The sequence below is a fragment of the Populus nigra genome, chromosome 5 (genome assembly GCF_951802175.1).
Source record: "Populus nigra chromosome 5, ddPopNigr1.1, whole genome shotgun sequence".
NCBI lineage: Eukaryota > Viridiplantae > Streptophyta > Magnoliopsida > Malpighiales > Salicaceae > Populus > Populus nigra.
Window position 1 is genome coordinate 17,042,187 of NC_084856.1, and position 72,089 is coordinate 17,114,275.

General features: G+C 32.0%; 4 protein-coding genes across 4 annotated transcripts; 2 read left to right on the forward strand and 2 right to left on the reverse strand.

Moving 5' to 3' along the window:
* Positions 1 to 3,328: 3,328 nt before the first annotated feature.
* On the forward strand, positions 3,329 to 6,690 carry LOC133693497 (acetylornithine aminotransferase, mitochondrial-like). Its single transcript, XM_062114717.1, has 3 exons — positions 3,329 to 3,912; positions 4,896 to 5,330; positions 5,968 to 6,690. The coding sequence occupies exons 1-3, from the start codon at positions 3,481 to 3,483 to the stop codon at positions 6,505 to 6,507; spliced, it is 1,407 nt and encodes a 468-aa protein (XP_061970701.1). The 5' UTR covers positions 3,329 to 3,480; the 3' UTR covers positions 6,508 to 6,690.
* Positions 6,691 to 20,054: 13,364 nt separating this feature from the next.
* Positions 20,055 to 22,674, forward strand: LOC133694026 (style cell-cycle inhibitor 1-A). The gene is made up of 4 exons (XM_062115443.1): positions 20,055 to 20,214; positions 20,652 to 20,777; positions 20,886 to 20,941; positions 22,226 to 22,674. Exons 1-4 carry the CDS (start codon positions 20,148 to 20,150, stop codon positions 22,454 to 22,456), a joined length of 480 nt encoding a protein of 159 aa, XP_061971427.1. The 5' UTR covers positions 20,055 to 20,147; the 3' UTR covers positions 22,457 to 22,674.
* Positions 22,675 to 27,080: 4,406 nt separating this feature from the next.
* Positions 27,081 to 28,614, reverse strand: LOC133694295 (probable aspartic proteinase GIP1). The gene has a single exon (XM_062115784.1). It carries the CDS (start codon positions 28,593 to 28,595, stop codon positions 27,204 to 27,206), a length of 1,392 nt encoding a protein of 463 aa, XP_061971768.1. The 5' UTR covers positions 28,596 to 28,614; the 3' UTR covers positions 27,081 to 27,203.
* Positions 28,615 to 37,904: 9,290 nt separating this feature from the next.
* Positions 37,905 to 41,174, reverse strand: LOC133694413 (probable terpene synthase 3). Its single transcript, XM_062115912.1, has 7 exons — positions 40,868 to 41,174; positions 40,294 to 40,564; positions 39,654 to 40,026; positions 39,352 to 39,570; positions 39,129 to 39,264; positions 38,771 to 39,019; positions 37,905 to 38,463 (listed from the first exon to the last, which is right to left on the reverse strand). Exons 1-7 carry the CDS (start codon positions 40,970 to 40,972, stop codon positions 38,164 to 38,166), a joined length of 1,653 nt encoding a protein of 550 aa, XP_061971896.1. The 5' UTR covers positions 40,973 to 41,174; the 3' UTR covers positions 37,905 to 38,163.
* Between the last annotated feature and the right edge of the window lie 30,915 nt (positions 41,175 to 72,089).

The window sequence follows — 72,089 nt, forward strand, 5'->3', positions numbered from 1 at the left end:
CAATTTGAGCTTTAATTGGAAAAAATTAAAGTTCTTGGGTCAAATTACAATTTTTGAGAGTTGATTTGGTCAAATCAGGTGCTTAATTGCATAAATATTAAAGTTTGATGGCCAATTAGGGACTTAATTAAATAAATCCAAAACCAAGGACCAAACTGGAAATGACGCTGAAATCTGGGGTTTGAATTGAAGTTCGTCAAGGGTGAAATTAAACAAAATCAAAAGTTTGAAGCCAATCAGGAGTGTAATTAGAGATAAATCACAAATTGAAGGACTAAAGCGTAATTGGCAGAAAAGTTACTGTTTATCTTCTTCTTCAGAGAGCCTGCCCGAGGGGCCTTTTTCCTAAGGCATTTGATGCCTCGTTTCTTCCCCAAATTAGATGAAACTTGCACGAAAACGATCCTGTGATACCTGACTACACGTTAGTATAAACCATTCGGGTTGATCGAGGCTGAAGAGGCGGCGACACCACCCTAAAATAGCCAACCCGACCAGCTATTTTCCTGCACAAAACTGGCTGTTCATCATTGCTTCTTTGAAGCAGTGGTTGGAGTGCTTTAAGGTCGAACCAAGGGCCTAAATATGGCACTAGAAGAGACGAGGTGTTCCTCTTCCACCACCTATAAATAGATGTGATTTTCATGCTTCAAGGGTGGAGAAATCGGGGTCCAAAGACAGCAAAAAAAAAAGCCTCCCTAACCCGGTCTGCCACCTTCACTCTCCCTCTCCTCTCTGCAACCAGCTCTTAATTTCCTCTTCTTTCTCTCTTTCCGCCGTCCTAGCCACCATTGTCATCAGCGTCAGCTTTTCAGCCACCATCTCCACCACAGGAAGCCAACACAGCCACCGTCCAACCCTAGCAACCGCCGGTCCTCTCCCTTTGTAGATTTTTTTCTTCTGCTTTCTTCCTGTAGCAGCCACCGTCAGCCGCCACCGCTTGCACCACGCTGTCCTCCGCCACTGTCAGAACCACCGTAGGTCAACCTTCCTCCCCCTTCTTCTTCTTCTTCTTCTTCTTCTTGATTTTCTTCTTTTTCTTCTTCGATGGTCTCCACTGTTCACATTGTATCTGAACAGTGGAGAGTAATCCACTGTTCATTTTTTGTTTTAAAAAGATTTAAAAATTCCAAAAAAACTTTCTAGAAACGTTTGTAATTTTCTCGTGTATTTTTCTATGAATTTTGCTTAATATCGGTTTGTATTTTTATACTGTAAAGATATAAATCTGGTATTAAAGTACCCAGTTTTCGTCAAAAAAAAATTATAAAACAAAAAAATATTTTGTTTTCATGCATACGGCCAAGTCTCTCAAAGATAAGGAAAAATCATCACATTGTATTTTCATACAACAAAAAAAATCATATTGTTTTTTTTTTTACATAAAACACAAAAAATTTCAAAAATATGTTTTAGCATGCATTTTAGCTTCAATAACAAGTTTGTTAGAGCCACGAGAACTAGGCTAATATTTCAAAAATTCTAAAAAAATATTTTATTTTCTTTTAGTATCTGGGATTACAAATTTATACGTAAAACGTATTCCTAATCTTAAAAATATAGTTTTTTTCATTGATGTTAGAATGGTTAGGTTTTTACCCGATAAGATAGGGACCTCCTTACCGAGGAGGACTTTTCTTAAACCTTAAATAGACCAACAATTAGAAATACAATAACACCTTAGCTTTTTATCAGACAATCAAACAATGCAGCTTACCTTAGGTAATGTATATTTGGGGTGCTAATACTTTTCCTTTACGCAATTAGTCCCCGTACCCGATCTCTGAGAGTAGTTAAGGTTCCTAGTGACCAAAATACTAGGTGGCGACTCCCATTCTATTTTCCACTGATAAAATACAAGAATTCCTTGTCTCCCCATATTTCATATTTGTCAAATAGATACATATATTGAAGTGGAATATTCACCGCGACGCCGCACACGTGCGACAAGGCTTATCAATTGGCACCATCTGTGGGAAACTAATCAAAAACCCATCAGTTTATAAAACTTGTTTTTGACATTTTCAAGACAAATCTACCTATTACTATGAACACTTCTACCTAACTAGACCTTCAACAACTCACCAATCAGGTGCATCTCCTCACTCGGACTGTGTTAACAACCTAAGGTTAAATCAGACCTTGCCACCCCGACAAGTTTTGATAACCTCGGCAACATACAACGTCAAAAAAATAGCAGTCAAAAGAATAATGTCAGAATTTGAAATGATAATAAAATAAGAGGATAATTCTAAATTTTGGATAGATCAATGTGAATTACGAGGAGAGTAGAAAGAAAAAAGGGAAAGAAGAAAGAAAGTGTTGCCGAAAACATAGCATCAAGAATCAGGTGCCCAGATAAAGGACCACGTCGTGCCGCTTCCAATGCAACGGTTGAAGGTAGTGTTTCGGCACTAGAAAAAGTCGCATGCACTACTAGAGCATCGTAGCTTCCTTAACTTGTTGGCATGTGTATTACACGAGTCAACCAATCTTCACCAGGCTGTTAACTTCAATCCCCCATATTTGTTTTAGTATTAAACTTAGTCCATAAATCCTTAATTGCCCAAAATCAACATAATTTAGTTTTATTTTGGCAAACTAAGCACCAAAAGTTTTCCTCAACATTAAGAGATTTCTATATTTAGGCAATCAAAATAAACCATTCAGTTAATTCCTAAAAGAACTAAATGTGAAAGGATCAAATTAAAAAACAAACAACCTGAGTTTTTCCCTTTTTCATGCAATTCATTTTCTAATGGGAGAAAATTGAAGGGATTTAATATTTTTCAAAGCTTCAAATGTGGTTTTTAATAGCTATAAGCCAATAAAATAAAATTTTATGTTATTAAATTAAACATCAACAATATTTCTTTGACACCGCAAGAATAGACAAAACAACTCTGCCACTAAATTTTTACAATATCAAATGACCAGATTAAAAGATAAAAGCTAAAAAAACAAAATATAAAATATCGCAGGATAAAAAAATAAAAAAGAAATCGATGTGGATCAGAGGGGCTACAATAATTCGAAGAGGAGACTTATGTATATTGTTAATTTTATAGATTTAGTGCTTTCTTCTTTAGCACATCAAGAGATAATGTAGTGTTGGCCGCTCCTTCGTCCTTCCAACACCTAGTAGGATGAGCCTGAGTTCCTATTGGTTAATAGCTATTTGAACTGTATTTTATAGCTGATTAAACAATTTTTGTGGTAAAAAAATTAAATATGTCAGTTTTTTTAATGTGTTTTTTTTAAATAATAATAATAATAATAAATTGACTGCGGGTTGAATAAAATTTTTTATATATATATATAAAAAAAGGCTTAAACAAGCTTCAAATCAGTAATCACTCTTTCAAATCTTTCCTTTTCGTTTATTCAGTTAAGGAAACACAGAGAGGCAGCCGCCACTGCCCAATACAATTTTCTCTACCTGTAAATTACACAGCAAAACAACCCAGAAAAGGAAGACGAATGAATTCTATTCACATTTCATCAAATCCCATAGTTTCTCACTCACTCACTCACCACCGTTGGCTCTCCACTTCACACAAACTCTATCCCCAAGTGATCAAAATCAACGGCAGAAAATCACTGACAACATCATGCCTCAATGTAGACGTGAATGCGCCAGATATTTCAAGAAAAGTAACAGCCCAAAACAGCAAAGAAGTGATAGAGCTAGAAGGGAAGGTAATGGTAGGGACATACGGGAGAGCGCCTGTTGTTTTGGTGAGTGGCAAAGGTTGTAAATTGTATGATGTTGAAGGGCGTGAGTATTTGGACATGACTTCAGGGATTGCTGTTAATGCTTTAGGACACTGTGATCCTGATTGGGTTAAGGCTGTTGCTGATCAAGCTCATGTTTTGACTCATGTTAGCAATGTCTACTATTCTGTTCCTCAGGTTAGGTTTCTTTCTTTTCTTTTTCTTTTTTTTTTTCATGTTTTCAGCACCTTTTTTTTTTGGTCTTTTTAGAAATTTCAGTGAGTGGGAAATGTGTATATGTTTACGGGATCCCACATTTTGAGGAAATTTGGGATAGTTAAGAAAGTTGAATTCTTTGAAATGGCTCCTGTTTGGATGCTAAGAAAGTGTGGGAAATGTTAGGAAGCTTGAATTCTGGAATTTTTTTTTTTTTAATCTTGTGTGAAGCGGGTGTGTAGGTGGTGAAAATGGTGAATTGAGGAGCTTTTAGGAGATATGAAGTATTGAAAGAATGGGCTCAAGTTAGTTCAAGCAAAGCACATTGGTTTCGTACTTCTTGAAATGGGGCATTAGAGCTCTAAAAAGTATTATTTGGAGAGTATATTTAGCACAAGAGAATGGAATGGATGTATTGAAGATGGAATTAAATGGATAGTTTATCAAACTTGAGTAATGTAATGGATAATGCAACGTTTTGCTGGGATGGCCTGATGGTCAAGCTAGAGAAGTCAGGGGTTTAGGTGTTAGAGGTTTAATTGGGATTGAAGGGGTAGAACCAGGACATGACATAAATCCATGTTGATTGTTGTTGTGAATGTGGTTTAAGTGATTAGGGATGAATCTAATAAGTCAAAATGAGTTAACTTTTAACGTTTTTTAAAGACCAAATTACAAATTAACATAGTGTAAGTGGAAACAAGTTTGGATTTTGGGCGTAAGTTCCCAGATGAATATGAAATAAATTTTGAAAATGGGAACGGGTCTTAAGCACTGGATTCATCTAGAAGGATATTTGAACTAGAACAGCTTGCACTGGACCAGCTCCTGGTTTTCCCAATCCCACCGGCCTATCCGGTTTGGATTTGAAAATAGTGGGAATTTGACGTATTCATATATTTGTTTTAGTGGTATGGTAAAAGTCTTTATTTAAAAAATAAGAATTAGTAATGGTGTTTCTGCAGGTAGAGCTTGCTAAGCGTCTAGTGGATTGCTCGTTTGCTGATCGAGTGTTTTTTACAAATTCTGGAGCAGAGGCAAATGAAGCAGCTATCAAATTTGCTAGGAAGTTCCAAAGACACTCAAACCCTGACGTGAAAGACCCAGCTACAGAATTCATATCTTTCACTAATAGCTTCCATGGCAGGACAATGGGTGCACTTGCTTTAACAAGCAAAGAACAATATAGATCACCTTTTGAACCTGTTATGCCTGGAGTCACTTTTGTAGAATATGGAAATATAAAGGCTACACAAGAATTAATTCGGCCTGGGAAAACTGCTGCAGTTTTTGTGGAACCCATCCAAGGTGAAGGAGGCATTTATAGTGCAACAAAGGCGTTTTTGGAGTTCTTGCGAACTGCTTGTGATGATGCTGGGGCACTCCTGGTGTTTGACGAGGTAATCAACTGAATAAGAAAAATTAAATTTTCAATTTTGTGGGCAGTGTCAATTGTCTGAAAACTGCATTTTAGCATGCATATGCACTTCTGCATGCGCACACTATTTAGTCCTATCTTTTGCTTTTCCAAGATGTTTTATTTTAAAGATCAATATTACTCTGGAACCTAAAGTGCCATTCTATTATTTACTAAGGTATTGATGGCCACTAGTTAGAATTAGCTTGTTTCTTCTTCCTTTTCTCCTGATCAATAGAATTATTATGGAAAAATAGAGCACCTAAAGTTTTGCAGCACATATGAGCACTCAGGAATTGCATGGAAGTGCACCTGAAAAAAAAATGGAAAGAAAGAAAACGGAAAATCATTCCCTTGACAGAAAACAAGGAGAACAGATTTTTCAAAACCCTTAACTAAGTAGATGATACCGTAGGAGGACCAGTGATGGCTTAGAACATCAATACGCTGCCTTTCCCTTTTCCTTTTCCTTCATATTGTGAACCTTCATTTTTATTTGACTCATAGATACCAAACTGCCTTTTAGTATTATCAACCATGAATGCATATGCCATCTAATTACTTGTACTGGTGAAAATTCTTATGACTTATCTTGTGCGAATGTTTTCCTCGTTCTGCAGGTGCAATGTGGTTTGGGTAGAACTGGATACCTCTGGGCCCATGAAGCTTATGGGATCTTCCCAGATATAATGACACTCGCAAAACCACTTGCTGGAGGTCTACCTATTGGTGCTGCTTTGGTGACTGAAAGAGTTGCTTCATCTATAAATTATGGTGACCATGGAAGTACATTTGCTGGTGGTTCCCTTGTTTGTAATGCAGCCCTTACTGTTCTGGAGAAAATCTCAAAACCAGAATTTTTGGCTAGTGTATCTAAGAAAGGGCTGTACTTAAAAGAAATTTTGCAGCAAAAGCTTGGCAGGAACTCACATGTGAAAGAAATCCGAGGTCTTGGGTTTATTATTGGAATTGAGTTGGATGTCCCAGCCTCACCACTAGTTTCTGCTTGTCGAAATTCTGGCCTTCTTGTGTTAACTGCTGGAAAAGGAAATGTCGTGAGACTTGTGCCTCCATTGACTGTAACTGAGCAGGAACTTCGTCTTGCATCTGATATTCTACAAAATGCAATGTCTGTACTTGATGAGAATAATTCAGAGTAGGGGGAGAAACAATTGCAAACCTGCAACCTTCCGCAGCAGACCAGACTGACTTGATATAGCTTTAAATTATGAAGTTGCAACTCCTGTATAATCTTTTTTGTTTTTGTTTTGTATTTTTAATAACTCTTGTACAATGAAAAGGCTATGTTGTGGTTGTAATAGTAAGTTTTTCTTTTTTTGCTACTTCAGGTTGAGCTGGTCTAGTCCTGTAGCGGATCGTAGAATGCATGTTAATTGAGACCTGAAGTAACGCAGCTGGTTCAAGTATATTTTAGCAGTGTACAAGTAGTGAAAGTTCTGAGGCCTGGGAGTGTGGGAGTGTGGCTTAACAAGTAAATTTAAAAGAAAACTTACAAAAAAAAAAAAGATTATTATTATCTGGATAAGTTTAAAATATACTTAAAATTTTGGGGAAAAGGTTGTTTGCTTTTCACTAGTATTGGAGAAACATGCTAAGTTCTAATGAGAATAATAAATTTGACATAAGCTTTTCTTGATTGTTTTTCAACATGATAGTAATAGGTTCTTCAGCAATACAAGACACCCTTTCGACTTGCATTAATTAATCTTTATATGGGACACTTGGAGGCTTAAGGGAAAGCCTCGATCTTATCCCTAAAAGAAACACAGAGGTAGCCATGGGTCAGATTTCAATTGCAGGTTGCTTGCCACTCATTCAATTTTTGCTAGTGTGATTAAAGTGTCTGATTGTCTCTTTCTTGCATACCCTGACCTTACATAAATATAAAGCTTTGCTGTGTTGATTATTCCTTGGAAAGTGACAAATTGCCTCTCTCTTAACTATGATGTTGTCTCCTGGTCAAATAGTGCCCCTTTATTGTGTTATTCTTGTATTATTTCTTACTCTTTTTTTTTTTATGGAGAAATGATGCTTTATTATTTTTATTTTTTGAAGAAATTTATTAAATCATTTATTGTCAATCACCGTTTCAAATTACCCTCAACATATTTGGTTGTATGCATCCTTTTAACTTTCATCAAAGTACACTCATGTGATAATATTTTTATCAAGTATTATAGTCATCTTTCAAAGAGTAAACCAATTTTTATCCATGAAAATACCCCATAAGCATTACATTACTCTCAACTATTGATAGAGTTCACCAATTCATCACCAATTATAGATTATTTTTTGTTTAGCAACATTACTTTTAGCTAATCTGGCTATGCTCACTCATTTGACTCTCATTAAGAGGCACTCGTTATTGTCAAATATTATTCATAGCTTTGATGGATTTTGTTGAATCATCATTTGATTGTTATTTCCAATGGACTCCTTGCCCCTAATTGAATTGGATATTATCTATTACCCCTATAAGGTTCATACTATTTTTCTTTAGATGCTCAACTTTCCAATAACGACTCATAAAAAATGTTAACATTACTTTTGTCAAGAACTTTGCAAATTTAGTCAATGACTTTCGGTGTTTGAAAATTATTTTCTTGTTTTGGAATTAAATTGTGAATTTTAAGGATCATATCTATTTAAGTCTTTTTTTTGCTTTCATGACCCCAAGACACGTCATTCAACACTAAAAGGTTGCTTTTGTGCGTATTTGGTTGATTATTAATGCGGTAAGGATGAGAAAGAAGTGTTAGATCAAAGTTAGGCTATTCATGGCTCAAATGAATTTCTTATATTTTGAAAATAAAAATTTACCCGATGTAAGCTTAAAATAATTTTGTTTTGAATTTATTATAATTTTCAAGGGGTTTAATCTTTCTTTAGGCAAATGGTGATTTGGTCTCTTATACAAATGATATTTAAAGGATTGAAGATATATGATGAAGTGACCTTCTGCAGTTCTGCCTTTTTGGTTTTAATGGAAAATGCTCGAGATTTTGTTTGAGAAAAAAATGTTTTTTTTAACCCTTATTTTATCAACATAAATAATAACGAGTAGCTTCTTCGTGATGTGATGATTCTTGTAAAAACATTTTTTGTATTTTAAAAGCGCTATTTATCAGTCTAAGTTGCTTTATTGATTAGAAATGACTTTTTAAAGGCACATAATGCAGGTTGTGGCTTTTGGTTATGAAAGACAAGAATTCATAGGCTTAAAAAGTGTTTTAAGGTTTTGGAAGACTTAGGATTATTATCATTTACTTGACTCATTGTGTCTTTCAATCTTCTCTTTTTTTGTTGTACTTTTTTTATTTACTCTTTTTTATTGCTTTGGTAGTGCATTCTCATTTTTGTTTTGACCTTGACTTGGTCATTTTTGTTTTTCATTTAGGCATACCCCCTAACATTTGGATTTCTCAAGCTTTTTTGCTTTTAGATATCACCATTTTTCTTAACTCTTGAATTTCCATTTGCCCTTAGTGTAGAGGCATGATTCTAGTCAGAATCAACTCTTGATCTTTGAAATTTTCATTTGCTCCCAGCATAAAGTGTGATCCTAGCTATTGTTTTTATGAAGAAAAAGTTGTTTAGGCTTGAATGAAGGCCACAAGAGATTTGTTTAGAACATGAAAGGAATAAAAAAAGATGGTCTTTTATCATTTAAAGCGCAAACGATTAGAATCGATAAATTTTATTCTTGTCTAGTATAATGGTTTGGACTTGCAAAGAACTATGCTTTTATAAATATATGACTAGCCACTACATATGATCATGCATTCAACTAAAAGATGACCTAGAGATATATAGGATGTCAGTTTTTGCATATTGTTTTTCATTTTTCATGTCTTTGGTTCAAGTTTGTTTGGTCATCTTAGAGAGGAAGTTGTCAGATTAATTTATTTGCCATCTTTGAAAAAAGATGTTGAAACATTGTTTTGAACAAACATCAAATTTAATTTCAAAATGAAAAGGTCATTCTAATTCTTCAGGATTATTTTGGCAAAGAGGTTTTTTGCAAAACTGATTTGGTCACAATTGTTTTGAATAGAGCCATGAGATCACTTATGAGGATCAATGAATTTTAAAAGAGTACAAATTACCTCCTAGCATCTTTCATGGCATACCTTGGGGTTTGTCTATTTTTACCATTATATTTTATCCAATCATGAAAAATAATAAAACGTCAAGTTATTAGTTTCACAAAAACATTTATTGATTTCAAAATAAAAACAAAAAGACATATTTCATTAAAAAAAATGATGTCATCCCAAACAAAATGCAGAATGGAAAAGTTTCATAACAAAAGGTTTAGAAAAGCCCCCCCACCTTTTATTACGTTAGATTCCTTAGTAACATTTGCATCTTGTCAATGTTTACCAACCACTTGTTATGCATAAGATCAGTGACAAAATGATAGGTGACATTATCCTTCACAAAATTAACTTGTCATTTGCTCTCTAGCTTATGGACTTGATACATGAAATTCTTGTGGTTTTCAATTGATCATGATATTCAAATCTCTCATTTGTATTATACCGCTTAGGTAACAATGGTTGTAGAGGATCGAATAGAGTTCGTTTAATATGTCCAGCGTTTAAAAGATGTCAGTTAACATCTTTGAGTGGTGGAGGTATATTAATCTTTAAAAAAGGTGTTGAGCAGTTAGTAATGTGAAAATAGGTGATGTCGAAGATGATTGAATAAGATGCTGAAGTAAGAAATGATTTTGATATGTATTCTTCATATAGTATCCTTTTTTCGATTTGTCATCTAACATAACATCAAACTTTACCACTAGATTCATTATGCTTCCCAATTCCAAATCTTGCTCACCTCTTTCTATGAACTCACTAACCTTTATAAAATAGGTTGATAAATCACCAATCAAGTAGCCATAATACAAAGCTTTTAAAGTGTTAATAAAGGTGATAATGAGCTTGTTTTCAAACACATATGGATAAGTTTGTGTTGCTATTTCGTGTAACCTTAAAGCATGTTCCCTATTTAACTCATCATTTTACATCCTCATTTATGCAAGGTCTGATCTTGTTGGAGCCTCTTTTAAGCCATACCTAAATTGTTATTTTTTCAAAAAGGCATCGACCATATACTCGCACATTTTCATTTCAAAGCCAATTAGACTTGCATACCATTTAAGAGCCATTCTAGTCAAGCTCTCATGAAAATGATGAATCATAAGCTCCTTATAGTAAATGATTTTAGCCATTTTAGCATAATACATCTTGAGGTGAATTTGAGCCCTTCTATACTTGATAAATTTAAGAGCTTTAGATTTTCTAGGACTCTCAACATCTAGCAAATGACAAATTTCCCTATCTAAAAATAAATCATATGAGTATGTTTTTTTTATGGTTATAATGAATATACCAAAAAGCTAAGGTACATATATCTATCATTATCAAGCAAGCACACAAATTGAAGTTGGGTGTTTCATAAATCTGAACCTTGACCAAAGCATAGTTCATAGGTAAATCCTCAGCAGAGTCGCTATTATGTCGCACATGTGTGATGTCATGATGATTATCATTCTAGAATAGATTCTAGGGTATGGAAAGAACAAGAGATTCGTGTCCCTTTTATGGTTTAAAAAGGTTTGGAGTGACAATCTAATATTTTAGTCACTATGAACCCTAATTATTTTTCAAAGTCTATATAAAAGGAGTGGTTGTGTATAGAGAAGATAATATCATCCCCAATACACCATACCTAAGATAAGCTACACTACTCATTTTTCTGATTATTATGAAGGCTCTTGTTGTATTTTTCTAACCATTGATATGTCTATTGGTTAAAACAGATCCACCTCAGTTAGGTGAACAATGCTTTTATAAGTCAAGCCTAGCTATTCTATAGTCAAATAAAATTTTATTATATTTTTTTTTAATGCCGGGAATACACAACAAGAGCCTTAGAGTTGTCGCACCATGCGGCGATCCTCGATTGATTTCAAGGTATTTTGTTTTTTGTGTAAAAGGGAGTCGCCATCTAGTATTTTGGTCACTAGGAACCTTAACTGGTCTTTTAGAGATTCTAAGGTAAGGGACTGGTTGCGTAAAGGGAAGGTATTAGCACCTCTAGTACACCCTACCTAAGGTAAGTTGCTTGGTGTTTGGTTTGCTTTATAATTGCTATAGTGTTGGTGTTTTCTAATCCTATCAGTTTTTCAAGGTTTGATTCAAACTAAGTTTATTAAGATAGAAATCTAAGGAGGTTCATTTTCCCCTTAGTATTTAAGAGTTTGCGACTCGTAAATCGCAAGGAGGAGGGACAAAAATTTAGAAATCTAGGGTGCTTTAAAAGCTTTTTTTTTTGTCTTAGTGTTTTATACTCTCACGGCTCGTAAACCGTGGAGTAAAAAATTGAAAAGTCCTCGATTATAATCAAGGCTTCTTTCAAGGATGTGTGCGGATTTATTATTTCTGGAAAATTATTTTGGATATTTACCACTCCAGGTTTTTTTATCCAAATATTAACAGTGAATAATAACAAATTATTCTCAATAATATTTTGGATATTCGTCCTTTAAGGATTTCTTTATCCAAACATTAGCGGTGAATAATAGATGAATTCCCCCCAAAATACGATTTTTATATTTTTTGGAATATTGGCCAATACCCTTTGGAGTTTTACAAACATGTTGTAAAATCCAGAAATGCAAGAAAACAAAAAAAAAATTTGTTTAAAAAATACATGCGAAAACACATTTTCAAAACTTCTAATATTTTTTGTATAAAAAAAGAGCATTCAAAACATATTAGGGTATTGGCCGTATGCAACACATAAGAAAACGTTTTTTATTTGATCGAAACAAAAGCATCACGGTAATCACAAATAAAGACAATAAGTCATCACATATATTTCAAAAAAAATCATAAGCCTTAAACATTTCAGTTAAAATAAAGCAGGAGAAAAATAAAATAGAAAAGCCCTCTGAAGCCAAAACTCATCAAATAGAATTTGATCCATCAAATCACTCAGAACCTAAACATATCATGATCTATTATTTTCGACAGAAAAAAAATGAGTCCATATCACATGAAAAAAAACAACCCTTTGAACCCAATCCTATAGCAAAACCCTTAACTCACGCCTCTCCCCTTTTTTTTTTAAGCACTGCCATGTTTTTTTTCACACGAAAAAAAGCAGGAACGTGTAGTAAATACTAAAGCTAAAGAAAAATGCTTGCTATCTTATTTCTGCAAAACAAAATAGAGGACAGCGTGAACCCCGAATCTGCCAAAAAATAAAAGTCCCTTAACTAACAAATGCTCACCCTTATTTTTTTATTTTTTTTCTCCTTTGTGTAAAAAAACAAACTATGCCTATAAGCCAACTATTCCTATGCAACGTTCTAACGCCAGGTGACACTCAAGCAGATGGAGGAAAGGGACAATGAAGACCTTTAAAACTCACAGTCCCTCACAGCAATAGAACAAGAAAAAGAGCACGCAGCTTTAACGTCAACAATAATCCGACTCAAAATTAGGGAAAGAACAGCAGGCAAGCATGACACCTTTGTTCAAACAGAAACCAAATATCTAGAGCAAAAAAAGAGACGGGTTTTGGGATAGCACAGACCAACAGTGCCAAGTCTGAATATAACAAAGAAAAGAAGCTGGAAACTATACCTGCAAATCTTACTCTCTGTTTTATTTTGTGCTTCTGCTCCCTCTTTTCTTTCTCCGTTTTCCCTTCTGTTTTTTTTCTTTGTTTTTCTGCTCTCTCCTTTTTTTCTCTCTTTCGCGTTCCAATGCAGGCTTTTTAGTATCAAAGAAAAGCCTCCTTTCTTTCCCCTTGTTTTGCCTCCGTCTCCCTTTTTTTTTCCTTTTGTCCTCTTCCCCCTTTTTAGGTCAGCATAGGCCGCATATATATAGTCTATTTGCATTAATGCATTAATCTAGGATGCAAATCCTAGCAGATTTGCAACCAAATAATTAAAATGAGGAAACTACAATATTGTCATTGATTATATGTTGATTCTAGTGATTTCTTTCCAACATTAACACATCAACCTAGCCATCTATGTTAAGGATAAAATTCCAGCCATTTTATGATGGTAACGTTCTTCTCTTTATGGCATTTTGCAGCTGTCAAAAGCTGCTGTTTCTTATGAATTATAGCTGAACAAAAACGTGATTTTCCTTATTCGGTATGGTAGAAATCCTGTCATTTATGATGATCTAGCCCCCTCTTTAGCTTCCAATATCCTTCTTCAATTAAATCCGTCATTTTAGCACTTTTCAATTTAGTCCTTGGTCCAGAAAAAATCCTTCGAATCAGTCTCGCGAACTTGGGCAAAAATCCTTCTTACGGCAGGAATCCCTACTTTCACACTAGTTATTCAAACGGGAATATCTTGAGCTTCTGATATCAAAATCAAGCAATTCGAAAGCTCAAATTCATCTATATGTCCCGGACTACAACTTTGATGATGGAGTCGAAGTGAGATAAAATCTTTTTACGGAACAGAATCTAGTAGTAATTTGGTTGGTCAAAAGGGATCTCCAAGTCTAACTCAAAAACTGACGAATGTCGAGAATCCTGTTATGACTGAGAATATGAACTAAGAACAAAAATCGCAAAAACTAGGCCAAAAATAGAGGTTTTTTTTAGTGTAGACTCGGGTCAATATCCTTCTCGCGGCAGAATTCTCTGCCTTCACGTTAGATATTCAAACGGGAACATCTTGATCCTCTAATATCGAAATCAAGTGATTCAAAAGCTCAAATTCATCTACGCGTCTAGGACTACAACTTTGATGAAGGAGTCGAAGTGAGATAAAATCTTTTTACAGAACATAAACTAGCAGTAATCTAGTTGGTCAAAAGGGATCTCCGGGTCTAACTCAAAAACTGACGAATGCCGAGAATCTTGATATGACTGAGAGTATGAACTAAGAACAAAAATCACAAAAACTAGGCCAAAAATAGAGTTTTTTTTTAGTGTAGACTCAGGTCAATATCCTTCTCGCGGCAGAATTCTCTTTCTTTACGTTAGATATTCAAACGGGAATATCTTGACCTTCTAATATCGAAATCAAGCGATTCAAAAGCCCAAAATCATCTACGTGTCTAGGACTATAACTTTGATGAGGGAGTCGAAGTGAGGTAAAATTGTTTTAGAGAACATAATCTGGCAATAATCTAGTTGATCAAAAAGGTTCTTCATCTGACAATGTTGAACATCCAAATCTGACTGAGAATCTGCCCTAAGAACAATGATACCTAGGACCTAATAAAGGTGTACATCAATTTTTCAACATGTCATGAGTGACAAAATATACCTAGGATGGTTAGATATCGTACGAAACCGAGTCAGAATCAGAGTCTAAATTAGAACAAAAAATTGCGACAGCAGCATAACCATTTTTTTAGCGCAAATTCTGAGGGATTTATCCAAACTTAAAAAAAGATAACGAAGGAACAAATTTAGCATTATGAAGACCCCTAGTCAATCTAAGAAACTTGATGATTTTGGCAGCAAAGGGGAAGTATAAAGAGAGCAGAAAACAGCTCAAACAGGGTTTTGAAAAAAATATTTCTTTTTCTGCTTTTGTCAATCTTTCAGCAAACATGAGTTAAACTCCTACACTCGGTTCAAAAGAGGTATACAACATCTCTACCACGTGGGGTCCAAAAATGAGTAACAACAAGAGCAATGCAACTTACCTTAGGTAGGGTGTATTAGGGGTGATACTTTCTTACTTATATATAAGCAATTCTTTTATCTAAACTTTAAATACTAGTTAGGATTTCTAGTAACCAAAATATTAGCTGACGACTCTAAACCTTTTTAAACCATAAAAAGGATAAGAACCATTTGTTTTTTAAACATCCTTAATTATATTCTAGAAGGATGATCATTATGATGTTGCACACGTGTGACAAACTGTACAGGCTTTCTCATCTAAAATCTAACTTAGTGAAGCAAAAAATTTAGCCAACTCGAGAAATTCAAATTTTCATGGTGTTTGGACCCTATGAGCTCTTTTTGATGGGGATACTAGATTCGAGATACGGTTCACACATATGTATGATTAAGAACGACAAAGAATAGTTTAGCCCATCACTCTTTGATTGGGCTTTCATTTCATTTATTAGGAAAGTGTCAAGGAATATTTAGAGAGCAAGGGTAAGCCTTTTATCAATGATTAAAATGAGATGAAACACAAAATATAAGAGAAATATCTAACCTTGATTTTATAAAAGTAATCTTTTAAATTAATATAACAACCTTAGACAAGGAAGCAAATATGTTGTAAGTATGTTTCTCTATTTGATGAGGCTAAGATGAGTTCAAGAGTTTAGTGCGCTACATGTCAAGGTTTTGATCATGTTACAATTAATTGTCTCATTACACCCCTAGTTATAAAATAGTATGAGGATATGAGGAAAGAGAAAAACTACAAAGATTAAATGTATAAGTCTAATCCTAAAGAATTTCATGACTTAGATAAAGAGGATATGACAAAAGACATACATAATATAATAAGTCCAAATGAGTTTGAGGAGGTCCATGAAGAGTATGTTGTGTGTGATTTAATTGTAAAGGAGGTTTCAGGAAACTCTCAAGTGGAACTACCTAAAGAGGTAAGTATGGTGTTGGTAGATCTTTTAAATATTTGTCTTATTGAACTTTTTGAATGCTTACCCTTTATATGTGATAAGGAAGATGAGACTGACCCCAATTTACTAATTTATTTCCAATCCAAATCTAATAAGTCATTTAGTGCTCATGGTCACAAACCTAAAATGCATATAAATCTTTGTCACACTAAGTTGTCTAAATTAGACGATTCTTTTGCATATAAAGTTCATGATTTGCATAATCAAGCAAATAATAAACAATATAAACTTGAAGTTGATTTATATAGATATCATGATGCATTTAATGTTTGATATTATTTGATGATATAGATTAGACATGAGCAAAGTCATTTGAAAACAAATAAAAATTTACAGGCAAAAAGTGATATAACATTATAAAAGGTTGAATCAAATATTTATATTATTAGTTTATCGCCTAACTTTGTTACTAGCTCTGCTTTTAATATAAAATACTTAGATATATATAAATAACAACAATATATCCTTGATGACCACTTTAAAACTGCTACCATGTTACCATTATCATTGACACAAAATGAACATGTCAATGTTATTTTGGATGCATAAGTTTTTTTTACTATGGATGGTAAGGTTTAGGGAATTATAGTTCATGGGCTAGACAATCTACTTAGGACTACACTTAGATTAGTAGAGAGAGACTGCATGAGTTTGATCTTGATTTTTTAAAGTATCATCAAAGCCACATGAAGCTATACTCGATAAGGTCGGTTTTTCCAAACTCGAGAGAATTAATAGGGACACTAGATCTGAGATACAATTCACACATGTGTATGTTCGAGGATGACAAAGTATAGCTTAATCCATCACTCTTTAGGTGAGAGATTGGGCCGGAAACCATGTTATTGGGCTTAATTTGATTTAATTACTAGGCTGATGTTATTTTTTTTTGGTTTTCATTTTAAGCCTTTGGCCCAATTACTGGTTGTGTAAGGTTTGACTATTTATATAAGTTTCTTTCACATTATGGATAACTTATTGATGAATTAAAAAAAAATTACATAGTTATGATTCTCCTTTTTATCTCCTTTTCTTTTATTTTCTTGTTTCTTTTCTCTTCTTCTTCCTTTTTTTCTTTTTATTTTCTAATTTTTCTTTCTTCCTTTCCTCCTCTTTCTTGAATTATATCTTGTCATACATCACTTTTCTTTGGAGAGCATTTAGGTAATCAATGTTGATACTTTTTATTATTCTTTTAATTAAGTACACCAAATCACTTAACTTTATATTTTTGTCATGCAAATTGTATGTTGTAAATCCCTAAGAGAAAAGATTCCTAATAGAATTCCTTAACAAATAAGGTTCCATTTTATGTCGTATATTCATTTCTTGGATGGATAAAGAAAATCTTGGGAAAGCAAATGGGAACATAGAAACCTCATAACAAAATTTCCATATGAATTGAGTGTTTTGGTGCCAGTTAGATTAATGTCCAAATATTCTCTTAGTGTTTCTCATCGCTACACCCTCGTGTATATTTAAACGCCCAACCATGAAGAAAATAACTCATAGTGGATATATAAATTTTTTTTGAGTGACACCCATACACCAGTTGCAACCCTATTATGATAAACAAAAATGTTTACTTGTAAAATAGCTTGAGCAATTTTAGACCCTAGATCTAATACCTTAGAAAATGTTTAGCATGTAAGAAACCATATTAGTAATTCTAGTTGTGAGTGTTTAGAAAAATACATCAAACTACTTTGTACTTGGGCTTCTATGTAGGACACACCCTTCTCATAAACTACTTGTTATAAAAGAGTTGTTTTTCATCATCTTAGAGAATGGATAAAAGGTAGATAAGTTTGTGGGAGTGATTCTTTTAGTTGAGTTGATATTTGGTAGGCACTTCTAATACTATTTGTGTGTTTTTTATTTTATTTTATTTATGGAAGACTAGGGGAACATATATTAGGGCATAAGGTGATCAAGAAATGAGAATTTGAAAAGTGATAAATGATGAATAACTTATGAAGAGGGTTTTATGGTCACCTTTTGAGATGAAAACGAAGTCCTTGAAAACTATAATAAAATGCCTTTTCTTTATACATAGAACTTTCTCACTTAGTTTTAGCTATTTCCTGATGTTAATTACCAAAACCACCTCATATAGGCACTTCGCTAAGCCGAGGTTATTAAATTAACTATAGTTTTGTAATCATAAATGATTCCTAGTCAATGTGACATCAAACCTAAAAAATGTTACAAAGGCAATAGAATCAAATTTTAATTATTTTTTTTTTATTAATCAAAGTAATACATAATATTAAGATCTTACTTCTACTTCATACCTTGATGACCTTCACAAAGCCCGAGTTGATTTTTAGAATCAGAACTCTTACCATCAGGAAGAAGGTATATGAGGTGCTTGTTGGTGGCAAGGGCAGAAGATCCTTGATTGTTCATTTCTTTAACAAGCTGCCTAATTATTGGTGTATCACTTTGATGGAGAAATCCTTGTATCATGAGATGACAAGAGCAATAGCCTGGCATTCAATCATGATGTTCCATTTTTCTAAAATGTTTGTGCTTCAATTATTAGTCCTTGTTCGCAAAGGCCACTAATTAATGGATTGTATGTATAAATATTAGGTTGAAATCCTTCATCAGGCAGTCAAAATAATAGTTTATTTGCATATTGAATCCTACCATACTTGGACGGTCCATTAATAAGAATATTATAGATCACCAAATAAGGCTTTAAGTCACTCATTTTCATCTCTTGAAACTATTAAAATTAATTTTAAAATGTCTTTTTAGTTATTCTAGGTACATGTATGTAAAATATTAATATAGTTATTCTTTGAGTCTCTTGAATTATCCATATACTATTATAAAATTTTATGTTAAGTGTATTGTAATCTAAGTCCAAGTTTATGAAACTTCCTCTCTTATAAGAATAAAACGATATGAAAAAAAAAAAAAATTCTCTTGCATCATACTCCCCTACCTACCTTTCACCCCTAATTTTTTTTGTCTAAAACGGTATTAAAGCTAAATAAGGTAGTATTTGTTTTAATATCAATACTTGTTTCTTTTTATGCAACCCTACATAATAATTTTTTTTCATTTAATTTTATTTAATTACTTTTCTATGCATATCTATTTTTATTATTATTTGATTAAATAAAAATTTAAATAAAACAACAAAGTTATTGAACACAATTAGATCCATGACTTATGTTACAAGATAAAATATTTTTATCTACACCTGCCTCTTAATTTTCAAATTTAATATTTAGTTATTTTTAACAATTTATTTTTTAAATTTATTTATATATATAATTCTAAATTTATTTGATTATATCTATACATCATTTTTTTATTTATAATTAATTTTTTAATGTCAAGAAACGGGTTGAAAATGTCTTCTTATTCAATTTTTTACTTTAATTTTTTTTATTAATATAAATATATTCAGATCAAGTTCGAGTATCTCGATTAATTCTATAAATTTTAAAAGAGGATTCAGCTTTAATTTTTTTATCCCACGCATGACGGAGCGCGGGTCAACAGGAATGGCATACTATAAAGTATAGTTATAAACGATATAAAATTTAGTTTAATTGTTTGAAGTACATTACTAGATTGATAAAAGAGTCAAATTCTTCTCTGCAACTTTTGGGCTTTGAAATTTGAGAGCTTAGATAAGAAGTTCTGAGTTTTTTCAAAATTTTAGTCCAACATAAGGATTTCGGCTCTAATTCATTTCGGTCCATAATGAGCTTCACTTTTAACTTTATTTGTCTTTTTAAATAGGATTATAAATTTGTTATTTGTAAATTATAAATGTAGTATTAAAATTAAATAGATTTTTTCTTTGGTTTTAAGAATAATTAAATAGTTTTTATATGTTAAAATCTATTTATAACTTAGTCATTTTTCTTATTTCATAGCTTTTAAGAAATAAAAAAAATGATATGATAAGAATAATAAAAAAACATTTTTTAAATTATTAAATTAAATTAAATATGATCAATATTAATTAATTATTTTTTAAACTAGAAAAACTAGAGTAGCTAATTTATAATTAATTCTTTCTAATTTCAGTTGCATTCTCCTCTCCTGAAGTCCTGATATATACACTTTTCTCTCTTATAAAAATAAAACATATTTCGCCGAAAATGGGAGACGAAAGGAAGGAGAAGAAGAAGAGCAGGAAGAGAAGCTCCTCTCTGTCTTCGACTGAAGGTTCTCTTATATATGTATATATATTTTTTTCTGTTTTTTTTCTGGAGAAAGTGAAAGTAAAAAAGAAAATTTAAAGCATGATCTTGAATTGATATAATATGTTTTCTTTGATGTATTTTGATTAAATTGAAAAACCCACCTCAATTCTTCCGTGTAGTTTTGTTGGGAACCAACAAGTTTGTAATTTTATGTTCTATGAGACCTCAAACACGAAATTTGTTTGTTTTCCTGCATTTTCTCAGCAACCAATCAGAGCTTGGTATTGTTATAGTTGCCTTCTTTCTCTGGGTACTGGGTAAAATGGAAACTCGCCTCAATTATGTCAGTGGTCTAATTAGGAGAAAAAAAAGTTTGGTTTTTCAGGGTCTTTAAGGTTTCAAACGAAAGATGGGATTGCTATGTTGTTTTTGAATTTGGCTTTGATTGAAATTGTGTAGATGAAGGAGGAAGAAGGAAAAGGCAGAGAAGTGACAAGGAAGAAGGAGACGGAAGGAGAAGTAGAAAGAGTGATAAGAAAGAGAAGAGAAAGGACAAGAGGTCTCATAGGCACCACTCTGATAAAGGTATACTCTATACTATTCTAGTTTCTTTGTGTTTTTTATGTTTATGAAGCATGACATATTTTTCATGCTGTTGTTGTGTTCTGACCTTGCTAATATTCATTGCCTCAGAGAAGAAGTCTAAGGATAAACACAAAACCAAACGACACAAAGGGGATCGCCACTTGGTATGTTTGTTGAGCCTGTAGTAATCTTGAAGCAAGCTTTCATATTTTCTTATGTTGTGATTTGTGAAAGTAAATTAGGGTTTTGATTTTGCTGCTACTGGTGTTATGCCTTACCAACTCATGCACCTAAACCTGAAAGGAAGGGTGTGTTTTATTCATCAAGCTGTAGATTGTGATTTTGGATATTTTCAGTTCTTATTATGGTAGGATATTCTCAGGAATAGGTGCTTGGATAAAATGTGAAATAAGTATCCTAAGGCCTTGCAATGAGTTTTTGAATGAAAGGCACCTATAATTCATAACATAAGCTGATGTGCAAACAAATCTAAATGGGGATTCTAGTTCATCCTCTCAGCAGATATGTGGGGGTGGTCGTAATAATGCTATATACACTTTTTGGTGATGCAATCCTATGTGACAGGAAAGCAATCCACATGTGTGTAATGTCCGTAATATTGCAAAGAATACTTGTTGGTAATGTCCCTTAATTTAATCAGTGTATTAAGCCAAGTTCCAGTGATACTTTCAGTAACATTGAGAAAGTTTAGAATTACTGCTCTAGAGACTTGATTTTGCAAATTGTATCCACCTCTTGCTCAGCCATCATCCTTGGACTGGTGGAGAACTTCCTGTCTACTCAGCAAACTGGAACATAATTCTAAATATACACATCATTTATTGGGCCCTACAGAGCAAAGTAGAAATAGTTCTAAATGCCCTTTGTTTCTTGTAATGCATGGAAGGCACTAAGCTCTACCTATTTAAGAGCTAACTGCAGTTTCCTATTTCAATTGCAAATGTTTTAATTCTTTTGAATTTAGGACATTCTGGGGCCTCGATATGTGTAAAATTTGTTCAATATTTTACTTGGATGCTGTTAATGGTGGTGTACTTTAATAGGACAAACAATGAAGCATCCTATTCCAGAAGTGGAAATAATTTCTAAATCCTGTAAATGGCTGGAATAAGTTTTGCATTTAATTTAGCCATCGTTGATGCAGACCATGCATGAAGTATCCTGCTCGGCAGAGTTCACTTAGATTGATAGTTGTTGATTAGAGCAGTCAAAACTAGGAAAATCTTATGTCATGCACATCCTGTCTAAGTGTATCATAGTACACAGGTCAAAATTTGAAATGTTGAAAGTTAACAAATTACCTTGGAAATATCAGGTGTCATATGTTTGAACTTGAATGCGATTTTGGTTGGTGAGCATTTATAGATTTATTTGTAGAGTTTAAAGATCATTTCACTGATTTCTGCTGTAAACTTTTGTTCGTCCAGAAACCTGAGTTTCAACTGTCCAATGACGATTACTTCTCCAAGAATAATGAGTTCGCTACTTGGCTAAAAGAGAAGAAGAAAGTGTTTTTCTCTGACCTTACATCGGAATCTGCTCGAGAATTGTTTTCAGTCTTTGTCAAGGACTGGAATGCTCAGAAGCTTGAATCCCGATACTATGAGGGCATTTCAAGTGGGCCTCGAAGTGCCCATAACTGGGCACTCAAGCTTTAGAGAAGAAGACAGCGCCAGTGGTTTTGCTTTGCTTTGTTTTTGTATCTGTATGTCTTTCTATCCTGTTCTACGGACACTGGAGAACTTGACATTTTAAATCAGCTCATGCTAGAATGTTGGCATTTTGGGCCATTCTATGAATTGCTTGTAGGGCACACACTTGCATGATGTGTTTGATATATCTTAATCATCAAGAATAGTTGTTATTCAACTTTAAATCACCATGTTTCTATTGCAAAAACTTGAAACCGGAAAACAATTTTCTATTTTTTGCTAGAATTTTTCCCTCCGTTACCATCCATCATATACAATCTTCCTGTATTTTTCTTTGTCTTCTCCGTATGGTACCAAACTTAGTAATATTGCTAGACATTGAAGATTTTGGGTTATTTTCTTATCATGAGGAGCATGACACGTTAAATTATAGTATTAGTAATTGAGGAGACAATGAAGGAAAACAATTTTCTCCAGAAAAAGAAAAGGACCTAGGTCAGTGAAAGAAATTGACCATGGTATCTAAAATCTCCAAAACCCCACAAAACAAACAAAATTCGCACTCAAGAACAAAATTTGTAGATGATCATAAAGGTATAAATGTTCTGCTGACCGAAGCCATCTCAGGACCTGTATAATGTCCTCAAAGAAGTGAAACCGACTAACCCCATCCCTTCCACACCAGTTTTACTGAAGCCAATGAAAAATTCCAACATACATGTATTACAGGCACATCATTAAAATAAAGTGAAGTGGGAAAAGAGAGATTTGAAGAAATAAAAGGAGAAAAGACAGAAAGAAGAGGAGAAAGGAGCTGGGAAGAAGAATAGAATGAGCGGGAGAGGAGAGGGGAAAGAATCCATAAAGTAATTAAAAAGAGTACATGGGTTTATAATCCATTAAATAAAATGTCCAATAAACAATATAAATTAAGCTCAATAGAAACCAATAACATAGACTTGATTGTGCTCAATCTCTCATCCAAAGAGTGGAGAGTTAGGCTATCATCAATTATATATGATCAAACATGAGTGTGGACTATGTCTCAAGTTTGGTATCCCTACCAATTCTCGTAGAGTTATAAGAACTTGATTCTATTAAGTATAGCTCTAGTCTACTCCAATAATACTTTCAAAAAATAGGATTAAAGTTCTGCAATATATCTTCAATCTCCAATAATTCAAGTACAATCTGAAGTAAGTTGTCTTGTTCATAAACTGAGATTTATTAAACCTCATCATCTCTATTAAAAATAATTTGTGCATCCAAAATAATATCAATATATTCCTTTTGTACTAAAGATAAAGGTAGTCGGGTAAGAGTTTCAAAAGAATTATTAGGGATAGGTTGGTGCTATTTAGATATAACCAACTTTTTTATATTAAAATTAGAGCTAATACCAAATTTTAATTGTAGGTTAATAACATAAATATTTTATTCAACTATTTGTAACACTTTGAAGGGTCTAGAATTCCTTGCCTTCAATTTTTGATTGGTTCAAAGAGGATATCACTCATGTATAATTTGTATGATGAAATAATCTCGAATTTTAAATACCACATGATATTTATATAAATCAGCTTGAAATTTATATTATTCATTACTTGCTTGAATTTCTTTTATGATCTCAATATACAAATCATAAACTCTACATACAAAAGACTCATCTAAGTTAGACATCTTAGTGTGGGGAGACATGAGAGAAAAACTTGTAGATGTGCTAGGTTTGTGACCAAGAATACCATATAACTAAGGGTGTAGAATGAAATAAACACTATTCAAATCCTGAGTAAATATGGATTGGATACAAACTTGGGATCATCCTCATCTTCCTCATCATGAATAAGTGATATAGGATTAAAGAACTCAACATGTCGCTTAAAGTCTTTGAAGTGCTGAATGTCAAGTATAAGGGGTAAGAAATTAAGGTTCTGTTTGTTTGCTGAAAAGTAGTTTTTTTTTTAGAAAGTGAATTATTTTCCGATGTTTGATAGTGTAATGAAAAATAAATTAGAAAACATTTTTCAGTATTTGGTTATATCATGAAAAATGAGTTGGAAAAGAACTTGTTAATGTTTTATTTTTTTCAAGTTTATAAAAATAATGAGGAACAAATCTTACAAATTAAAAAGTTGAATGAGAATGAAATTGAAAAAAAATATAATTTCATAAATTATCTCAAATAAAATAAATAATAATCAAAATAATAGAGATCAAATTTAAAAAATAAAAAAATTGAAAGATAAAGAAATTAAAATAATAATAATTAACATTTCATAAATTATTTCAAATAAAATAAGTAACAATAAAAAAAATAAGGATCAAATTTGATAGATAAAAAATTTTAATTAAAAAATGATAAGGAAAAAGAAAATAACAATTATAAAAATGAGGACCAAAATTAATATAAAAATTAAATTCTAAGGGATGAAATTGAAAAAAAAATTCAAAAAAATATATACCAATCAAAAGTTTGAGGATCAAATTTGATATAATCAGCAAATAATGACATTTCTAATTTTTTTACAACTTCCGGAAAGTATTTTCCGCTCAAAATAAAAGGAAAACACTTTTCTGGAAACTAAGCCAAATTTTCTTTTGACTGGAAAGTGTTTTTCGTTGACCGGAAAGTGTTTTCTGTTGATCAACTTTTCTATTGGCAAACAAACACATGAAAGTTTGGAAAGTGATTTTTCGAAAACCACTTTCCGAGAAACAAACACAGCCTAAGGATTTTAAGAGGACATGCATATTTAAACCCTTATAACACTATACTTACCTCTTTAATGGTTTTATTAGAGAGTTTCCTGAAACTTCCTCTACAACTAAAGTAGACACAATAGACTTTTTCAAAGCCAAATTCTCAAACTCATTTGAACTTGTTATGTTAAGTTCTTCTTTAATATTCATTTCATTTAGATCTTTAAATTCCTCAAAATTAGGTTCATGCATTTGATCACCATAGTTTTTCTCTTCACTTATACATTTTTATTCTTTGATGACTTGAGTTTTAATAATATAATTGGCTGAATACTTAAGCTCATTTTAGGAATCTCATTAAGTACTCTTATCTTGTTCTTCCTTGCATGGTTGGCATTACTAGAGTTGGGTTTACAGAGGTCGAGCATCTAATATGAAACTATCATTCCCTAACTGAGGCCTAACATGGATACTATAGAGGTCCTAGCGTTTCACCCATTGACTTTTTATAAGTAACTCATTATCTTTCACTAAGGTATAAGCTTTGTTAATAGTAGAAACATCTCAAAGCATAACTTCTCTTCTAAGATCATCATTGGAGCCCCTATAAAACATACTTAAAGTTGTGGCATCATCCTCTCTTATAACACATTTCATTCATACTCATCAAATTGTGCTTTGTATTTACTAACAATTTGTTTCTTTGTTTGAGATTATTCTATTAGTCTAAAAGTTATTTCTATAAGATTGGGGTAGATACTTCTTCTATATTTGTTTTTTCATTTCAATTGAATTAGTGATAGGGAGATTTACATCTCCTCTCCAGACAATCCTTAACAATTTCCTAATAAAGTTGGACAATACCACTAAGTTTCATCTTAACAAATCTAACTCTTTAATTTTTAAATAAGTTAGACCGATCAAGATTAATGTAAAAGATCACAACGTGTTAGAAAAGGGCTTACATGATCCACTTACTCATTTTGCTTTAGTCTTATAACATAATTCTATGACTTTTGAAGATGCCATTAAAAAAATAAAGTGGAAAAAGTTTATGAATGATGAAATTAATGTCATTGAAAAAAACAACATTTAAGAATTGACAGAGATTCCAAAAAAACAGAAGATTGTTGATGTAAAATGGGTAAATAAGACAAAATTAAAGTAGATTTGTGATATTGATAAATATAAAGTACACTTGGTAGCTATAAGTTACAAGCAAGAATATAATGCTGATTACAAAGAATTTTTGCTCTGGTTGCAAGGTATTATATAATGAGATTGATTATTGCTTTGGCAACTTAAATTCATGGCCAATCTTGTAAAACTAACAATTCTATATAAAAACCCTCATTAGAAGAGAATTTTTTATTGTTAAAGTGAGTGTTTAAGAACTCTAGTTTAAGAAAGGATTGTTAGATATTAATTAAAATTCGAGTATAAGTAGGAATCTGTGATAAAAAATAAAATAAAAATATTTGTGTTAGACTATAATTAGAATCTTTGTTTAACTAGTTAGTTAGAATATTTATTAGATTATAATAGTTAGAGATTGTAATATCTTTATAAATATAAATATCAATATATATTCAAAATTTTAAGAGTCTTGAATCAATCAATAAACATAACATTTGGAAGTTAAATATTTATGTGCTTTCAACAATTGATATGAGGTTAGGTTAATTAGGAGAATAAAGACTCAGCAGCTGTTCGTTTGATCAACACAATTTTGGACTTAACGGTTTGGTTTTTAAATTTCATCTTTCAAGAAATGACAACTAGGTTTATAATTATAAGTAAAGATCAAAGGAGAAAGGGACGGTGAATTTCATTTTCTTGATAATGACTAATGCATCACAAGTTGCAAACTTTTTGAAACAAAATTGTGAAATATATATCTATAAGTCACATTAAGTAATACTTTAAAAGGTATCCTAAGTTTTACGGGTTAATTTTATTAAAAGAAAATCTCCGGCCTTTCCTTTAGCCTTGTTCAGCTTACAATCAAAAAGTAGAGAAAGATTCAAATTGAGACAAAACGGGGTTCATTCTTTTAGATTTTCTTGGTAGAAAACTTGAAATTGGAACAAGTAGTTCCCTTAGACAGAATCGAGGAGCTAAAACCCAATTTCTTGGACTCCAAATCGAATTGCAGCATATTATCCTCCAATTGATGACCGCCAATCACGATAGATGGACTCCCAATCCAATTTGAATCTCGTACGGTAGTGCTAGCCCCACCATCCACAAAAGCCAGGCACCATACATCAACACCTCCTTTCTTTACAATCCTAACCATAGAATTTGATCCAAAGATCTTCCAAACGACATCTTTGTTATGCAACACAAGATCGATGGTTGGCACAACAGGTCCCATCTTTGTAATCTTTATGTCACTTGCAGGGTAGCAGACACCGAATGGCTTAACGGGTTTCGTTGTTGTTTTAGTAAGATTGTAAGTTGAAGAAGCAGCTGCCTTCAAGAATGCTCTAGTAACAGCTTTGTAAATAGAACTCTCTAACTTCGTATATGGAGCAACAGTGCTGATCGTGGTCCCTCCAAAACCATTCTCACTGGTAATGGCTAAGAGGGATTGATTGAATTGCACCACCTTGTTGTTTACTTTTACAGAAGTCAACTCTATGTAATATTCAGGTGAAGCGATCTTATTGTCAGGTCCGGAGTCTTTTCCGACAGGGTTCACAATGAGTGGAGTATAAGTAAGAGAACTTGACAGGTCAATTCCCGGCGAGAAGTAATAAGGGCCTTTAGAACCAAAGAAGGCCACACCAGGCTGAGATTTTGAACCTGACAAGCAAATCGCAAAAAAATGTGGAGTGATCTGCACTGGGATGGAGATGTTTGATCTGCCAAAACCTGCTAAGCCAACAACACCTCTACCCAGGCCTTTGAGATAACTAGTATGACCACAGGAGAAGATGAAGTTGCGGATTTTTTCCAATGGTCCAACTTGAGAAGAACCATTTATTAATTCCGGCAAGGCTAAATAGTCAAGGAGGGCGGTAGCAATGGGGTCACTTCTTGTAAAGTCGATAGGCTCGATGGGGTTCACAGGAGAGAGCAAGCAAGAATTGTTGGCACAATTTGGACCTGGCGGATCCACACAGTTGACAAGGCAAGCAGGTTGACCTAGCAAATCAGCAAGTGGATAATCACAAGGTATGTGTTTGTATGTGGTGGAATGGAAGTACTTGTCGTCACAGTTGACCCAGGTAAAACTAGCGCCGAGGTCGACGAGTAATTTGGCTTGCCTGAGAGGGGTTTGCAGGTACGCAGTGATGATGTATTGGAGCGTAGAGCGGTCCTTTTGAATGGGCGACACAAAGGATTTTGTTGCTGTTGCTGGGAGAGGAAGAGTTAGGGAGGTTGTAAGAGATTGGATAAAGAAGAAGGTTAAAACTAAAACTAGTTTTGCCATTGCCATCTTGACTGGTGTGTGGTTGTCGACGAACCTGATGAAGAAGTGATGCGGGAAATGCTTGTTTATATTGCTGGCCTTGGGCTACGATTCTTCGAAAACACATGGGTGGCAGGCCCACGTGAGTTCTTGTTTATAATAGGTAGAAGAGATAAATTGATGTGCGGTTGATTAATGACTTGTCTGTCCAAGCATACACAAGGAAAGATTCTCCTAGGACACACCAAATATTATTTTTTTCTATGAATACATCTGGTAACTTTTTAAGCTTGTTTGTTTTTTTTTTATTTTTAAATACTTTTTTTTAATCCACTTTCCCTGCTTTTCAATGTTTGGCATTCTTAAAAACAATTACTCAAGAGAAAAGACATTTTTTACCAAGAAAAAATTTAGCTTTGAAAAGATTTTTTTTTTCATTTCATTATTTTTCAACTTTTTTATCTATCAAATTTAATTTTTATTCTTTTAATAAATTTAAAAACAAAATTAAAATATTAAAAAGTTATTTTTCAAGACAACCACATACTTGAAACTGTTTTTCAACTTATTTTTCATGAAAGTACTAACAAATATCGAAAAATTATCTCATTTTCAGAAATTCACTTTTCATGTAATTTGCTTTTTGACAAACAAACAAAACCTAAGATATTATAGAAAATATTATAGGTGTGGTGTTTATACTGTACACCACGCCACTATAACCACTCTTTTACTATCAACGTACTAGTGATTTTTTTTTCATTATGGGCATTAAACTTTTTCTTTGGAGAATTAATCCTTATATGGCCAAATTGATGGCCAATTGTTTCTGATTTCTTAATAAACAACAACATTGAAAGAATGAGGGCCAAAATGAAACAAAGGGGAAAATTGGTGGTGACATTGAAATTTGCGCAAAAAGTTTGAATTGGTCCTTATAATTTGCAATTTCCAACTTTTCAGTTTCTTTGGTTTTTTGAAAATTCAATTTTTGTTCAAAATTTTATTTTTTTTATTTTTTTTAGTTCACAGTTTAAGAGACAATAGAGATAGTCACAGGATTTTGATTGAGGGGGCAAAAGCTTTGGTTGACATGTATTTTTATCACAAGAAAGGTCGAACTTGGTGTCAATGAGTTTCATTTGATGGGAGAGATGCTCACCTAGGTGTTCCTTTACCTTTCCATCACCTGAAATGATAGATTTGATCTCGATAAATATTTTAAAATTGAGTTGATTTTGAGTTTTTGAACTGATTTTAGGGTTATTTAAGATTATTAATGGGTCGATAAATAATTATTTTTTTAGCAAAACAATAGTTGTCTCAACTTCTGGACAACCCTTAGGTTGCCAAAAACTAGGCTAGCAGATGATGCATCATCTGTGCAATTTTTTTTTAAAAAAAAGGTCTAGCATAGATCATGCATTTTTTGGATGGATTATGTGCACGTCTGACCAGTTTTGGTTTTTTTTTTACTATTTTCCTATTTTTTTTTATATTTTACTTTTTAGTTCATTCAAATAAATTGACTAAAAAATAATATGAAATATTTTTTATGAAATATCAATGAAATTCCATTTTTTTCCCAAGGAAATCATAGCCTTTCTTTTATATTAGCACACACTCTTTCTATACAACTCTTTTTTATTATTGTTTTTATATATTTTTTATAGCTACATCTTTTATTTGATTAAATACCATTCGGCCTTTTGCATTATTTCATGAAATTTGATGACATTATTATTTATAGCAATAGCCAACATTTTTCTTTTGCAGCCCTCCACAATAATTTTAATTCACAATCAGGGTTTAAGAAAGATATTTTCTAGTTTTAGATAAATTTAGGAGTGTTTTTAAAAGATAATTAAATAAATAAATAAGGTGAGACTTGTTCGTGTGGCTTTATTTAGTAGGTTAAGCATTCTAGCCCATCTAGAACCAAACGCCTAACCATCTATTTTATGTTAATTTTTATTTTCTTTTTTTATTTTAAATTTATTAAAATATATTAATTAAACATATATGTGGGATCCTAACTTAGTGGATATTCAATTTTATTTGAAATTACTTAAAATAGAAAAATTTTTTAAAAAATAATTTTAAAAATAAAATATTGTTTACTTTTTACCTAGTTTAAATATAAATGAATTGAAATTTTAAGTTTTATTTGAGATTAGTGAAATACATAGGTTAAATTCCCAACCTAGCGGGTATTCAATTTTATTTGAGATTAATTAAAATAAATAAATTAAATGTATGCCTCAACGTTTTGATTTACAATTAATTTTTTTTAATATAAAAAAAATTGGACACACCTTCACATTAATTTTTTTTTGCATCATTGTTTTTTGTTCCAATCATAGTGAAACGCAAGCCAATTGACTAGCTATCTTATATAATAAGCAATTGGGTTTTTTTAATAGTGAGGGAGCTAGCTATTTTTTTTTCAATTCTTTTTCTTTTTTGATTGAATCTTTTTTTCTTGTTTTTTCTCAATTTTATCCTTCAATATTTTATTGATTTTGAATTGGTCTTCGTTATTTATTTCAATTTGCTTTCTATGAGATTATTGTAGTCTCAAATAAATATCTCAATATTTGATTAATGCTTAATTTTGTAAATATCTATTTTTGTTATCATATCATTAAGTAAAAAATAGTAAAAAAAACGTTAAACCCAAAAGAGTCTAAGATCCTGGTCAAGGGTTTGGCGTGTTAAGCTGTTAAGTCCAGATCAATTCAATATATTGCTGTTTTAATATTAAAAAAACATCATCTTAAAAAAAAATTAAATCTAAATCATGATTTCTACCAATCATCCAGGTTGTCTTTGTACATTCCAGATCAACTGAGTCATGTTGGGGCAATTTTCATGCAAGTTAATTTTAAACCCAAGCTCAGTAAAAAGTTAAGTCGAGAGTTTTCAAGGTTGACCTGCTTGGTTGAGGCCTTTTTTTCCTTTTCCTTTTTCAATTATACTTTTATTTTTTCTTTTGATTGAATCCTTTTAGCTTTTTTTTTCTTTCAATTTCATCCTTTAATATTTGATTGATTTTGAAACTGTCTTCATAATTTGTTTCAGTTTGCTTTTTATAAAGTTATTACAATCTCAAATAAACATCCTAATAACTAATCAGTGTTGAATTTTGTGTGTTTATTTTTGTTATCATATCATTATATAAAAAAATAATTTTAAAAAAACAAAGTTATTAAATCTAGTGGGGACATAATTCGGGTTGTAGGTTTGACAAGTTAAGTTATAAAACTTGAGTTGATTTAATATGACACCTTCTCAATATTACAAATAAAAGACATTGTAACACTCTGTAAATTTTAATGCAACTTCATCTTTTCTAATAATCTTAATTATACATGTAAAATGATGTAAAATGAGGTGATTTTTTTAAGCTGACTTTTCCTTATCTTCATATTTTATTTAGAATGATTTTGACACATCTTGCAACACCCGTAGTACACTACATAAGCATATCTAACATATAAGGAATCTTCCATTTAAAAATAATGAATTTATCCAATTGAACAAAATTAGCAAAGTTTCCCCAACACAAAAATCCTACCTAAAATTTTACCCCATTTTAATACTTGCAAAAATAACAACTCAAACTACATTCGGCCATGCAACCAATACTCATGGGTAGCCTTAGGCATCCCACCTGAACTTATTTTATTGATTACATTTATTCAGCATAACTATACATAAGTAGAGTTTATATTATTTTATAAGCTATATACAAATATATATTTATTTAATGAACTTGTTTTATGACGAAATGAGCATGAAAGTCTGCAATATGATCTCAAGGTTGTGGTAATAATGGAAATATACTTGTAATATACGGAAGAAATAATTAAAAGATAGGGTAAGCACCCATATCCATGACTACTAATATTTTTACGACAACCTTAGGAATAAACACAACTTTTGAATATAAACTAGATGATTGGAAGGTTGAAATGGTAATTATTAACACTTTTTGAATATTATACAAGCAAACTATAAGAAAATGTATTTTTATAGTGCATTATGTGCTCCCTCTCATAATGCACCGTAGGCATCATTATTCAATGAATAGTAATGTTGGTGATACTTTGTGTTGAGATTTTCTTTTCTTTGCATATTCTTGGAATACAAGGACTTTGATAGAATTGAAAAATTGAATTAAAGGCTAATTTGATGAAATATGATTTAGATTTTTATTATAAAAAACAATTAAAAGAAGAAGGACCAAAATAATAATAATAATAATAATTAGGTTTTTGTTTTTATCTTTTTTGTGCAAAAAACTTTATTTTCATCCAAAAAGTTCATTTACACATTTTTTGGTCCCTTTAATTTTAGTCATTCATGTATAGGTCCTAAACTTTATTTATTTCGGTTGTGTTCGAGTATGTTTGTTTTTTAGGTAACTTTTGTGGTTGTAGTTTAAAAAAAATAAGTTTTAAAAAAGTGTGGATAGGTGTGGTTAGTTGAATAAGATACGTGTTTGATAAAAATTATGATTGATGTTAATGTGTAGCAAAAAACATGTATAAAATATTTGGGTTAGTTTCATCTTGGTAAAAAGGAATGCCATTGGTTTATATTTTAGCGTTTTATTTTGCTAAAATAAATAGATTGTGACACCAAATGATTTTTATTCTATTTAATTTTGGGCATCTTTGACTAATTAAAAAGTGTTTTAATGTTAGGAATATGTTTGATAAGGTGTTTAAGGTGATGTTTTGTAGGATCTTAGGTGAGAAAAATGGTTGATAAAGGGCTTCTGAGGTGTCAATGCTTAGACATTAACTTTTCGACCACTTGTCATGTTCAAAATCTTAACCAATAAATAACACATTATCTGTTTCTTTAGTAGACAATATGTTATTCGCTCATCAACATAATAATAATAATAATAATAATAATAATAATAATAATAATAATAATAAGAAAGCTAGTATGCATGCTTGACTTTCTTTCTATTTGAGCCAAACATGCAAGTCCAACATCATAGCCTAGACACCTCATCTTTTTCTATAGCCCTTTGACCTTTTTCTTAAAAAAAATAGTTTTTTTCCCTTATATTTTCATTCATTGTACTATAAATAAATAATATTTAGATTATTATTCAATTTTGCTATTGCTAATAAATAATATTATAGGTTATTATAGTAATACTAACAAATATTCTTTTAAGTACTATATACCTTATATGAAGAAGAAAATTAAAATTTTTGTCATCAATATTCAATTAAAATAAAATTTTCCTTTTTGTAATTTTTATATTTTTTTATATGATTTTAACACTTTAATAATTCCCTCCTTTAATCACATATAAAAAATTATTTTAATATATTTTATTAAAACTTGCTTTGAGATCATGAAAAATTTTTATTTAATAAATAACACTTCTAATTAAAAAAAATATTTTTGTTGAAATAATAAAGAAAAGCACTAGTAAGGAAATGTAGTTTAAATTGAAGAGATACATTTTCTCTAATTATTTCAAATAATTAAAATTTTTATGAACCTTTATTTTAATTCACATTGCCTTTTATTTAAAAAACATTATGATAATAAAAAAATATTTTATTCAAACCAAAAAATACATGAATAAAAAAAATAATAAAATGTATTTTTCATTTAAAATTTAAATTATTGTCTTTCATACAAACATTATGATAATAAAAAAAATTGAAATTTACCTGTATTTATTTATTAACCAGTAGAAAAATGGATGAGGGTCATAAATTCCATCGTTTCCCATTGATTCTTCACGACCGACAATTATAGGTTCATGCATCTGGATTTTTCACCTTATATATCTACTGTTTTACTCCATCTAATTAATCCATTTCTCTTCTTTCCAAAAGTTGACCTTAAAGTTCCAAGTCTGGCTCTCTTAAAGAAATTAGTGTTTATTTTGGGGTACATGTTTTTATTAATTTGTTTTTGTATTTTAAAATTATTTTAATATGTTGATATCATCAAAATTAATTTTTAAAAATAAAAAAAATATTATTTTAATATATTTTTAAAAAATAATTTATATTCCCGTGCAGAAGTACTGCACATGCCAATTACACCAAGGAATCATTCCATTTATTAAAAAAATAAAAATAAAAACTATTTAATTTGCTAAGAAATCATATTCGACGCAGTGACGAGCCTCCCTTCTAAACTATGAGTCTTGGGAGGCTGAGCTTGCATGATAATCATTAGTTTCTTTAGTAGAGTTCCAATTGTAGATAAAGGGTGTTTCAAAGTGTATTTTTTTAAAAATATATTTTTTATTTTTAAAAAATTATTTTTTACATTAATATATTATAATGATTCAAAAATATAAAAAAATATAAAAAAATATAAATAATTTTTTTTTATAAAACACAATTACATAGTCTCAAGAAAGTCTGAATTCAAAGATTTAAACAAGGGAAAACTCTACAATCCTGTTGCTTTACCCTTAAAAAGTTTATACATGGCTTATGTACCATTTAAGGCAACTGGGCAAATAAGTTGCCACATGTTTTGTCCTTGTACGTAGTTTTAGAAAATAATACATAGTCTTAGATTTTTTTTATGGTGAATTTTTTTTTTGGTTGAACTGGGTTGTTGTTGTTGTTGTTTTAGGCTTTGCTTTCTCTCTAGTTTTTTTTCTCTTAAAATCATTCTCTTTAGATCTCCATATGCATGTCATTGTACTCTTATTTACATATAACTCAATTTATTAACTCGTAATTTATTGATCAAAATAAGTTGTCCTTGCACCATATAATAGTAGATTGCATTTTCGAAAAATCCAATGGATCATGGTACTTTATTATAATTTACCCAAAAGCAAGGAAAAGGAAGTACAATATTAGAAAATACGTAAATTAATTAATGAAACAATCACCCCAGGTTCCCAGCTGCATGCGACTTGGGGATCTAACTGGTAGCTCCAATGGAGTTAACACCTGCGTGATTTTTCTTCTAAAGGTTTGTTTGAAACAAACCGGACAATTTTTTATACCAATTTGTATATTTATTATCATAAGGCAACACCATCATGCTACAACTGGAAGGGGATCTACGAGGAAAGCAGTCAGCATTTCCTTCGTCGTGTTACTGGCCTCTGTATAGCCATCATGATCCTTGTATACAACGTCGATGATACGAGCTAGATTAAGCATAAGTATCAAGACTTGCCTAGGAACAGTAGATGGCTTGAGAAGCTCCTCATTTATGTCTTTCCAATCAATTTCAACCATCTTGCTCAACATGTCATATGCTTCTTCCTTTGAAACACCATATTGCTTCATGCAGCACTCAACAGCTGACGCAACATGTCCTCTTTCTTGCTCAAACTGCATTTCAAACCAGACAACTGTTAGCAATGTTTTTTTTTTTTTATGTTAACTTATTCTTAAGTATTAAAGCATGCGTGTTGTTGCATGCACCTTTTGTCAAATTTAATTAAGCTGGTGTAAAATACAATTAAATTCTCAAGTGTGGGTCTATAAGCATATATGTTGCAAGAAGTAAAGTATTCTATTCAAAGCAGCGACGAGTTCGATCGATAATTGTTGTCAATAAACACTTTTAATAAACATTTTGATATTTAATTAATGCTCAATTTTGCAATATCTATTTTTATTATCATATCAGTAAGTAAAAAATAGTTAAAAAAAAAGTTAAACCCAAAAGAGTATATGATCCTGCTCAAGGGTTTGGCGGTTTAAGCTGTTAAGCCCGGATCGATTTAATATGTTGCTGTTTTAATATTAAAAAAAATATTTTTTTGATTTTTTTTTAAAATCCAAATCATGATTTCTACCAATTATCAAGGTTGTCTTTGCACCTTCCAGATCAACTAGGTCATGGTGGGGCAATTTTCATACAAATTAATTTTAAACCCAAGCTCAGTAAAAAGTTAGGTTGAGAGTTTTCAAGGTTGACTTACTTGGTTGGGGCCCTTTTTTCCTTTTTTTTTTTTTCAATTTCATCCTTCAACATTTAAATGATTTTGAAATGGTTTTCATAATTTATTTTGGTTTGTTTTTTGTGAGGATATTATAATCTCAAAAAAATATCCTAATATACGATTAGTGTTAAATTTTGCGTGTTTATTTTTGTTATCATATCATTAAGTAAAAAATAGTTTTAAAAAAATAAAGTTGTTAAACCTAATAGGAACATGATTTAGGTCGCAGGTTTGACAAGTTAAGTAATAAAACTTGAGTTGATCCAATATGTCACTTTCTCAATATTAAAAATAAAAAACATTGTAACACCCTGTAACTTTTAACGCAACTTCATCTTTTCCAGTAATCATATACATGTAAAATGAGGTGATTTTTTTTAAGCTGAATTTTTCTTATCTTCATATTTTATTTAGAATGATTTTGACATATCTTGTAAAACCCATAGTACACTACATAAGCATATCTAACATATAAAGAATCTTCCATTTAAAAATAATGAATTTATCCAATTAAACAAAATTAGCAGAGTTTTCTCTACACAAAAATTCTATCTAAAATTTTATCTCATTTTAATACCCTTATCTTGGTTATTAAAATGGGATATGGTATCTCTTTTTTTGTCAAAGTCCCGTTTGGTAGGTTCTGTGGTATCTCTTTGTGTGTGTGTGTGTTTCTCTCTCTCTCTCTCTCTCTCTCTCTCTCTCTCTCTCTATATATATATATATATATATATATATATATATATATATATATAGTAAGAAAAAATTATTTTTGATATCAATGCATGAAAACGATCTAAAAACATTAAAAAATATTAATTTTAAATAAAAAAAATTAAGGTAACATGGTTTGCATCGCGTTCCTAAACACTTAGTACATCATGTTGACATTGGAAAAATACCAATTATTTTAGAAAAATCACATAATTGAAAATGAAGAGATACTACAAATCTAACAAATACATTATAAATAATGTAATATATTTTACATTATCAATACATATTCAGTTTAAACATTAAATTATTCTCAAATATTAAAAAAAATGTAAATTATGTCAAATGATTTAAAGATTATATTAACAAAGATCTAATTAGAAAATAATCAGAATATAAATCACATATGATTTAATTGATATGCAATAATAAACTTATAAACAATTTAAAAGATCTTAGTAAGTATTGATCTCATATATAAAAACATATTTTTATATCAAATGTAAATATAAAAACTTATTTTTCTAGAAACATCACATTGATTTAAATAACGAAAAATAACCATTGAACATTCTTTTTATTAATTGGTTTATTGATCAAAATAAGTTGTCCTTGCACCATATATATAATATTATCACACCATATAATAGTAGATTGCATTTTCGAAAAATCCAGTGGATCATGGGACTTTATTATAATTTACCCAAAAGCAAGGAAAAGGAAGTACAATATTAGAAAATACGTAAATTAATTAATGAAACAATCACCCCAGGTTCCCAGCCACATGCGACTTGGGGATCTAACTGGTAGCTCCAATGGAGTTAACACCTGCGTGATTTTTCTTCTAAAGGTTTGTTTGAAACAAACCGGACAATTTTTTATACCAATTTATATATTTATTATCATAAGGCAACACCATCATGCTACAACTGGAAGGGGATCTACGAGGAAAGCAGTCAGCATTTCCTTCGTCGTGTTACTGGCCTCTGTATAGCCATCATGATCCTTGTATACAACGTCGATGATACGAGCTAGATTAAGCATAAGTATCAAGACTTGCCTAGGAACAGTAGATGGCTTGAGAAGCTCCTCATTTATGTCTTTCCAATCAATTTCAACCATCTTGCTCAACATGTCATATGCTTCTTCCTTTGAAACACCATATTGCTTCATGCAGCACTCAACAGCTGACGCAACATGTCCTCTTTCTTGCTCAAACTGCATTTCAAACCAGACAACTGTTAGCAATGTTTTTTTTTTTATGTAAACTTATTCTTAAGTATTAAAGCATGCGTGTTGTTGCATGCACCTTTTGTCAAATTTAATTAAGCTGGTGTAAAATACAATTAAATTCTCAAGTGTGGGTCTATAAGCATATATGTTGCAAGAAGTAAAGTATTCTATTCAAAGCAGCGACGAGTTCGATCGATAATTGTTGTCAATAAACACTTTTAACAGTGTTCCTGTGCTGAGAAAGAAGGAAATGTCTTGAGATTTAGTTGCTTGTCAATGACTATTTTCGTACCTCATGGGATGTAATGTCATCCATGAGCCTACCGATATCAGATGAGGCAACCACGATTTTAGGATTTTTCAACATCCACTCAAATGCGTCCTTTGAACCTGTTTCTGCCATCCCACATAACCATGCCACTGCGGCCATAGGATAACAAGAAGTATACACACCACCACGCCTGTATTCCTCCAGTTGTGGAACACAGTCTTGGTTGAACCATCTGGCTTCAATAAGGTAGGCCCTTGCTTGATTCTTCAACTATGGCATAAATCATTATATTCCAAGTAAGTTAATTTGGTTTTCTTTGTCAGATATGCGAACTAATGCCAGTTCACGAAACATAGAATGAATTAGAAAATATGTATACCATTTCTCTAGAGTAGTGCAGGCAGTATGATCTTCCTTCCTTCGCTGTCTCTTGCTCAATTTCATCGAAGAAACCAATTAATGCCTCAAAAAACAATTTCATGTAATCTGGCAGATCTTCCATGCTAGTATCCCACCTGAAAATCGATAATATTATTCTGACTTCATAATATGCGTTCGCAGTCAAAGAAATTCATACAAGTATATCGATCCAACAACTAAACCTTTCAATCTTTTCGGTGAAAAGCTCAAGTTCTTCAATCGTTCCGTGCACATCATATATGTCATCCAATATGGACAAAAACATGAGTACTTTTGTTATGAACCTCCTTGAAAGTACAAATTGTGGCTCAAGAAATGCTCCCATTCCCCAAAAAAAGCACTCAATCACTCTGTCTCGAGCAAAGGGTAGCTTTGTAACCAAGTCCAAGTCTATCCACCACCTACAATACATGCACCAACATGTCCAGTACTCTCGTTGAACTCTTATTTCTGCGTAGGAATTCTACTTAAATTAATAACTTACCTAGAGATACTCCTCAGCTCGTCCTGGTAGCACTTTTGCAATACATTGAAATCCAACTTTGCTAGCTTTAGAACAGCTCCAGTGCAAGCTTCGTCTTGCTGGTAGATAAGGATGTGGTGCCATTGCTCATGCTTTGGTACGCCTTTGTGGAGAGGCCGCCTCAAAGCATGACTTACTTTGTCAGCAAGAGGAGAGACCAGGTGAGCAACCGCGGACTCGAGGTGAGTTTTGCAAAAGGAAAGAGCTTTATCTAGCGTATCTTCTCCATGACCACCGAGGAAAGAAGCTTCATATAAACTTAGCAAGCCTTCCACATCATCAATAAGATTGTCCTTGAAGTTGCCTTTTCCATCCTTGAACTCGTTGAATATATCTGTTTCACAAACAAGAACACATAATGTCAAGAACAGGATGATAAGAACACACAATAAATCGAAATCGATAAGCTTATTTTTTTCCACATCATCAATAAGCTTCATATAAACTTAGCAAGCCTTCCACATCATCAATAAGCTTCATATAAACTTAGCAAGCCTTCCACATCATCAATAAGATTTATTTGTTTCTATGAGTTTTCTTGTGTGTTGCCCCTCGTAATAAAATTTCTGTTTTCGTCTAATAAGAAAGATGGACAACTTACCACTTGAAACATTGTATCCATACTCTCTAAGTAATCGAAATCGAAGAGCAACTGTAAAGAGGTCATCGTCGAAGTTGTTGTCATGATAAGTATTGTATTCGTGCTCTATTATGTCATGAATTTCTCCTTCAAAATGGTAACCAATGCCTAGCCGAAGGACAATGTCCATGAACTTCAGCTTTTCTGATGGTTTTAGAGTGGCGCTTGTAAGCATGGTCCTCACTTCTTCTTTCAGCACCTCAATTTCCTTAATCCAAGCGCTGAATAGCATCTGAGGAAATGAAATTAATAGATACTTATTAGAGTGCATATAACTCAATGCCTGCATGTATTCTATTACATCTACATTGAGCAGCATATATTTTTCATGGAAAATTTTAATAGAAACTGAACTGCTATGGTAACGTTTGGTGGGATAAAATGCATTGAAAAGAAGAAGAATAAAAAAAAGATGGTTCGTGAAACATTTGGAAGGTGGATGTCTAGCATTTCACTTAATTTCTTCCAATCCACAATTTCTACAAATTAAAACATAATAAATATGAATTTATACTTGCATAAGTAATTGCTTTACCTCATCACAAGGAGCCTTGTTGATGAAGTAATCACCCCATACAGAAGGATGAAACTCTGCTGTTCGGCGAAATTGAGCTTTTGGGGTTGATTCTTGAAGGGCCATCTCTTAGGTGAAACTATGCAACAAGATTTAAGAAACTGAGTCCGGTGTTTAAGGCTAGATATGACCAAATAGCATGGGCTGGGGTAGTATTTATAGAAACAATCCAGCGTCGCAGTGTTCTTCACAACTTTTCCTTGCTTACAATGGTTTCAAATAGTGATCTAGAATATTCATCCTCAATTAAGAAAAATGTTCGAGCCAAAATCAGAGGGAGTACATGCCTAAGAATATGACAGAAAAAAATTAAAAATATATTCTTTTAATATATATTTCATCCCGCCAATAACCCTTCTATCAAACAAGTCACTTCAGCAAACAGCCAACTTGTCTGTTAGCAATGTTCCAGTATGGCTTTTCCTAGCAACCGCTCGCCAATAAGGAATTAGAAGATTCAAGGGCCGAAGTCCCATCTGAGGTATGTCTGCGAGAGCTCAGAGTTTAAACTTGTCAACATTGTCGGATCAGAATTTCACTTGTGCACATGTTTTGAAACGCAGTGAGGTATGTCTGCGTACGTTGGGATTTTATCCACCTCTTTCACTGTTTTTCTCCATATAGGACAACTTATACCTACTGTTTTTCTTAAATTCTCTGATTTGAAACTTCAACTGGTGAAGGCAGTTCGAAGTTCAATCTTTTACTAATGAGTTTGGAACGTGGTGCAAATCATATTTTTAAAATAATTAAATTTTTTTTATTAAAATATAATATATTTTATATGTTTTAGATCGTTTTAATATATTAATGTCAAAAAAAATTTTAAAAAAATAAAAAAAATATCATTAACATATATTTTAATACAACAAATTATTTAAAAAACAACTACAATCATACTATAAAATACTGCGGCTGCGAGAGATCAGAGTTTAAACTTGTCAACATTGTCCGATCAGAATTTCACTGCACATGTTTGGAAACGCAGTGAGGTATGTCTGCGTGCGTTGGGATTTTATCCACCTCTTTAATTCACTGTTTTTCTCCATATGCGACAACTTATACCTGCTGTTTTTCTTAAATTCTCTGATTTGAAACTTCAACTGGTGAAGGCAGTTCGAAGTACAATTTTCTCAATCTCTTTGCTTAAAAAAAAGAAAAAAAAAAAGAAAAACAAACCCAAGCTCTTCGAAATTTGTTTTCCCTTTATTTGTTCAACATTGCATTGGACGCGGCTAGAGGAATTGAGCATCTGCACAACCAGGCAGTGCCACCTATTAGTTATTCATAGAATCATATTAGCAACGCCATTGATAGCAAAAGGGATGCTGCAGAATGAGTTGGAATCCGTAAAAAATTGAAGTTGCCCGCATGATCAATAGGCTCGAGCAACTTTTGAAAGCCAAAAACAAGGATGGAATGTCTACCCAACCAATTATAGGAGCACCAGCAGCTCATGTCCCAGGGACATCTCAAAACTTGGGGGCAGATTCAACAGCAGAACAACATTTTGTGCCTATCCCCTCTATCCCACCAAGTCAAGCTCCCATCAACGTGAATTTAACAGTAGATGGACCCCTTGGCAATAGATCCACTGATTTTATGAACTACGACAAGTTGTCTGCTTTGGAAGAAAAATTAAGAGCAGTTAAGAGTATTGATTGGTTTGATCCCATGCGAGCAGCAGAAGTGTGTTTGGTACTAAACATCATAGTACCAAAGAAATTTAGGATACCAGAGTTCATCAAATACACTGGATTGGAATGTCCAAACACTCACCTTCGATTTTACTGCAATAAAATGGCCGAAGTGATTTATGATGATAAGTTGTTGATCTATTTTTTCCAAGATAGTCTGGCGGGATCTGCCCTAAGCTTGTACATAAGGTTGAACAATGCTAAAGTTAAGAAATGGAAAGATTTGATGGAGGCTTTTCTTAAGCAGTACAAGTTCAACTTTGAAATTGTTTCGGATAGAACAAGCCTTATGTCAATGGAAAAAAAGAGCCAAGATCAGTAAGGGCTTACGCACAAAGATGGAGAGATGAGGCAACACATGTCTAATCCCCTTTGATAGAGATGGAGATGGTGACTCTGTTAGCCAATACCTTCAAAACACCTTGCTATGAGCATCTAATGGGTAGCTCATCTCAACATTTCTATGATGTCAACATTTTATGATAAATTAATTTTTTATCAAAATAAAATCATTCAATTTAAAAAAAAAGAAATTAAGATCAATATTTTTCGTTGCTTGGTGATATTTTTAATTTTCAATAACCTATGTGATTGAAAAACTGTGGTGATTTCTATAGTAATAATAATAATAATAATAATAATACTACGATTATTTCTGGGAAAAATAGATAGAACTATAACATTGTTAGAATACCTATAAGTTAGTAAAAGTCTGAGGGCATTTTTATCAAATTAAATATTTTGACACCTAGTATGTGCTTTAATATCTAACTAATTTTCTTGATGTGTACATGAATTGTGTATTATTTAACTATTTTAAAACATTTTTCTATCAATGTTTTGATAAATTGATTCATCTGTTAATAGTTAAAAAAATAAATAAATAATCATAAATATATATGCATTATAAAAATTCCTAAGAAATAAGCTAATTTATGAATTGATATTTTTTAATAAATTCTTTACTTGGATAAAATCTATATATAACACAAATATATATAAAGTGTATGATGTGAATAAAGTTTTTATGAATTACTCTATTAACTTTAACTTGATGGTATAATTTTATGAATCATTTTAAATAGTTCATTTTAGTTACATGTGAGAAAATATTAATGATATGCACATAGATAAAAATTTCATGTTACCATTTAACTAAGGAGTCCTTTTTGAATATTGATAGAATTTGTTAAAAGACATAAATCTTTTTATTTAAAATAGTTAAAGATAACATATGATAATAACCTAGGATCTTCTATAAGAAAATAACTAAGTTTCCACTTTACTAATTTGCTCAATTTTGAATTTATTTTCTCATTCTTTTTATTTTAATTGGATATTAATTAGATGTGAAAAGAATTGCAAATAAAAATTATTATTTTTATGAATAGTTTTATTTAACATAAAAAAAATATGACAGTTTCCAAACTATTTTTTATTGAAAATGTTTTTAATTTTTTACATTTAGTAATAACTATAATTGAAAACACTTGAAATGATTGAAATAAATAAAAATAAAAAAACTAGTTTGTTTTAAAAACAAGTGAATCAATTATTAAAAGTGTAGGAATGACTAAAGATTTTACACTATTTGTTTTTCTAAAATGTTTATTTAAGGGTGTTTGGTTAGGTGATGCAATTACCATTTCATCAAATTTTAAAAAAATGAATTGTTTAAAATTAATTTTTTTATGTTTTCAGATTGTTTTGATGTGCTGATATTAAAAATAATTTTTTTAAAATAAAATAAAATTATTTTGTTTTATTTAAAAAATAAATCGAAATCATTTTGAAAAACAACCGTTTGTTGAAAATGTTTTTAATTTTTTACATTTAGTAATAACTATAATTGAAAACACTTGAAATGATTGAAATAAATAAAAATAAAAAAAACTAGTTTGTTTTAAAAACAAGTGAATCAATTATTAAAAGTGTAGGAATGACTAAAGATTTTACACTATTTGTTTTTCTAAAATGTTTATTTAAGGGTGTTTGGTTAGGTGGTGAAATTACTATTTTTTTTAAAAATAAATTGTTTAAAATTAATTTTTTTATGTTTTCAGATTATTTTAATGTGTTGATATTAAAAAAAAATTAAAAATAAAATAAAATTATTTTGTTTTATTTAAAAAATAAATCGAAATCATTTTGAAAAACAACCATTACCTTACTCTGAAACACCATGTAAGTATATGAGTTTTTATAAAATTAATTAAGAACAACAAAAATCAATCTCTAAAAAACATCCAAAATCAGAATCTTATTAAATATATGAGTTGTTATTAAAAAAACATCCAAAATCAAAATCCTTTTCTAAGAAGGGACACCTGTGCTCGTTGATTTTTAGTGCACGTACCTATTTTTCAAAGAAGAAATTTCCGATTGTTAGGGACACGATGCTGAATGTTAGAGTATGGCTTTTCCTAGCAACCGCTCGCCAATAAGGAATTAGAAGATTCAAGGCCCGAAGTCCCTTCCGAGGTATGTCTGCGTGAGATCAGAGTTTAAACTTGTCAACGTTGTCCGGTCAGAATTTAACTGCACATGTTTGGAAACGCAGTGAGGTATGTCTGCGTGCGTTAGGATTTTATCCACCTGTTTCACTGTTTTTTTCCATATGCGACAACTTATACCTGCTGTTTTTCTTAAATTCTCTGATTTGATGAGGGCTGAGTTCAAGAATGATGAAGATTGTACGTGGAATCATATTAGCAACATTCAAACCAGGAATTTTTTAAGATAAATTATTAATTTATGTTATGAATTTTTAAAGTTAACAATAAAATTTTAATTCAAATATACTACCCAAAATATTAAGAAATAAAATGCTTGAGAGTCATGTTTCAGCGGTATGTGGGGGCTTGTCTCCTTCTGCCGTCCCCAGTTCGACTCTCTCTACGTATCTTGTCACCCCCGCAGTGTCTTACATGTTCACTTGGCTTGCAGGGTGTTCAGTGAGTCGTGGGGAATAGTCGTGGTGCGCGCAAGCTGGCCCGGACACCCCACGCTAATAAAAAAAAGAAATAAAAATTTAAAAGTACATAAAATTAAAGTGAAAGTAAAAATAAATTCATTATTGAAGTTACATCCTTCGATGTTTTGTGGAATATAATTCATCTATAATCGAATCTAAATCGATATTGTAACAACCCCTCAACCGGGATAAAATAACAATCTCATGTCAACTGAAAAACAAAGTAAATAAATTTTTTCCTCTCTCAATTCCTCCTTTCTTCACTTGATTCTTCCTTAGGTTAGTGTTTTATAAGTTGGACTTTGTAAGTTTACAAGGTTATTCTCTCACTTTTTTTATTTGTTTCTTTGGATTTTTTTTATATTTTTCCCTTACATTTCTCTCTTTCTCTCTCACCTTTTCTTTTCTTCTTTTTCCTATTGTGCTTCTACCCAGTCGGCAACATATAAAAGGAAGGAAGAATTGATTTGTTTTATTTTTTAATGACAAATAATCATTTTACCCTTAATGAGTAGTTTTGTTTTTATTTGGCAGTCTTTTTTTTTTGTTAGCACTACCAAACTTTGTTCATCCTAAAATTTTAACCAGATTTTATTCAATATATTTTAAGATTCCTCTTAAAATCTCAGCTAAATCTGATGGTCAGATTGAAAATTACACCCAATAATGTAAAACTGACCAAATTGTGATTTTTTTATTAAATTTTTGAATTTCTTCAAAAATTCTGAAATTTTAAACCAAGCTAAAGCATCATACTAGAAGGCTTCAAGTAAATTTTCAGAATTTTTTGATAACTCAATCAAGAATTATAAATTTTTTTTTTCATAAAACTAGTCAAAAAATATTGATAAAATCTTGATCTGGGCCAGAGCCCGTCCAAGTCTTTGCATTGCCTCCGCCCCTGGCAACACGAATATTGATAGCGATAGGGATGCTGCAGAATGTGTTAGATAAAAGGGTGGGGCTACCGGAGATGCAAGAGACTGAAGCAGTGGAGCTTCTGGCCTCTCCTGCAATGCATCCTGTAAATTTAGAGGTAAAGGATAGGCCTAATATTATTGACATAGTTGCTAATATGGAAAGAGCATTGGTTCTTTGTGAAGAGGTCTGCTCTAGTTCATTTTTGTTCAAAATTTTATTTTTTTTATTTTTTTTAGTTCATACTTTTGAGAGACAAGAGAGATAGTCAGATAGTCACTGGATTTTTATTGAAAGGGGAAAAAGTTTCGGTTGACATGTATTTTTACCAGGAGAAAAGTTAAATTTGATGTCAATGAGTTCCATTCGATGGGAAGGATTCTCACCTAGGTGTTCTTTTTCCTTTCCATCACTTGAGATGGTAGATTTAATCTTGATAAATGTTTTAAAATTGAGTTGATTTTGGGTTTTTAAACTGATTTTAGGGTTATTTAAGGTCATCAATGGATTTATCAATGTCTTTAAAGTATTTTTGATCAAAAATAAAAATTTTTTAGCAAAACAATGGTTGTCTCAACTTTTGAACAACCATTGCCAAAAACTAGGCTAGTAAATGGTGCATCATCTGCGCTATTTAAAAGAGAAAAAAAAAAGGCCTAGCATAAACCATGCCTTTTTTGGATGGATTATGTACATGCCTGGCTTATTTTGTTTATTTTTTTTACTATTTTTCTATTTTTTTTACTTATATTTTACTCTTTAGTTCATTCAAATAGATTGACTAAAAAGTAATTTGAAATATTTTTTATGGAATGCCAATGTGAAATTCCAATTTGTTTCAATGAAATCATAACCTTTTTTTATATTAGCAAGCACTCTTTTTGTACAATCCTTCCTGATTATTATTTTTATATTTTATTTGATTGCTATATTTTTTGTTTGATTAAATACCATTGGTCTTTTGCATTATTTCATGAAATTTGATAACATTATTTTTTATTGAAATTGCCAACATTATTCTTTTGCAGCCCTCCACAATAATTTTAACTCACAATTAGGGTTCAAGAAAGATATTTTCTAATTTTAGATGAATTTATTAATGTTTTTAGAAGATAAATAAATAAATGAGGTTAGACTTGTTTGTGTGGATTTTTTTAGTGGGCCAAGCATGCTAGCTCACCTAGAACCAAACGCCTAACTCTATTTTTTAAGTTAATTTTTGTTATTATATCATTAAGTAAAAAGAAATTCATAGATTTTTTGAGTTTTGAGTTTGCTTATGTTTGAAAAAAATCCAAACATGGATCTAGCTTATTGATATTTTCTAGAAACATCACATTGATTTAAATAACGAAAAATAACCATTGAACATTCTTTTTATTAATTGGTTTATTGATCAAAATAAGTTGTCCTTGCACCATATATATAATATTATCACACCATATAATAGTAGATTGCATTTTCGAAAAGTCCAATGGATCATGGGACTTTATTATAATTTACCCAAAAGCAAAGAAAAGGAAGTACAATATTAGAAAATACGTAAATTAATTAATGAAACAATCACCCCAGGTTCCCAGCTGCATGCGACATGGGGATCTAACTGGTAGTTCCAATGGAGTTAACAACTGCGTGATTTTTCTTCTAAAGGTTTGTTTGAAACAAACCGGACAATTTTTTATACCAATTTATATATTTATTATCATAAGGCAACACCATCATGCTACAACTGGAAGGGGATCTACGAGGAAAGCAGTCAGCATTTCCTTCGTCGTGTTACTGGCCTCTGTATAGCCATCATGATCCTTGTATACAACGTCGATGATACGAGCTAGATTAAGCATAAGTATCAAGACTTGCCTAGGAACAGTAGATGGCTTGAGAAGCCCCTCATTTATGTCTTTCCAATCACTTTCTTTTATTATCATAAGGCAACACCATCATGCTACAACTGCATGTATTCTATTACATCTACATTGAGCAGCATATATATATTTTTCATGGAAAATTTTAATAGAAGCTGAACTGCTATGGTAACGTTTGGTACTGGGATAAAATGCATTGAAAAGGAGAAGAAAAAAAAAAAGATGGTTCGTGAAACCTTTGGAAGGTGGATGTCTAGCATTTCACTTAATTTCTTCCAATCCACAATTTCTACAAATTAAAACATAATAAATATGAATTTATACTTGCATAAGTAATTGCCTTACCTCATGATCACAAGGAGCCTTGTTGATGAAGTAATCACCCCATACAGAAGAATGAAACTCTGCTGTTCGGCGAAATTGAGCTTTTGGGGTTGATTCTTGAAGGGCCATCTCTTAGGTGAAACTATGCAACAAGATTTAAGAAACTGAGTCCGGTGTTTAAGGCTAGATATGATCAAATAGCATGGGTTGGGGGGTAGTGTATTTATCGAAACAATCCAGCGTCGCAGTGTTCTTCACAACTTTTCCTTGCTTACAATGGTTTCAAATAGTGATCTAGAATATTCATCCTCAATTAAGAAAAATGTTCGAGCCAAAATCAGAGGGAGTACATGCCTAAGAATATGACAGAAAAAAATTAAAAATATATTCTTTTAATATATATTTCATCCCGCCAATAACCCTTCTATCAAACAAGTCACTTCAGCAAACAGCCAACTTTGTCTTTGAGGGTACAATACCATCTCATAATTTTCAGAAAATCACTTCGGTTCTAGAGTTTAGGCTGTGATTGTTTTTTAGAAAGTAATTTTTAAAAAGTTAATTTTCAAACTATCCTGTATTTATTTACATTTAGAAAAATTGATTAATGAAAAACATTTTTCGATCAACAGAAAACATTTTCCAGTCAAAGGAAAATTTAACTCGGTTTTCAGGAAAGAATTTTCCTTTTATTTTAGGCGAAAAACACTTTCCAGTCAAAGAAAAATTTAGCTTTGTTTCCAGGAAAGTATTTTCCTTTTATTTTGAGCGGAAAACACTTTTCGGAAGTTGTGAAAAATTTAGAAATATCATATTATTTGCTGATTATATCAAATTTGGTCCTTAAACTTTTGATTGCTATATCTATTTTGTTTTGAATATTTATTTTTTAATTTCATCCCTTAAAATTTAATTTTTTTATTTAATTTTGCTCCTCATTTTTATAATTGTTATTTGCTTTTCCCTTATCATTTTTTAATTGAAATTTTTTATCTATCAAATTTGATATTCATTCTTTTGATTGTTACTTATTTTATTTGAAATAATTTATGAAATGTCAATTATTATTATTTTAATTTTTTCATCTTTCAATTTTTTTATTTTTTAGATTTGATTTCTATTATTTTGATTATTATTTATTTTATTTGAGATAATTTATGAAATTATATATTTTTTTAATTTCATTCTCATTTAACTTTTTAATTTGTAAGATTTATTCCTCATTATTTTAATAAATTTAAAAAAAATAAAATATTAATAAGTTATTTTCCAGCTCATTTTTCAATTTATTTTTTATTACACTACTAAATATCGGAAAATAATTTAATTTTTCAGAATTTATTTTCCTAAAATTTATTTTTAAAAAAAAATTTATTTTATAGCAAACAGGGCTAAAACATTGAATTTCTTTCAGTCTCTTAAAATGTGTTACTGGGCCCTCTAATATTTCCAGATATCTTCGTATTATCCTCCCTGGCCCCGCCAAAAAAAGAAATTATTCCATGGTTCACGCTTCTTAAATGTTGCCTTACTGTCTGGAAAAGTAGGGTGTAATCTTAAACTCTCTTTAATGACTAATTTTCAGTGCTTTACCTGGTCAAATACCAAAAACTTTAGAATGGTCATTCATGCCAAAAACTTCCCTCGACTCGGCTTGTCTTATCCACGACCTTTTGGACTTCTCAGCAATTCTGAAAATGAATGACCATTCTAAAGCTGCTCGCTCACGACATTTCACTCTCTCCAGTGCACAAATATCAAAATGTTGTTTGATTTTTTCAGTACCTGTGGTTGTAGTTTAAAGTATTTTTGAGTAGAAAATATATTAAAACAACGTTTCTCAGACACTACTCGCTGAATTTCATGCTGAATGTTAATAGAAACTTGCCAGTATGGCTTTTCCCAGCTACCGCCCGCCAATAAGGAAAGTTCCTCAACCTGTCAACATTTCTTGATAAAAAATTTTAAGAATTGGAATTTTACAGTATATTTTTAACTGGTGAGAGTCCTGTTGACAAGAAAAATTCAATTTTTGATGAAGAAAAGTCCAAAACCAAATGTTTATGGACTCAATTAAATTTTATCTAAGGTTTAATTGAATTTATGGAGGGTTCGATTGTAAGAAAAATTGATTTTAAGTTAATTTAGGTTTTTATTGGAAGAAATTAAAGTTCTGGGTCCAATTATAATTTTGCAGAGTTGATTTGGTGAAATCAGGGGCTTAATTGCATAATTATTAAAGTTTGATGGCCAAATAGGGACTTAATTGAAACAATCCAAAACTAAAGACCATACCAAAAAAGACGCTAAAATTAAGGGATCAATTATAATTTTTCTGGGGGTTTGATTACAAAATTGCAAAAAATTCAATGACCAAATCAAAAGTATAACCAGTTTATTAAAATCACGAGAACTAGGCCAATATTTCAAAAATTTCAAAAAAATTATTTTTTTTCTTTTAGTATCTGGGGTTACGACCTTATACGTAAGACGTTTTCTAAATATTAAATTCTTTTATTGATGTTAGAATGGTTAGGTTTTACTCGATAAGATAAGGATCTCTTTACCGAAGAGGACTTTTTTTAAACCATAGACGGACTAACAACTAGAAAACACGACAAGACCTTGGATTTTATCAGACAATAAAACAATGCAGCTTACCTTAGATAGTGCGTATTTGGGGTGCTAATACCTTCTCTTTACACAACCAGTCCCCGTACCCGATCTCTGAGATCAGTTAGCGTTCCTAGAGACCAAAATACTAGGTGGTGACTCCGATCTATTTTTCCACTAATAAAAGACAAGGATTCCTTGTCTCCTCACATTTTCCACATTAGATAATACAATTATGAGGGTGGATGTTTTCACCGCGATGCCTCACACGTGCGACATAATGACGACTCAACTGGGGACCTTGTGGATTAAGTTTTGTTTTTGTCTTATAATTGTGTTTTGTTTAGTTTGCGTGTTTTATGTTAATAAGCTTATTTTATTTATTTATTTTTACACGCTTTAATTTCAGTACATATTTGATCATGCATTGAATAAAACTGCCTCATACATTACACAATTTATTTTTTAGGAAGCACATGCAATCTTATTAAGTTAGGAGGGGAATTAACGATTTGTCATATGACTATTGATCAGGGTTCAGATGCGTGAAACACCCAACTCATATATGAGTGCCTGCTTGGTAATGGTGGGCATACAAGCTTTAACTATTCCTTGTAACGCCCCCAAACTATCTTTATGAAGACCGTCACTAAGCAAATATGGGACCCATTTGAGACTTAGATAGTCAATCTACCCTTTGTTTCAGAAGATATACACTTTCATTTGCATCAAAATTAATCATGTTAAATTCATCACTCCAGGTTTCGAACTGAAATCATGACTAAAGACCTATCTTTCCAAGAGTTTGGGTAAGTATCTGAGCTGAACTAGATAGCTAAAGGAAAATGTCCAAGAATCGATGCTAGTAGGTTGCCTTGCATTACCAAGATAAATCACCTGGTAAATGACTTAGGGAAATTGTTGTCTATTATGGGATATGTGGATGAGACTCTCTTTGAAAGGCAATATGGGAGAATTGCACAACTAATGAGGTTACCTATACAAGCAACAACAATCAAAGCCCTACTAAACTTTTGGGATCCTAGTTATCGATGTTTTACTTTCAGGAAAATTGATATGACACCTACCATGAAGGAATATGAAAGGATTCTAAATTTTCCAAATAACAACTGAAAAATCTACCTCAAATGAAAATTTAAAGACACAGCTTCAAAGGTAGTCAATTTGTTAGGCCTGGGAAAAATTAGTCAATGCAGAGTAGGTGATGGGGGTTTTAAATGGAAAGTCATTGAAGCCAGAATGAAGAAGAATGCTGAGGAAGGCAAGTTGGGGGACGAACGATACAGGTTACTGGCCTTCGCCATCTTTGGACTAGTATTGTTTCCATCCGAAATTGGAGTCATCAGTTTGGAAGCCGCAAATGTCTTCGTAGAATGTGAGTATGACCAAATCAATCCTTCTTCAGCAATTTTGGCTGAAACCATGTTGTCACTTAACCATTACAGAATGCATGCAAAAGGAGCCATGAGATGTTGCAGCCCTATGTTGTATTTATGGATCATCAATCATATGGAAACACCAAGGGACATCTTCAACAACTTCTAGTGGTTTGACCTCCGACCATTAAAGGTTACCATAGAGGAAACTTGGAAGAACTGGGACAAGACGACTTGGATAGACAAGTATGCTACACTACCTCAAAGCAACTTCAAATGGAAAGTACAATGGATGAATGACAATATATGCACAATGAGTTGTGGAAGCAAGACATGGGTTCCCCTGATTGGTGTAACCGGATACATCAGTTATGCACCTGCACTTGTAACAAGGCAGATGGGTGGAATGCAATACGTACCAAGGACTTTAGGTTTAGCAGATTTCATAGGTTTATTCAAGCATCAACCATTCCTTGAAGAGATGGAGCTTATCCAACAAGACTGGGAAGGGCCCTTGTTAGTAAAAAGGAAGAAGGAAGTAGATTTAAATCGTCATTTAGCTAGAATTATACAATTCGGAGAAATCAAGAGCTTTCTGAAGTTGTAACACCTAAATCAGCAACAGTGCAACAAAAAAGGAACATGATTGATAATGAGGAAGAGTTAAGAGAGCAACTAAAACGATATATAATTAATCTCAGCAAAAGCAAAGGGCAACAACAACTCTTGGAAAGGCAATTGGATGAAGAAAATACGATGAGAAATTACTTGAACCAGCAGTTGGAAAATAAGGATAAGCAATTGAAAAAATAGCAGAAAAGGGTCGAGGTAGCTGAGGAAATAGCAAAAGGAGTCCAGGATGAGTTAAGGAATCGAATAAATGAATGTGATGAGCTGGCTAACAAGAATGGGCTCATTGAAAAAGAATTGGCTAAGGTCAAGAGATCAGTAAAAGGCAAGATGAATGCTGATAAAGAGACGACAGATTGCTTGAAGAAAAAAAGAAGTGGTCTTACAAAGAAGTTAGAAGATGAGAAGGAGAAGAATTGGCTATTTGAGATCGACATAGAAGAAGAAAGAAGGATCAGGGCTTAATATATCGTACAAATTGAGGAAGAAATAAGTGCAAGGAAAGCCGCTGAGTCTGATATGAGAGATTATCAGAAAAGAGCTGAGCCTTTGAAAGGACGAAGAGTAGCTTTGCAATCCGAGCTGAAAATACGACAAAAGAAGTTGAGGGAGTTAAGGAGCCATTACTTCGAAATGGAAGAAGGGTTGAATAAGATTAAGCAAGAATGTCAGGATTATATTGACAGCTTTGCAGTTCAGATTAACTCTAAAATAGCCGAGCTGGATATCGAGAGAGAATAGCTACAAAGGGCAACGGATAAGGTGGCACGGTTGGAGGCAATGGTTTGAATATTAGAAAGAAGTAATGAAGCCTTAGGAAATAACAATGAAGTGATAATTGCAGATAACACCTTGTTTCATGATAGGATAAGATGTATGATAAAACAGGTCGAGCAAGTAACCCACTATGCGGAAAGGCTGCAATAACAAGCCACTCAAGTTGGAAATGATGCTGCAAAGTACCGAGAGTACATGAGGCCCACCATCTCCTTTATTGAGGACTTAGCTAATAGAGGAAATGCCTTTTAGGGTAGTGATGTATAAGGCCTTTTTCCATTTTTACTTTGTACAAGCTACTCTTATTTATAACAAAGGCCATGACCTATTTTTCTTTCTAGTGTATTATGGTAACCAACCATGATAAAAACTTGGCAAACATTCTTTCACAGCAATTAGTTCGACTCAGAAATCTTGCCTAAAGAATTACGAAAGTCATGAATCAGTTCTAAAAAACAAAAAAAGAGCCATCGCATATGCATTGCATTTTCACCACGTATTTGTTTATAATTTATCATGTGCATTCCATATCATGAAACATAGGTCCCCCCTCCAAAGTCTATCACACCCGACTAAGATCAAGAATGGAGAACGAGGAGAGAGCTCACTTAGAGTCCCATTATCAAAATGAGTTGCAATCCGTAAAGAATGAAGTTGCCCGCATGACCAATCTGCTCGAGCAACTTTTGAAAGACAAAAAGGAGGAAGGAACGTCTACCCAACCAATTATAGGAGCACCAGCAGCTCATGTCCCAGGGACATCTCAAAACTTGGGGGTAGATTCAATGGCAGAACAACATTTTGTGTCTATCACCCCTATCCTGCCAAGTCAAGCTCCCATCACCGTGGATTTAACAGCAGATGGACCCCCTGGCAATAGATCCACTGATTTTATGAACTACGACAAGTTGTTTGCTTTGAAAGAAAGGTTAAGAGCAGTTGAGGGTATTGATTGGTTTGATCCTATGCGAGCAGCAAAAGTGTGTTTAGTACCAAACATCATAGTACCAAAGAACTTTAGGATACCAGAGTTCATAAAATACATTGGATTGGAATGTCCAAACACTCACCTTCGATCTTACTGCAATAAAATGGTCGAGGTGATTTATGATGATAAGCTGCTGATCTATTTTTTCCAAGATAGTCTGGCGGGATCTGCCCTAAGCTGGTACATGAGGTTGAACAATGCTAGAGTTAAGAAATGCAAAGATTTGGTGGAGGCTTTTCTTAAGTAGTACAAGTTCAACTTGGAAATTGCTCCGGATAGAACAAGTCTTATATCAATGGAAAAAAGGAGTCAGGAGTCAGTAAAGGCTTACACGCAAAGATGGAGAAATGAGGCAACACATGTCCAACCCCCTTTGATAGGGACGGAGATGGTGACTCTATTCACCAATACCTTCAGAGCACATTACTATGAGCATCTAATGGGCAGCTCATCTCAACATTTCTATGATGTCAACATTTTATGATAAATTAATTTTTTATCAAAATAAAATCATTAATTTAAAAAAAAAGAAATTAAGATCAATAATTTTCGTTGCTCGGTGATATTTTAATTTTCAATATCCTATGTGATTGAAAAGCTGTGGTGATTTCTATAATAATAATAATAATAATAATAATAATAATAATAATAATAATACGATTATTTCTGGGAAAAAAAGATAGCAGTACTATAACATTGTGAGAATACCTAACTTAGCCACTAAGTTAGTAAAAGTCTGAGGGCATTTTTATCAAATTAAATATTTTGACACCTAGTATGTGCTTTAATATCTAACTAATTTTCTTGATGTGTACATCAATTATGTATTATTTAACTATTTTTAAAATATTTTTCTATCAATGTTTTGATAAATTGATTCATCCGTTAATAGTTCAAAAACTAAATAAATATTCATAAATATATATGCATGATAAAAATTCCTAAGAAATAAGCTAATTTATGAATTGATATTTTTTAATAAATTCTTTACTCGGATAAAAACTATATATAACACAAATATATATATAAAGTGTATGATGTGAATAAATTTTTTATGAATTACTCTATTAACTTTAACTTGATGGTATAATTTTATGAATCATTTTAAATATTAATGATATGCACATAGATAAAAATTTCATGTTACCATTTAACTAAGGAGTCCTTTTTGAATATTGATAGAATTTGTTAAAAGATATAAATATTTTTATTTAAAATAGTTAAAGATAACATATGATAATAACCTAGGATCTTCTATAAGAAAATAACTAAGTTTCCACTTTACTAATTTGCTCAATTTTGAATTTATTTTCTCATTGTTTTTATTTTAATTGGATATTAATTAGATGTGAAAAGAATTGCAAATAAAAATTATTATTTTTATGAATAGTTTTATCTAAGATAAAAAAAAATATGACAGTTTCCAAAATATTTTTTATTGAAAATGTTTTTAATTTTTTTACATTTAGTAATAACTATAATTGAAAACACTTGAAATGATTGAAATAAATAAAAATAAAAAAAACTAGTTTGTTTTAAATACAAGTGAATCAATTATTAAAAGTGTAGGAATGACTAAAGATTTTACACTATTTGTTTTTCTAAAATATTTATTTAAGGGTATTTGGTTAGGTGGTGCAACTACCATTTTATAAAATTTTAAAAAATAAATTGTTTAAAATAAATTTTTTTATATTTTTAAATTATTTTGATGTGCTATGTGAAAAATATTTTTTAAAAAATAAAACAAAATTATTTTGCTTTATTTAAAAAATAAATCAAAATTATTTTAAAAAGTAACTGCTATCACACTCTCAAATAATATATAAATATATAAGTTTTTATAAAATTAATTAAGAACAACGAAAATCAATCTCTAAAAAACATCCAAAATCAAAATCTTATTAAATATATGAGTTGTTATAAAAAAGAAGGGACACCTGTGCTCGTTGATTTTTAGTGCACGTACCTATTTTACTAAGAAGAAATTTCCGATTGGTAGGGACACGATGCTGAATGTTCCAGTATGGCTTTTCCTAGCAACCGCTCGCCAATAAGGAATTAGAAGATTCAAGGGCCGAAGTCCCATCTGAGGTATGTCTGCGAGAGCTCAGAGTTTAAACTTGTCAACATTGTCGGATCAGAATTTCACTTGTGCACATGTTTTGAAACGCAGTGAGGTATGTCTGCGTACGTTGGGATTTTATCCACCTCTTTCACTGTTTTTCTCCATATAGGACAACTTATACCTACTGTTTTTCTTAAATTCTCTGATTTGAAACTTCAACTGGTGAAGGCAGTTCGAAGTTCAATCTTTTACTAATGAGTTTGGAATGTGGTGCAAATCATATTTTTAAAATAATTAAATTTTTTTTATTAAAATATAATATATTTTATATGTTTTAAATCGTTTTAATATATTGATGTCAAAAAAAATTTTAAAAAAATAAAAAAAATATCATTAACATATATTTCAATACAACAAATTATTTAAAAAACAACCACAATCATACTATAAAATACTGCGGCTGCGAGAGATCAGAGTTTAAACTTGTCAACATTGTCCGATCAGAATTTCACTGCACATGTTTGGAAACGCAGTGAGGTATGTCTGCGTGCGTTGGGATTTTATCCACCTCTTTAATTCACTGTTTTTCTCCATATGCGACAACTTATACCTGCTGTTTTTCTTAAATTCTCTGATTTGAAACTTCAACTGGTGAAGGCAGTTCGAAGTACAATTTTCTCAATCTCTTTGCTTAAAAAAAAGAAAAAAAAAAGAAAAACAAACCCAAGCTCTTCGAAATTTGTTTTCCCTTTATTTGTTCAACATTGCATTGGACGCGGCTAGAGGAATTGAGCATCTGCACAACCAGGCAGTGCCACCTATTAGTTATTCATAGAATCATATTAGCAACGCCATTGATAGCAAAAGGGATGCTGCAGAATGAGTTGGAATCCGTAAAAAATTGAAGTTGCCCGCATGATCAATAGGCTCGAGCAACTTTTGAAAGCCAAAAACAAGGATGGAATGTCTACCCAACTAATTATAGGAGCACCAGCAGCTCATGTCCCAGGGACATCTCAAAACTTGGGGGCAGATTCAACAGCAGAACAACATTTTGTGCCTATCCCCTCTATCCCACCAAGTCAAGCTCCCATCAACGTGAATTTAACAGTAGATGGACCCCTTGGCAATAGATCCACTGATTTTATGAACTACGACAAGTTGTCTGCTTTGGAAGAAAAATTAAGAGCAGTTAAGAGTATTGATTGGTTTGATCCCATGCGAGCAGCAGAAGTGTGTTTGGTACTAAACATCATAGTACCAAAGAAATTTAGGATACCAGAGTTCATAAAATACATTGGATTGGAATGTCCAAACACTCACCTTCGATTTTACTGCAATAAAATGGCCGAAGTGATTTATGATGATAAGTTGTTGATCTATTTTTTCCAAGATAGTCTGGCGGGATCTGCCCTAAGCTTGTACATAAGGTTGAACAATGCTAAAGTTAAGAAATGGAAAGATTTGATGGAGGCTTTTCTTAAGCAGTACAAGTTCAACTTTGAAATTGTTCCGGATAGAACAAGCCTTATGTCAATGGAAAAAAAGAGCCAAGATCAGTAAGGGCTTACGCACAAAGATGGAGAGATGAGGCAACACATGTCTAATCCCCTTTGATAGAGATGGAGATGGTGACTCTGTTAGCCAATACCTTCAAAACACCTTGCTATGAGCATCTAATGGGTAGCTCATCTCAACATTTCTATGATGTCAACATTTTATGATAAATTAATTTTTTATCAAAATAAAATCATTCAATTTAAAAAAAAAGAAATTAAGATCAATATTTTTCGTTGCTTGGTGATATTTTTAATTTTCAATAACCTATGTGATTGAAAAGCTGTGGTGATTTCTATAGTAATAATAATAATAATAATAATAATACTACGATTATTTCTGGGAAAAATAGATAGAACTATAACATTGTTAGAATACCTATAAGTTAGTAAAAGTCTGAGGGCATTTTTATCAAATTAAATATTTTGACACCTAGTATGTGCTTTAATATCTAACTAATTTTCTTGATGTGTACATGAATTGTGTATTATTTAACTATTTTAAAACATTTTTCTATCAATGTTTTGATAAATTGATTCATCTGTTAATAGTTAAAAAAATAAATAAATAATCATAAATATATATGCATTATAAAAATTCCTAAGAAATAAGCTAATTTATGAATTGATATTTTTTAATAAATTCTTTACTTGGATAAAATCTATATATAACACAAATATATATAAAGTGTATGATGTGAATAAAGTTTTTATGAATTACTCTATTAACTTTAACTTGATGGTATAATTTTATGAATCATTTTAAATAGTTCATTTTAGTTACATGTGAGAAAATATTAATGATATGCACATAGATAAAAATTTCATGTTACCATTTAACTAAGGAGTCCTTTTTGAATATTGATAGAATTTGTTAAAAGACATAAATCTTTTTATTTAAAATAGTTAAAGATAACATATGATAATAACCTAGGATCTTCTATAAGAAAATAACTAAGTTTCCACTTTACTAATTTGCTCAATTTTGAATTTATTTTCTCATTCTTTTTATTTTAATTGGATATTAATTAGATGTGAAAAGAATTGCAAATAAAAATTATTATTTTTATGAATAGTTTTATTTAACATAAAAAAAATATGACAGTTTCCAAACTATTTTTTATTGAAAATGTTTTTAATTTTTTACATTTAGTAATAACTATAATTGAAAACCATATTGAAAATGTTTTTAATTTTTTAATCCGTCGGTGATTGTGGCATGGGTGGTAATTTTTTGCAACTCTTGGTGAAATACCGACGACCTTGTTCCATCTGTAATGCCGTCAGTATTTATTTAAAATATTTTTAAAAAAATATTTATTAATAGTAAAAAAAAACTAATTATCCAAATAAATAGCCAAATAAAATTGTATTAAACATTAAAAATATAAAAATAATGTTAAATAATATTCATCCAAATATTCATTACAAATTTAATGTGTTTCAAAAACAAAATTAAACTAGAATAACGGCGGAACTGGAGGAGGAGGAGGAGGAGGAGGAGGAGGATGGTTGTTCTCGGGACCGTATAATCAAGAAGGGGTTGCACATGTATCATCACCCATCCTTGATCTCATCTCCATGACCATTTGACGGAGCTGATAATAATCCGTCGAGAGTCGTTCATATTGTTGTTTCAAGGCCATGAACTCCTCAGACTGGGTGCTCAATACTGATGAAGAGCTCCTAACAGTTGAGACACTACGGGCTGACTGCAAGTTTTCAGCCGTAGTGTTGGAGAGCCCATAGACCCAATTTTTATCGAGTCCACCAGATGATCCTATCTCCATCCACAAATCCGGATAGAAATTTGGATGGGTCGAAGGATCGTCCCTATATCTCTCCCTCAACCGACTATTATAGGTTTCCTAAATTTTTTTTTAAAAATCATCATATTCAAGTTAAGAAAATAATAACTTACGAAATAAAATGATTGAACGAACATAACACGAAGTGTTGAGCATGGTTGTCCACGAACTGCTACACCCCCTTTTGGCAATGTTGACTCCGCACGTACATCTCTACAAACAGCTCCATTGGGCTCAGTTCACGTCCAAGAGACGTAGCCTGTAAGGAAAAAAAGGTTGCAAGTTAAATATATTTATAAGCAACAACAAATTAATTAACGATATATTTCATTTAAATTAATCTTACCATCCGCTTCGCATGTGCACTGAACAAGACGGAGCCGCCAGTGTGTGTGGTCACCGAACCTGAATTCGTCGGTTCCGGTTGTCAACACCGAACTGTGAACATCGTGTGAACTGCTCAGACGTTACGTGCTCGATATATGTCGTCCATATATCCCTCGAGATGAATGGCAGTTTGAATTCCCACTAAACCGCCACCCCATTCCATCCTTCAAGACCGTTATCTCTCGCATATCTTTTTGCTTTTTTTATGTGTCATAACAAAAATCACGCAACCTACTTCCATAGTAACAAATTAGAATTTAGAACATAAAATTATAAAACAAAAATAAATATTATTTTTGATATTACCTAGTTGCCGCGTATTCTCTCATACCCTCCTCACAACATTGTTATCCACGTTATCCCACTTAAATTTATATTGTGTATATAAATAATTCGTTTAAAATAAAAATAGTACAAGATATAAAATTAGAAAAATAATTTATTAAAAATAAGCTGGAAATTAAAACTTAACACCTACCTAAAATCGTCAAAACCATGCTTCACTCAGGATGTCTGGAAACTTGACTCCATTGAAACAATGGAATCTCCATCAATGATTTAAACGTCGATGTTATTGTTCGAGCAGCCTCAATGTTTGTGAACCTGAAATTAAATAAAATTAATAAAATATTAATTAGTTGTTCATAAATTATGTTATAAGTATTAAAAAAACTAAAACCTAAACAAACTAACATTGAAAGGTCATCCTTTCATTGTGCCTCGTACTTGTGGGTGAATTGACCCCGCTGTGAAGGCACACCGCCTCTACGCTGTGAAACCACGCTAGAAGAGGCAGCATCAGAAGTTGGCATAGCTCGCCGTGATCAACACCTAAGGATACGTCCTTCTTACTGGTAGAAGAACTAGTTGCAACCATTTGCTGATAACGTGCTGTAGATTTCATTCTATACATTTACACAAATTTATATGAATAATTATATAATTAACTTTGATTATTTAAAAAAAATTCAGCAACACCTCCCCTATACTGGAGACTATCCACAGTTTTCAAACATGCAAATCTTTACAATAACCACAAACCAATTGACTCCATTGGAAAATCTTATATACAACCTAACATCTATAGAAGTCAACATCTATATATTTTCAACTAACATCTATAGAAATGCATAAATAACAATTAAAATTAATGGAAATAATAAAAAAAAACATAGCAATCAATAATAGAATAAAATTGAGATAAAACAATGAAATTTAATTCTTCATTTTCAATTACCATTTCCATGAAAAATTCAACAATAACAATTAAAAGAGACTAAATTATCAAATAATTATTACAATACAAACAATAAAATAATTAAATTTTCATTCAACACATCTACATAAATTTATACGAATAATTAAATAATTGAATTCAATTATTTATAAAACATTCACCAGCACCTCCCATATATTAGACACTGCCCATAGTTTTTCATACCTATAAATATTGATAATTACACAAATATTGCAAAATCACCTTTATACAACCTAACATCTATAGAAATTCAACATCTATATATTTTCAATTAACATCTATACAAATTCATAAATAACAATTAAAATTAATCGAAATAATAAAAAACATAACAAGAAATAATATAATAAAATTAAGATAAACTAATTAAATTTAATTATATATTTCAATTAACATTTTAAAGGTAAATTCAACAATAACAATTCAAATTTAACAAAATTTTCAATTATTATGGCAATACAAACAATAAAATAAATTGAACAAATAAAAAGAAAAAAACTAAAGACTTTAATAATGAAAAATGTTTACCTTAATAGTTTGTTGATTACAAGATTTTATCTACAAATAATACACAAAACAAAGAACACCACAAAAATAATCATAATTAAAAACAAGTACAAAGATAAAGGAGAATCATACCTTTTAATATGTTGAAAACTACAATAAAAAAATAAAACTACAATGAAAAACGTAAATGATTTATACTGAGAGAAGAAGAGAAGGAGGATAAGAGAAGAAATTAAAGGAGCCGCGAAAAAATGTACTGTGGAGGGGGGGTTGGTTTTATACTGCAGTTTTACCGATGGAAAAAAAATTAATATTTTTTGGGGCGCTGGAGTTAAATTCTGTTGGTAATTTCTGTCGGTATTTTTTGAAATTCGCACTACAATTTTGAAAATCCCTCTAGATTTTTCAAAATCCGTCAACAAATCCATTGGTAACTGTGTTAGAGCACGGGCACATTGGATTTGCTGTGTTCATCGGTGATTCTATCGGTAAATGTGCCGACCGACCAAGTAGTCTGACAGTCGCACGCATTGGAATGTGCGCCATCCGTTGGTGATGCCGGCGGTATAACTGTCGGTGATTATGGGAGGGGCTGTAATTTTTTTGTGACTCTCGATGAAATATCGACTGGTCACATTCCGTCGGTATAGCCGTCGGTGACGGTGGCAAAAAGCTATAATTTTTTGCAACTCTTTGTGAAATATCGATGGGTCACATTCTGTTGGTATAGCCGTCGGTGATTGTGGTAAAATGCTGTAATTGTTTTGCAACTCTTTGTGAAATACCGACAGGTAACAATCCGTTAGTGTTGTGTCAAGGTTTTGCATGTTTTTTTTGTATCGCCTATCTATCCTACTGCACAAAAGGTTGAATTGCAACCTTACAGCACACACATCACAATAACAAGAGTAAACAATTATAAAATAAATATTTCATGTTCCAAAACATCATCCATAATATTACATCATAAAAAAAAGGCTTTACAATATATTTAGTCAGAATTTTCATCTTCGTCATCAATTGAATTGTTATCAGCTTCATCGCACTCTTCAATATGGTTATCTTCTTCATCAACATTCTCTAGCCCACTAAAGCTCAAAGCAGCATTCAACTCCTACACGTCAACATCAACAAGACTATCATCAAAAACATGAAAATTTGAATTTTTTTCTAAGTCAATTGAAGGAGAAACTCGGTATGGTTCAACCAACTCACTAGCTTGAAAGACTTCATCTATCACACTTGTGTCTTCGTTGTCATTCTGAATAACCTCGACATGACCCCTGGGTTTGGTTTTTAAAATGGATAACCAATCAACTCTTGATCGGTCATTTCTAAAGGAAAGGGTGTATGTGTAATAAACTTGTTGGCATTGCTTTGTGAAAACAAAGATATTGTTAACGTTGCGGTGTCTAGTTTTCGAGTTGATTTCAACGAGACCATAGTGAGGATCTACTCTGATTCCTGTCAGTTGTGTCATATCAATAGCATTTGAATAAAAACACTATATTTTGCTCGCTATGATATTATAGTTCGATGACATCTTCCAATCTACCGTAGTAGTCAACTTCAAACTCACTAGAAGTCGATCGCTTAATACAAACACCGCTATTGTATGTCTTTCTTTCATGCTCATATTCTTCGGTATGAAAGACATATCCATTGACAAAATACCCGTTATAGCACTTGACTTTTCTTTCAGGGCCCAGTCTTAGTAAAGACAGTGAAATAGCAACACTACCTCCTATTTGATAAACCTTGTATATCAAATACAACAATAATCAATAAATAAATATTCTGTAATATTGACGTACAGTTAATTACCTTGGAAGAGATAATGAGTTTGTGATAGGACTTACATGTGTTCTAAACTACGTGGCAAATTGTTTATCTTGTAATTGAAAGATCTGGGATTCGGTCAGCTATGAGTTTTTAGACAATAAGTATTGTCAATGTTGCCTACAAGGTTGTTCCAAATTATATGAGTTTATCATATCACAATATATAAATAGTACACTCTTGACAAAGTTTAATTGGAACATCTACTTACTTAATAAAAGGTCTCAGCTCATCACAGTTAAATATGACATAATTGTGTGCTTGTCTCAACTCTATTTCAGACAAATATCTTTCCCTGTCGGTATTTTTAGGTTTGGGTCATCCAGGATCAGTCATGATGGAGGAAATATCATCTGAAGTTTGCATATTGTCTCGGTGATATTCATTTCAAGCATTTCAATGTGATCAACATTCAACTTGCTGGAGCATATATCTCTAAAGAAATGACTGATCTCCGTGAGTGCATCCCATATCCCTTTTGGCAACAAATCACAAAAAGTTAATGGGATGAGTGTTTGCATAAACACATGGCAGTCATGACTCCGTATTAACCAACCTTGATATGTTCGAGGCATGTCTATCGAGAAAACGCAGACTCTTAAGCTTTTTGTAGACTAGTAGTTGTGTGTTTTTCTCTAACACAAAGCTTGCTCTTGGTTTTGCGACCCGTGACCCATCACAAACCAACTCCATAGTTTTACGGTTAGAGAACAACGCTAAATCCAATCTAGCATTGATGTTGTCCTTTGTCTTCTCCTTCACATCCATGACGATGTTGAAAATGTTCTCAAACACGTTTTTTTTAATGTGCATGACGTTAAGGTTATGGCGGAGCAGATTAGTCTTCCAATAAGAAAGCTCCCAAAAGATACTTTGCTTTACCCAATTATGGGTCAAACCAAAACCAGGAAACTTGTGCTTACCTGACTAGAGACCAAACATAATGTCACCGTACTCTGACACAACATCATGCAATTCTTCACTAGAAAGATGCGAGGGTGCAACATCCTTTTCAACTCTGCCAACAAAAAAATCCTTTCTGTACTTGTGATTCGATGGCAAGAAATGATGGTAACAGTAAAAAAAGAAGTTTTACCCCCGTTTGTTAGCGTGAATGCCTTGTTGTTCTCCATATAGTATGGACATACGAGTTTTCCATGCGTGCTCCAACCAGAAAACATTCTATAAGCTGGGAAATCATTGATAGTCCACATCAAAGCCGCTCTCATAACAAAAATCTGTTTCAGACCACAACCGCGTCAACTCATCAATCAACGCTCGAAGACAACATCTATATTCCGCCCCGGACTCCTCAGACCTGGTATGACCATAGATAAAAACATGAACCCAGCCTTATACACATCCCCGGTAGCAAGTTACAAACGGTCATTATGACCCGAATGGGTTGAATCTGTCTGTACACAACCCAAGACGCACATTCCTTGATTTAGTTGAAAAGTGAGGATGCACACTCTTAAATTGTTTCCATGCTTCGCCGTCAGAAGGATGCATCATCACTCCATCAACCGCATGATGTGATTGGTGCCATGTCATGTGCTCAGCAGTCCTTGATGACATGAATAACCTCTACAGTCTAAGCGTGATTAGGAAGTATCTAAGTTTTTAATATGCAATGAGAGTCTATCCCTTGCCAGTTTTGGGTTTGTAACGGGAATGCACACATGTCATGCACTCGGTCATCTCAGCATTTTCAAGGTAGTACTGAGGGGTTTCATCATGGACTTTGCAGCATAGAAGTTCCTTTTCAGCCTGTTTCCTTCAGGTAAAATGCTTCTCGACCATTCGATAATTGTCACGACCAAAAGATTGATGTCTTATCCCAAGTGCAGGAGTGTCAAAGTAATAAATAACCCGGCAAGACCGGGGTCGAACCACAGAGAGGTTAATTGTATAAATTATAAATAACAATACAACAACAACAACAACAACAACAATAACAATAATAGTAATAATAGTAATAATAATAATAATAATAATACTCAGTACGTGGCGTTGTTATACCTGAGAATGATCTAAAAGATCGGGTCACAGGTTTCCAGCCTATATACTGATTTTATGAAAAGATCAAAGAGATATATTATATAATATAAACAGATTTCTGATGCGAATGAACAAGGCAAGACCAACAATGTCAGGATCCTTGATCAAACACAGAGCATACTTAACGTACATAACATATAACAAGAATGTAAATAATAATAATAATAGTAGTAGTAGTAGTAGTAATAAAAAGAAGAAGAGGAAGAAATTAATGTGAACTTTGAGATGGAAGATTAATGTAAGGATTAAACAATGATAAAAACAAATGTCAAGGTTAGAGGATTCACTAATGGTATTTCAAATAAATATAATATAAACTCTTTTTATTACTCAACTAGAAACCACACACAAAGGAGGTTCTAATCGGATGATTTATCATTAATGGCTCATTATAAAGTATTAACATGATCATATTAATTATCTTGTCTAAGTAACACCATACTTATAAATATCATCAGGCATTCATGTTGCTAGCTTATGTTAACAACAAATCAAGTTCCTATCATAACAACGATGTCGGCCGAAAACTATGAAGGATCAAGCATTCGATGTACCAAGTGTTATACAACATAAATCTAGATTAACCATTTAACAAGCAAGGTATTAAGAATTAGTAAGATAAAAAGATAAGACATGCTAATAACAATTTATCTTGGATATAAACATTAAAGTCCATGTTGAGTTTATATTATACCTTATTCTAACACCATTAGTAAAACCTTTTCACCTTGACATAATTAACTTAGCTAAACATAATGAAGAAGAAAAACATAAATAAACAAGATAAGAACATGATTATGATATAAGTTAACTAAGTATATGAAAGGAAATGAAAAAGCATAAACAAGAGATTAATATAACATGAAAGAAAACTTGAACATTACAAAGATATAAAGAGAGAAAGCAAGAAGATGATTTTGATCTGAAAAATAATATGACTAAATACATGGCAAATGCCTCCTTTTATAGGCTAAGATTCAGAACTATTGATTGGTAGGCAACCATTGATTTGGTGGCTGGTTTTTGACATTGTTGGCTGATTTTTGATATTGTTGGCTGCTGGTTCTTGATATTGTTGGCAGATTTTTGATATTGTTGGCTGGCCAAAACGTCATTGCTAACATCAGAATTTGAGCCCTTTGTTTCATGAAATCTATGGGAAATTGTCTCAGCTTTCCAGCAAAAAAAAACCAGAGCTCATTTGGACTTCTAGAACTCAAGATATGAGCTGAAAACCGAACAGTGTTTGAGTTGCAGGACAGGTTCCGACTTCTCCATTGTTGCTAAGATTTGAACTTGAAAACGGCAGAATTGAGTCTTGGACCCTTCATGAAAGTTTTAGGTCTATGTCTTATCTTTCCATCCATATAAAGTGGACCTAAATCCGAGTTCTACAACTCCAGTTATGATCAAATAACCGAATGGTGTCCCAGTTTGGAATTGAACCAGCATCTCTTCTCCTAGCCTAGTCCTCCTTTTGTCTCTTCACTTTCAATAGTTAATCACATCAATCAATCCTTTGAATTATGAGATATACCTGCATTCAAAACAAGCATTTACCATAAATTAAAGATATATTATATTATTAGACTTGTTATTATAAAACTGCTTTAGTTAGGGAATTTAACGATACTTTAGTGCAATACGATGATATAAAGCCTTAATGAGAATGCACTTTTAAGTACTAATCAATAATCTTATTATAATCGGCCTCACTCAAACCGTGATCTGACTTGATGGTGAACACCTGTGCTATGGCCAATAATTTATTGTGGTTCGTGCAGCCATCCTATAATGGTTTGTTAGACTCTTTCAACATATCAAAAAACTTTGCTGCATCTGCATTAGGTTCTTCTTCTATGATTAGATATTCACTGACATTACCTTCATTCATTCTCATTGCATCCATAACCATATTCTTATAAGGATTATTGTTGTCATTTGCAACTTCATGCACATTGCTAGCACTAGAAGTTGACCCAACCACCCTTTCTACCATGCTCTCATTAGGAACAAATAGCTCTATGTGTGCATACCAATATAGGTAATCCTCTATGAACCATTTGGTTAGAAGATGCATCGTTACAACATCTTGATGCTTAATTAATAAAACCCTTAACCCCATTACAAAAATTCATCATCCACAATCCTTGGGGTGAGTCCCGATACATTCATGAACGATCATCCATGACTTTTATCGAACCTCTATAAAATTATGACGACAACATGTATTAATTAACTATGTTACGTAAACAAATTTGCAAAAATATTTGATTGCCTCGACATTATCCAACAAACTAAAAAAATACTTATGTTAAATATTCATTATCAATTATCAATTACTAATTATCAACATCCATACAAATTTATACATATATAAATTTACAGAAATCACAACTCCGCAATAGAATTGATAAAAATTAAAACAGACCTGTTAAATAAGTGTTGTTACTCATTTTTGGACCCCACGTGCTGGAGACGGTGTATACCTCTTTTGAACCAAGTGTAGGAGTTTAACTCATGTTTGCTGGAGGATTGACAAAAGTAGAGAAAGAAATATTTTTTTTCGAAACCCTGTTTGAGCTGTTTTCTGCTCTCTTTATCCTTTCGCTTTGCTGCCAAAATCATCAGGTTTTCTTAGACTGACTAGGGATCTTTATAATGCTAAATTCATTCTTTTGTTATCTTGTTTTTTAAGGTTGGATAAATCCCTTAAATTTTGCATTAAAAAAAAACTGATTCTGCTGCTATCGCAATTATTTTTTTTCCAAATTAGGCTCTGATTCTGACTTGGTTTCGTACGATATCTGACAATCCTAGCTATATTCTGTCACTCATGATATGTTGAAAAATTGACCTACATCTTTATTGGGTCCTAGGGATCACTGATCTTAGGGCAGACTCTTAGTCAGATTTGGATGCTCGGCATTGTCAAATCAAGAATCTTTTTGACCAACGAGATTACTGCCAGATTCTGTTCTTTAAAAAGATTTTATCTCAATTTGACTCCTTCATCAAAGTTGCAGTCCTAGACGCGTAGATAAATTTGGGCTTTTGAATCGCTTGATTTCAATATCAGAAGCTCAAGATATTCCCGTTTGAATATTTAGTGTGAAAGCAGGGATTCTTGCCGCGAGAAGGATCCTGACCCCATTTTTGCACTGAAAACTCTATTTCCATTACAAATTATGATGATTTGTTCTTATGTCATACTCTCAATCATATCAGGATTCTTGGCATCATCAGTTTCTAAATCAGATCAGGAGACCCTTTTTGATCAACCAAATTAGTGCCAAATTTTGTTCTTTAAAACGATTTTATCTCCCTTCGACCGCTTCATCAAAGTTGTAGTCCTAAACGCGTAGATAAATTTAGGCTTTTAAATCGCTAGATTTTGATATCAGAAGCTCAAAATATTGTCATTTGAATATCTAGTATGAAAGCAGGGATTCCTGCCGCAAGAAGGATTTTTTGCCCACGTTCGCGAGACTAATTCAAAGGATTTTTTTTGGACCAAGGACTGAATTGAAAAGTGCTAAAATAAGGGATTGAATTGAAGAAGGATATTGAAAGCTGGAGAGGGGGACTGGATCGTCATAAATGCCGGGATTTCTATCACACCAAATAAGGAAAATCATGTTTTTATACAGCTATAATTCATAAGAAACAGCCGCTTTTGACAGCTGCAAAATGCCATGAAGAGAAGAACCTCACCATTATCTAATGGCTGGGATTTTATCCCTAGCAGAGATGGCTGAGATGATGAGTTAATGTTGGAAAGAAATCACTAGAATTAGCACGTAATAAATGAGAATATTGTAGTTTCCTCATTTGCATTATTTGGCTGCAAATCAGTTGGGATTTGTATCCAAGATTAATGCATTGAATCTTTCCTAATAAAGAGATGTGATTCGGCTATATAAACCCTCTACTGACCTAGCAAAAAAAAAGAGCAGAGAAAGAAACAGCCAAAGACAGACAAGAAAAACATAAGAGAGGTAGAGTAAAAAACACAACAAATAGAATGAGCTTTTGTTCTTGCATTCTAGTGTTATTATGAGGAAAGAGGAGAGAGAAAAAGACAAGACAGAGAGGGAGCTTTGGTGCTAAACCTTGACAGCAACGTTTGTTTGGTTTTATTTCATCTTCTGCAGAAAAGAAAAAAGTGAGACCTGCAGGTAAGTCTTAACTTTCTCCTTCTTTGCTGCCTTTAAATCTTTTGTACTTGTTTTGTCTTTGCTTGGCACATTAGTTTTCAATTTTAGGCTGTACAATGCCCGCTTGCTTTGTGTTGTTCCTGCCATGGTTTTGAGTTTTTTGGATGGGTGACTATGTTAAGATTTGGTTAGCGTCTGGTGTTCTTCTTTTTATCCCCTTTCTTTCGCTGGTTTAAAATTAAGGAACCGAGGGAGGGGGCTGTTGTTTTCTTCATCAGCAGCTCCCTTTTTTTCTGTTCGTGTCCTTCCATTTTTTTTATTGAAATAGCCGGTCAGGTCTGCTTTATTTTCTAGTCCGTGATATATGTGTTATAAAAGCATGTTGTCCCAAGCTCTTCCTTTTTGTATGAAACTAGCATGGCAGTTTCTCCTGGATTGTTAAAAAGAAAATAGATCATGGGTCATGGTCACATGCAGTAGGATTTTGATTTCAAAATTTCAGTTTCAAAACTTTGGCTCCCTCATGCATATGGGCTTAGTCCTTTCCAGTGTACAGAATTTTAAGTTGATTTCACTTTGAACGATTTTTGTTACGAATTGTTTCAAGTTTCTTGTAATATGAATGATGGCTTGCTACTTTCCATTTTGCTGTTTATGTCTAATTGTTTTGCGTTTTGACAAAAAAAAAATATAAAGAAAAATATTTTCTTGTGTGTTGCATACGGCTAATACCCTAACATCTTTTTGAATTTTCTCTTAAAAAAAACAAATATTTAAAGTTTTTTCTAAAAAATGTGTTTTCGCATGGATTTCTTAAACACAAAAATCATTTTCTTGCATTTCTGGATTTTACAACATGTTGGTAAAACTCCAAAGGGTGTTGGCCAATATTCCAAAAAATATAAAAAATCTTATTTTGGGGGGAATTCATTTATTATTCACCGCTAATGTTTGGATAAAGAAATCCTTAAAGGATGAATATCCAAAATACTATTGGGAATAATTTGTTATTATTCACTGTTAATATATAGATAAAGAAACCCTGAGTGGTAAATATTCAAAATAATTTTCTAGGAATAATAAATCCTCACACATCCTTGAAAGAAACCTTGATTATAATCGAGAATATTTTATTTTTTTTACTCCACGGTTTACGAGCCGTGAGAGTATAAAAAATTAAGGCAAAAATAGGCCTTTAAAGCACTCTAGATTTCTAAATTTTTGTCTCTCCTCCTTGCGATTTACGAGTCGCAAACTCTTGAAATACCAAGGGAAAAATGAGCTTTTAAAGCACATGGAATCTCCTTGGATTTCTATCTTAATAAATTTAGTTAGAATCAAACCTAGAAAAAACTGATG

Excerpts from the sequence above, each read along its gene's own strand:
- LOC133694295 (XM_062115784.1), bottom strand. The coding sequence starts at position 28,595 with ATGGCAATGGCAAAACTAGTTTTAGTTTTAACCTTCTTCTTTATCCAA.
- LOC133694413 (XM_062115912.1), bottom strand. The coding sequence starts at position 40,972 with ATGGCCCTTCAAGAATCAACCCCAAAAGCTCAATTTCGCCGAACAGCA. Across the intron at positions 40,565-40,867 it reads ACAAGGCTCCTTGTGATGAG|ATGCTATTCAGCGCTTGGAT; the intron begins GTAAAGCAATTA and ends TCATTTCCTCAG. Across the intron at positions 40,027-40,293 it reads TGGATACAATGTTTCAAGTG|ATATATTCAACGAGTTCAAG; the intron begins GTAAGTTGTCCA and ends TTTGTGAAACAG.
- LOC133693497 (XM_062114717.1), top strand. The coding sequence starts at position 3,481 with ATGAATTCTATTCACATTTCATCAAATCCCATAGTTTCTCACTCACTC. Across the intron at positions 3,913-4,895 it reads TCTACTATTCTGTTCCTCAG|GTAGAGCTTGCTAAGCGTCT; the intron begins GTTAGGTTTCTT and ends GTGTTTCTGCAG. Across the intron at positions 5,331-5,967 it reads CACTCCTGGTGTTTGACGAG|GTGCAATGTGGTTTGGGTAG; the intron begins GTAATCAACTGA and ends CTCGTTCTGCAG.
- LOC133694026 (XM_062115443.1), top strand. The coding sequence starts at position 20,148 with ATGGGAGACGAAAGGAAGGAGAAGAAGAAGAGCAGGAAGAGAAGCTCC. Across the intron at positions 20,778-20,885 it reads TAGGCACCACTCTGATAAAG|AGAAGAAGTCTAAGGATAAA; the intron begins GTATACTCTATA and ends TCATTGCCTCAG. Across the intron at positions 20,942-22,225 it reads ACAAAGGGGATCGCCACTTG|AAACCTGAGTTTCAACTGTC; the intron begins GTATGTTTGTTG and ends TTGTTCGTCCAG.